A 72,089-nucleotide genomic window follows, 5' to 3' on the forward strand; every position below is an offset into this window, starting at 1 on the left:
CCACATATAATATCAGAAATGCTATAGAGCTCCCACTCACTTTCTTGTAAATACAGGCTTCACCTTAAGTCTGTATAAAACCATATGCTTTGATCACCTCATAAAAGCGTATATTCCAACTCCGAGATGCTTGCACCAGTCCATAGATGGATCGCTGGAGCTTGCACACTTTGTTAGCACCTTTATGATCGACAAAACCTTCTGGTTGCATCATATACAATTCTTATTTAATAAATCCATTAAGGAATGCAGTTTTGACATCCATTTGCCAGATTTCATAATCATAAAATGTGGCAATTGCTAACATGATTCGAACAGACTTAAGCATCGCTACGACTGAGAAAGTCTCATCATAGTCAACTCCTTGAACTTGTCGGAAACACTTTTGTGACAAGTCGAGCTTTGTAGATAGTAACACTATCATCAGCATCTGTATTCCTCTTGAAGATCCATTTATTCTCAAAGGCTTGCCAATCATTGGGCAAGTCCACCAAAGTCCACACTTTGTTCTCATACATGGATCCTATCTCAGATTTCATGGCCTTAAGCCATTTATCGGAATCTTGGCTCATCATAGCTTCTTCATAGTTCGTAGGTTCATCATGGTCTAGTAACATGACTTTCAGAACAATATTACCATACCAGTCTGGTGCGAATCATGCTCTGATTGACCTACGAGGTTTAGTAGTAACTTGATCTGAAGTTTCATGATCATTATCATTAGCTTCCTCTTTGGTTGGTGTAGACAACACGAGAACGATTTTCTGTGATGAACTACCTTCCAATTTGAGAGAAGGTACAATTACCTCATCAAGTTCCACTTTCCTCCCACTCACTTATTTCGAGATAAACTCCTTCTCTAGAAAGAATCCATTCTTAGCAACAAAGATCTTGCCTTCGGATCTGTGGTAGAAGGTGTACCCACAGTTTCTTTAGGGTATCCTATGAAGACACACTTCTCCGATTTGGGTTCGAGCTTATCAGGCTGAAGCTTTTTAACATAAGCATTGCAACACCAAACTTTAAGAAACGACAGCTTAGGGTTCTTGCCAAACCACATTTCATATGGTGTCGTCTCAATGGATTTAGATGGTGCCCTATTTAATGTGAATGCAGTTGTCTCTAATGCATAACCCCAAAACGATAGTGGTAAATCGGTAAGAGACATCATAGATTGCACCATATCTAATAAAGTACGGTTACAACGTTCGGACACACCATTACATTGTGGTGTTCCAGGTGGCGTGAGTTGTGAAACTATTCCACATTGTTTTAAATGAAGGCCAAACTCATAACTCAAATATTCGCCTCCGCGACCAGCTCGTAGAAACTTTTATTTTCTTGTTACGATGATTCTCCACTTCACTCTGAAATTCTTTGAACTTTTCAAATGTTTCAGACTTGTGTTTCATTAAGTCGATATACCCATATCTGCTCAAATCATCTGTGGAGGTCAGAAAAAGATGATACCCGTCGCGTCCTTCAATACTCATCAGACCGTATACATTGATATGTATTATATCCAATAAGTCATCAGCTCGCTCCATTGTTCCGAAGAACAGAGTTTTAGTCATCTTGCCTATGAGGCATGATTCACAAGTATCAAATGATTCATAATCAAGTGATTCCAAAAGTCCATCTGCATGGAGTTTCTTCATGCGCTTTACACCAATATGACCAAAACTGCAGTGCTACAAGTATGTTGCACTATCATCATCAATTTGGCATATTTTAGCATCAATATTATGAATATGTGTATTACTACAATCGAGATTCAATAAACCATTTACATTGGGTGTATGACCATAGAAGGTTTTATTCATGTAAACAGAACAACAATTATTCTCTAACCTAAATGAATAACCGTATCGCAATAAACATGATCCAATCATATTCATGCTTAACGCAAACACCAAATAACATTTATTTAGGTCCAACACTAATCCCGAAGGTAGAGGGAGTGTGCAATGGTGATCTTATAAACCTTGGAATAATTTCCAACAGACATCGTCACCTTGCCCTTGACTAGTCTCTGTTCATTTTGCAACTCCCGTTTCGAGTTACTAATCTTAACAACTGAACTGGTATCAAATACCCTGGGGTTATTATGAACACTAGTAAAGTACAGATCAATATCATGTATATCAAATATACCTTTGTTCACTTTGCCATCCTTCTTATCCGCCAAGTATTTGGGGCAGTTCCGTTTCTAGTGACGATTTCCTTTGCAGCAGAAGCACTCAGTTTCAAGCTTAGGTCTAGTTTAGCCTTCTTCATGGGAGTGGCAACTTGCTTGCCATTCTTCTTGAAGTTCCCTTTCTTTTTCTTTGCCCCTTTTTTCCTGAAACTAGTGGTCTTGTTAACCATCAACACATGATGCTCTTTCTTGATTTCTACCATCGCCTATTTCAGCATCGCGAAGAGCTTGGGAATCTTTTTCGTCATCCCTTGCACATTATAGTTCATCACGAAGTTCTAGTAGCTTGGTGATAGTGACTAGAGAACTCTGGCAATCACTATCTTATCTGGAAGATTAACTCCCAGTTGATTCAAGCGATTGTAGTACATTCTGAGTACATGCTCACTGGCTGAGCTATTCTCCTCCATCTTGTATGCAAAGTACTTGTCAGAGGTCTCATACCTCTTGGCATGGGCATGAGTCTGCAATACCAATTTCAACTCTTGGAACATCTCATAAGCTTTGTGGCGTTCAAAACATTTTTGAAGTCCCGGTTCTAAGCTGTTAAGCATGGCGCACTAAACTATTAAGTAGTCATCATATCGAGCTTGTCAAACATTCATAATGTGTGCATCTGCTCCTGCAATAGGTCTATCACCTAGCGGTGCATCAAGGACATAATTCTTCTGTGCAGCAATGAGGATAATCCTCAGATCACGGACCCAGTCCGCATCATTGCTACTATCATCTTTCAACTTAGTTTTCTCTAGGAATATATCAAAAACATAGAGGAGCTACAACGCGAGCTATTGATCTACAACATAATTTGCAAATACTATCAGGACTAAGTTTATGATAAATTAAGTTCAGTTAATAAAATTACTTAAGAACTCCCACTTAGATAGACATCCCTCAAGTCATCTAAATGATACGTGATCCAAATCAACTAAACCATGTCCGATCATCATGTGAGATGGAGTAGTCATCAATGGTGAACATCTCTATGTTGCTCATATCTACTATATGATTCACGTTCGACCTTTCGGTCTCCAGTTCCGAGGCCATGTCTGTACATGCCAGGCTTGTCAAGTTTAACCCAAGTATTCTGCATGTGCAAAATTGTCTTGCACCCGCTGTATGTGAACGTAGAGTCTATTACACCTGATCATCATGTGGTGTCTTGAAACGAAGAATTGTAGCAATGGTGCATACTCAAGGAGAACACTTCTACCTTGAAATTTAGTGAAGGGATCATATTATAATTCTACCCGCCTTATTAAGCAAAATAAGATGTAAATAAGATAAACATCACATGCAATCAAAATATGTGACATGATATGGCCATCATCATCTTGTGCTTTTGATCTCCATCTCCAAAGCATCCTCATGATCTCCATCGTCACCGGCTCGACACCTTGATCTCCATCGTAGCGTTGTGGTCGTCTCGCCAACTATTGCTTCTACAACTATCGCTAATGCATAGTGATAAACTAAAGCAATTACATGGCCCTTGCATTTCATACAATAAAGAGACAACCATAAGGCTCCTGCCGGTTGTCAGATATCTTACAAAACATGATCGTCTCATACAATAACTTTTATCACATCATGTCTTAACCATATCACATCACAACATGCCCTGCAAAAACAAGTTAGACGTCCTCTACTTTGTTGTTGCAAGTTTTACGTGGCTGCTACGGGCTTCTAGCAAGAAGCTTTCTTACCTACGCATCAAAACCACAACGGTGATTTATCAAGTTTGCTATTTTAACCTTCAACAAGGACCGGCCGCAGTCAAATTCGATTCAACTAAAGTAGGAGAAACAGACACCCGCCAGCCACCTTTATGCAAAACTAGTTGCATGTATGTCTGTGGAACCGGTCTCATGAACGCGGTCATGTAAGGTTGGTCCGGGACGCTTCATCCAACAATACCGCCGAATCAAAATAAGACATTGGTGGTAAGCAGTATGACGATCACCGCCCACAACTCTTTGTGTTCTACTCATGCATATCATGTACGCATAGACCTGGCTCGGATGCCACTGTTGGGAAACGTAGCATGCAATTTCAAAAAAAATCCTACGCTCACGCAAGATCTATCTAGGAGATGCATAGAAACGAGAGGGGAGAGCATCTTCATACCCTTGAAGATCGCAAAGCAGAAGCATTTATCAATGCGGTTGATGTAGTCGTACACCTTCATGATCCATCCCGATCAAGTACCGAACATACGACACCTCCGCATTCAGCACACGTTCAGCTCGATGACGTCCTCGCCTTCTTGATCCAGCAAAACGGGCGAAGTAGTAGATGTGTTCCAGCAGCACGACGGCGTGGTGACGGTTGGTGATGAAGAACAATCTCCGCAGGGCTTCGCCAAGCACTACAGAAACTAGACGGAGTATAATCTAGAGGGGACGGGGTTACTGGCACACGGCTTGGTGAATCTTGCTGTGTCTTGGATGCTAGCCATGCCCCTCTATTTATATGTTGATGCCTTGGGTCGAAACTTGGAGTAAAAGCCTCCTCGAAGTCGGTTTTGCCTGAAAGGCAAGAGTCCTACCAGGGTTCCGGCATCTGGCCCCTGGACTCTGCAAAACTTCCTTTTGCGCTTTCCATAAACCTCGTGGGCTTTCCTCTTTGGCCCAAATAAAGTGTTGTCGTTCCCAAACATTTCAGGAAACATCCTGAATCCCTTCCGGTGAATTCTAGAACCCTTCCGGAGACCGAACACTATTATCCCATATATCAATCTTTATCTCTAAACCATTCCGGAGCTACTTGTCATGTCCGTGGTCACATCCGGGACTTCGAACAATACTCGGTCACCAACATACATAACTCATATAATACTATATCATCAACGAACATTAAGCATGCGGACCCTGCGGGTTCGAGAACTATGTAGACATGATCGAGACACCTCTCTGGTCAATAACCAATAGCGGAACCTGGATGCCTATGTTGGCTCCTACATATTCTATGAAGATCTTTATCGGTCGAACCTTATGACAACATACATAATTCCCTTTGTCCATTGGTATGTTACTTGCCCGAGATTCGATCGTCGGTATCTTCATACCTAGTTCAATCTCTTTACCGGCAAGTCTCTTTACTCGTTTCGTAATACAGCATCCCGCAACTAACTCATTAGTCACTTTGCTTGCAAGGCTTCTTATGATGTGCATTACCGAGAGGGCCCAAAGATACCTCTCCAATACTTGGAGTGACAAATCCTAATCTCGATCTATTCCAACACAACAAACACCTTCGGAGATACCTGTTACGTTGTGACGTTTGATAGCACACAAGGTATTCCTCCGGTGTCCGGGAGTTGCATAATCTCATAGTCAAAGGAATATGTATATGACATGAAGAATGCAATACCAATAAAATTGAACGATCAATATGCTAAGCTAAGGGATTTATCATGATATAAGGAAATATAAAATAACAACTTTATTATTGACTCTAGGGCATATTTCCTTCACGTGGTTGTTCTTTTGCTTGCTTTCTGTAGCTGGTTTTTTGGCTTCTTGAATGAAATTTGGAATTTTCGTGACTCTTATTCGCAAGGTCTGGGAAGTTTCTTTCTTTTATCTCCCTGTAGTGTTCGCCCTTTTAAAACCTTGTTTTAGGAAGAGTGACCGTTACACGTCGCTCTTCCTCGCGCATCCCGCACGCGGGGACTGGGTACGGTGTGTGTGCGCCTGTGCTCGCCCACGACCACACCTCGCCAAAACCATGTTGCCCCAGCTTTGGCGCCTTAATCCTTGCGGGACGCCCTCGAACGAGCTCACGGGCAGGAGTGCCCTCTCGAGTCCGTGCCTCCGGGCATCGCGACATGGCATACTAGCCGCAATTAACCCACGCTCGGGGGCTTGCGCGAGGTATGGCGCCTCATGAGATTTTCTAACCCTGCAACCACATGGCACCTTCGGGGGTTCGACCATCCTCGAGTTCCAAGAAGGAAGCCCTCGGAAGATGCTCCCGAAAGGGCATGCTCCCGCGGCATGGGAGTCTACCGCGAGCACATCGAGCTAAGTCACCCTAACCACACCCAGTAGTAGCACGGATATCAAGACATGATATGAAAATAACGAGCATAGCATAATGGTGCAAGCGCCATGGTTCATTACACACCCCAACAGGGCCTTCTACCTTTTTCTATGCAGGAGAAAAAAAGAATCAAAAGCAAGCCACGCGACTACATCGGCTCCTGAGGCCTGGCTCAGGCGACGCTCGAGCTCAGTCGGAGTCTTCCTCCTGCTTCACCGGGGCGCACCGACGATGTAGCTCGTCGTCCTCCCCGGTCCGAGCTCGGCGGCGTGGCAGCTAGTCGTAGTCGCCATTGCTCGTACTCAGCACAGAAGAGGAGCCTCCACTGCTGGAGGCGGAACGGCCGTCGTCAAGGGCAAGCTCGCCGCCAGCAGCGACGCCAGTGTTGTCGTCCTCCTCATCGCTGTCGCTCTCCGGGCAGCACCCCAACCGTCGGCCGTCTTCCCCGAAGACCCTGACATAGAGGGTCGCAGCACCGTCATACCTGAAGTGAAGGGTGCACCTCCCATGCAGGCCGCGTGCGTGGGTAAACGGCTACCACCCGCGTTCAGGAACACGTTGCCAGTAGCAGTGACTTCAACGTCCACCCATAAGGCCTTGCTGCTGCAGCGTCGGCCTGCGGCCAAAGGCCACCAAGCCCTCCGGCCGGTAGCGCGCTCACGAAGGAGCACGGGAGCTGGAACCAGATGCCCGCTGGCCTCCCCGACCACACGATGAATTCCAAAGATGTGTCGGCTGAGTGGGAGCGCAGCCGCGATGGCCGGGCGATCGCCGCACGCCTCCCCCCATCGCTGAGGTCGCCCCGTCTACGGTAGCTCCTGCTGCGAGAAAAGGCACCACCGCGGCTGCCAGAGACAACACCGACCATTGAAGGGGCACGCCCGCGCCCGCGGGAGGCCGCCTCCGGAGTTGCCACGTGCTTTTGGGGCCGCCCACGGCCTCTCTTGGGCGGTGGCGAGCCTGGCCCCTCCTTGGGGGCCTTCCCTTTCTCCGCCGCGAAAAACCTCCTCACCGGTGCTATGGGCGTTTCAACAAGACAAAGGAAGAAGGAGGAGCAAGCAGCGAGAAGACGGAGATGGGCAGGGGGCTTCCACCCCCCCCTCCCCACTTATAGCCAGAGGGAGGACAACCGCCGGCCTCCCACGATCCCCAATAATGATGATCTTTTTTGCATGCAGCAGGCTGTTGTCAAGTCGAACGTTTGACGAGGCAGCGTGGGGAAGTGGAGACGCCCACGTCCCATCAAGCACCACGCATTGACCCGGTTCACAGGCGATTGGGGCCCGCGGCACTTCGCCCTTGCCCCTTGGCTTTGCCTCAAAGCCAAGTCCGAGCGCGCCTTGGGCCCGGAGGCTACTGTCGGCGTTCTAGGAACTAGGGTACCCAGACTTGCCTGCCTGCGGCCCACGGTGTGGCTCCATCAACGGCCTGGTATGGCCCATCTTCAGCATCGACAAGACAAGACCCCGCGGGGGGCCAAGCTTCGCGAGGCGGACGACGTCGAGACCTCTAGAGGGAACGGCCTCCCTAGGCTGGCTCCTGAGGAGCGGAGATTCCTATGCAAGTGCTCACCTCATGAGGTTAAGGCGACGCAAGCCATGACGACCAAGGCCAGGCAGGCGCCAGCGGGCGCAGTGCAGCATGTTTCCACTTTGGTGCTAAGGAGGCAAGCGCGGGCATGGAGTCCCGAGGGATCAGCCAAAGGTTTCCATTTCCGCGCTACAAGACCAAGACCGCCAGGACGACAGGACGGAGGTCATCGCCGAGCCCACCACGACGTCACGACCAGAAGATTTGCAGGCGAAGACCATGTTTCGTCAGGATAAGATGTACTATTTGAAGGAAATATGCCCTAGAGGCAATAATAAAGTTATTATTTATTTCCTCATATCATGATAAATGTTTATTATTCATGCTAGAATTGTATTAACCGGAAACATGATACATGTGTGAATACATAGACAAACATATAGTCACTAGTATGCCTCTACTTGACTAGCTCATTAATCAAAGATGGTTATGTTTCCTAACCATAGACATGTGTTGTCATTTGATTAACGAGATCACATCATTAGGAGAATGATGTGATTGACATGACCCATTCCGTTAGCCTAGCACTTGATCGTTTAGTATATTGCTATTGCTTTCTTCATGACTTATACATGTTCCTGTAACTATGAGATTATGCAACTCCCGTTTACCGGAGGAACACTTTGGGTACTACCAAACGTCACAACGTAACTGGGTGATTATAAAGGAGTACTGCAGGTGTCTCCGAAGGTACATGTTGGGTTGGCGTATTTCGAGATTAGGTTTTGTCACTCCGATTGTCGGAGAGCTATCTCTGGGCCCTCTCGGTAATGCACATCACTATAAGCCTTGCAAGCAATGTAGCTAATGAGTTAGTTACAGAATGATGCATTACGTAACGAGTAAAGAGACTTGCCGGTAACGAGATTGAACTAGGTATTGGATACCGACGATCGAATCTCGGGCAAGTAACATACCGATGACAAAGGGAACAACGTATGTTGTTATGCGGTTTGATCGATAAAGATCTTCGTAGAATATGTAGGAACCAATATGGGCATCCAGGTTCCGCTATTGGTTATTGACCGAGAATAGTTCTAGGTCATGTCTACATAGTTCTCGAACCCGTAGGGTCCGCACGCTTAACGTTACGATGACAGTTTTATTATGAGTTTATAAGTTTTGATGTACCGAAGTTTGTTCGGAGTCCCGGATGTGATCACAGACATGACGAGGAGTCTCGAAATGGTCGAGACATAAAGATTGATATATTGGACGACTATATTCGGACATCGGAAGTGTTCCGGACGTTTTCGGAGAAAACCGGAGTGTCGGAGGGTTACCGGAACCCCCCGGGGAGAGATAATGGGCCACATGGGCCTTGGTGGAAAGAGAGAGGGGCGGCCAGGGTGGGCCACGTGCCCCCTCTCCCTCTGGTCCGAATTGGACTAGGAGGGGGGGGCTCCCCCCCTCTTTCCTTCCCCCTCTCCCCCTTCCTTTCCCCTCCTAGTAGGAGTAGGAAAGGGGGAGTCCTACTCCTACTAGGAGGAGGACTCCTCCTCCTTGGCGCGCCCACAAGGGCCGGACGGCCTCCCCCCTTGCTCCTTTATATACGGGGGCAGGGGGGCACCCCAGAACACACAAGTTGATCTACGGATCGTTCCTTAGCCGTGTGCGGTGCCCCCCTCCACCATATTCCACCTCGGTCATATCGTCATGGAGTTTAGGCGAAGCCCTGCGCCGGTAGAACATCATCATCGTCACCACGCCGTCGTGCTGACGGAACTCATCCCCGAAGCTTTGCTGGATCGGAGCCCGGGGATCGTCATCGAGCTGAACGTGTGCTAAACTCGGAGGTGACGTACGTTCGGTGCTTGGATCGGTCGGATCGTGAAGACGTACGACTACATCAACCGCGTTGTCATAACGCTTCCGCTTATGGTCTACGAGGGTACGTGGACAACACTCTCCCCTCTTGTTGCTATGTCATCACCATGATCTTGCGTGTACGTAGGAAATTTTTTGAAATTACTACGTTCCCCAACAGTGGCATCCGAGCCTGGTTTTATGCGTAGATGTCATATGCACGAGTAGAACACAAGTGAGTTGTGGGCGATACAAGTCATACTGCTTACCAGCATGTCATACTTTGGTTCGGCAATATTGTGAGATGAAGCGGCCCGGACCGACATTATGCGTACGCTTACGCGAGACTGGTTTCACCATTACGAGCACTCGTGCTTAAAGGTGGCTGGCGGGTGTCTGTCTCTCTCACTTTAGCTGAATCGAGTGTGGCTACGCCCGGTCCTTGCGAAGGTTAAAACAGCACTAACTTGACGAACTATCATTGTGGTTTTGATGCATAGGTAAGAACGGTTCTTGCTAAGCCCGTAGCAGCCACGTAAAACTTGCAACAACAAAGTAGAGGACGTCTAACTTATTTTTGCAGGGCATGTTGTGATGTGATATGGTCAAGACGTGATGCTATATTTTATTGTATGAGATGATCATGTTTTGTAACCGAAGTTATCGGCAACTGGCAGGAGCCATATGGTTGTCACTTTATTCTATGAAATGCAAACGCCCTGTAATTACTTTACTTTATCACTAAACGGTAGCGATAGTCGTAGAAGCAATAGATGGCGTAAATGACAACGATGCTACGATGAAGATCGAGGTGTCGCGCCAGTGACGATGGTGATCACGACGGTGCTTCGGAGATGGAGATCACAAGCACAAGATGATGATGGCCATATCATATCACTTATATTGATTGCATGTGATGTTAATCCTTTATGCATCTTATCTTGCTTTGATTGACGGTAGCATTTTAAGATGATCTCTCACTAAAATTATCAAGAAGTGTTCTCCCTGAGTATGCACCATTGCCAAAGTTCGTCGTGCCCAGACACCACGTGATGATCGGGTGTTATAAGCTCTACGTCCATCTACAACGGGTGCAAGCCAGTTTTGCACACGCAGAATACTCAGGTTAAACTTGATGAGCCTAGCATATGCAGATATGGCCTCGGAACACGGAGACCGAAAGGTCGAGCGTGAATCATATAGTAGATTTGGATCACGTGATCACTTAGATGACTAGAGAGATGTCTGTCTAAGTGGGAGTTCTTAAGTAATATGATTAATTGAACTTAAATTTATCATGAACTTAGTACCTGATAGTATTTTTCTTATCTATGTTTGTTGTAGATAGATGGCTCGTGTTGTTGTTCCGTTGAATTTTAGTGCGTTCCTTGAGAAAGCAAAGTTGAAAGACGATGGTAGCAATTACACGTACTGGGCCCATAACTTGAGGATTATCCTCATTGCTGCACAGAAGAATTACGTCCTGGAAGCACCGCTGGGTGCCAGGCCTGCTGCTGATGCAACTGACGACCTTAAGAACGTTTGGTAGAGCAAAGCTGATGACTACTCGATAGTTCAGTGTGCCATGCTTTACGGCTTAGAACCGGGTCTTCAACGACGTTTTGAACGTCATGGAGCATATGAGATGTTCCAGGAGTTGAAGTTAATATTTCAAGCAAATGCCTGGATTGAGAGATATGAAGTCTCCAATAAGTTCTATAGCTGCAAGATGGAGGAGAATAGTTCTGTCAGTGAACACATACTCAAAATGTCTGGGTATAATAATCACTTGATTCAACTGGGAGTTAATCTTCCTGATGATAGTGTCATTGACAGAATTCTCCAATCACTGCCACCAAGCTACTAGAGCTTTGTGATGAACTATAATATGCAAGGGATGAACAAGACAATTCCCGAGCTCTTCGCAATGCTAAAAGCTGCGGAAGTAGAAATCAAGAAGGAGCATCAAGTGTTGATGGTTAACAAGACCACTAGTTTCAAGAAAAAGGGCAAAGGGAAGAAGAAGGGGAACTTCAAGAAGAACAGCAAGCAAGTTGCTGCTCAAGAGAAGAAACCCAAGTCTGGACCTAAGCCTGAAACTGAGTGCTTCTACTGCAAGCAGACTGGACACTGGAAGCGGAACTGCCCCAAGTATTTGGCGGATAAGAAGGATGGCAAGGTGAACAAAGGTATATGTGATATACATGTTATTGATGTGTACCTTACTAGAGCTCGCAGTAGCACCTGGGTATTTGATACTGGTTCTGTTGCTAACATTTGCAACTCGAAACAGGGACTACAGAATAAGCGAGCACTGGCCAAGGATGAGGTGACGATGCGCGTGGGAAACGGTTCCAAAGTCGATGTGATCGCGGTCGGCACGCTACCTCTACATCTACCTTCGGGATTAGTTTTAGACCTGAATAATTGTTATTTGGTGCCAGCGTTGAGCATGAACATTATATCTGGATCTTGTTTGATGCGAGACGGTTATTCATTTAAATCAGAGAATAATGGTTGTTCTATTTATATGAGTAATATCTTTTATGGTCATGCACCCTTGAAGAGTGGTCTATTTTTGTTGAATCTCGATAGTAGTGATACACATATTCATAATGTCGAAGCCAAAAGATGCAGAGTTAATAATGATAGTGCAACTTATTTGTGGCACTGCCGTTTAGGTCATATCGGTGTAAAGCGCATGAAGAAACTCCATACTGATGGAATTTTGGAATCACTTGATTATGAATCACTTGGTACTTGCGAACCATGCCTCATGGGCAAGATGACTAAAACACCGTTCTCCGGTACTATGGAGAGAGCAACAGATTTGTTGGAAATCATACATACAGATGTATGTGGTCCGATGAATGTTGAAGCTCGTGGCGGATATCGTTATTTTCTCACCTTCACAGATGATTTAAGCAGATATGGGTATATCTACTTATTGAAACACAAGTCTGAAACATTTGAAAAGTTCAAAGAATTTCAGAGTGAAGTGGAAAATCATCGTAACAAGAAAATAAAATTCCTACGATCTGATCGTGGAGGAGAATATTTGAGTTACGAGTTTGGTTTACATTTGAAACAATGCGGAATAGTTTCGCAACTCACGCCACCCGGAACACCACAACGAAATGGTGTGTCCGAACGTCGTAATCGTACTTTACTAGATATGGTGCGATCTATGATGTCTCTTACTGATTTACCGCTATCGTTCTGGGGTTATGCTTTAGAGACGGCCGCATTCACGTTAAATAGGGCACCATCAAAATCCGTTGAGACGACGCCTTATGAACTGTGGTTTGGCAAGAAATCAAAGTTGTCGTTTCTTAAAGTTTGGGGCTGCGATGCTTATGTGAAGAAACTTCAACCAGATAAGCTCGAACATAAATCGGAGAAATGTGTCTTCATAGGATACCCAAAAGAAATAGTTGGGTATACCTTCTATCACAGATCCGAAGGCAAGACATTCGTTGCTAAGAATGGATCCTTTCTAGAGAAGGAGTTTCTCTCGAAAGAAGTGAGTGGGAGGAAAGTAGAACTTGATGAGGTAACTGTACCTGCTCCCTTATTGGAAAGTAGTTCATCACATGAACCGGTTCCTGTGACACCTACACCAATTAGTGAGGAAGATAATGATATTGATCATGAAACTTCAGATCAAGTTTCTACTAAACTTCGAAGGTCTACCAGAGTAAGATCCGCACCAGAGTGGTACGGTAATCCTATTCTGGAAGTCATGTTACTTGACCATGACGAACCTACGAACTATGAGGAAGCGATGATGAGCCCAGATTCCGCAAAATGGCTAGAAGCCATGAAATCTGAGATGGGATCCATGTATGAAAACAAAGTATGGACTTTGGTTGACTTGCCAGATGATCGGCAAGCCATTGAGAATAAATGGATCTTTAAGAAGAAGACTGACGCTGATGGTAATATAACTGTCTATAAAGCTCGACTTGTTGCGAAAGGTTTTCGACAAGTTCAAGCGGTTGACTACAATGAGACTTTCTCACCTGTAGCGATGCTTAAGTCTGTCCGAATCATGTTAGCTATTGCTGCATTTCATGATTATGAAATTTGGCAAATGGATGTCAAAACTGCATTCTTGAATGGATTTCTGGAAGAAGAGTTGTATATGATGCAGCCAGAAGGTTTTGTTGATCCAAAAGGTGCTAACAAAGTATGCAAACTCTAGCGATCCATTTATGGACTGGTGCAAGCATCTCGGAGTTGGAATAAACGCTTTGATAGTGTGATCAAAGCATATGGTTTTATACAGACTTTTGGAGAAGCCTGTATTTACAAGAAAGTGAGTGGGAGCTCTGTAGCATTTCTAATATTATATGTAGATGACATATTATTAATTGGAAATGATATAGAATTTCTGGATAGCATAAAAGGATACTTGAATAAAAGTTTTTCAATGAAAGACCTCGGTGAAGCTGCTTACATATTGGGCATCAAGATTTATAGAGATAGATCAAGACGCTTAATAGGACTTTCACAAAGCACATACCTTGATAAAATTTTGAAAAAGTTCAAAATGGATCAGGCAAAGAAAGGGTTCTTGCCCGTGTTACAAGGTGTGAAGTTGAGTCAGACTCAATGCCCGACCACTGCAGAAGATAGAGAGAAAATGAAAGATGTTCCCTATGCTTCAGCCATAGGCTCTATCATGTATGCAATGTTGTGTACCAGACCTGATGTATGCTTAGCAATAAGCTTGGCAGGAAGGTACCAAAGTAATCCAGGAGTGGATCACTGGACAGCGGTCAAGAACATCCTGAAATACCTGAAAAGGACTAAGGATATGTTTCCCGTATATGGAGGTGACAAAGAGCTAGTCGTAAATGGTTACGTCGATGCAAGCTTTGACACTGATCTGGACGATTCTAAATCGCAAACCGGATACGTATTTTATTAAACGATGGAGCTGTAAGTTGGTGCAGTTCTAAACAAAGCGTCGTGGCGGGATCTACATGTGAAGCGGAGTACATAGCTGCTTCAGAAGCAGCAAATGAAGGAGTCTGGATGAAGGAGTTCATTACCGATCTAGGTGTCATACCTAGTGCATCGGGACCAATGAAGATCTTCTATGACAATACTGGTGCAATTGCCTTGGCAAAGGAATCCAGATTTCACAAGAGGACCAAGCACATCAAGAGACGCTTCAATTCCATCCGGGACCAAGTCCAAGTGGGAGACATAGAGATTTGCAAGATACATATGGATCTGAATGTTGCAGACCCGTTGACTAAGCCTCTCTCACGAGCAAAACATGATCAGCACCAAGACTCCATGGGTGTTAGAATCATTACTATGTAATCTAGATTATTGACTCTAGTGCAAGTGGGAGACTGAAGGAAATATGCCCTAGAGGCAATAATAAAGTTATTATTTATTTCCTCATATCATGATAAATGTTTATTATTCATGCTAGAATTGTATTAACCGAAAACATGATACATGTGTGAATACATAGACAAACATATAGTCACTAGTATGTCTCTACTTGACTAGCTCGTTAATCAAAGATGGTTATGTTTCCTGACCATAGACATGTGTTGTCATTTGATTAACGAGATCACATCATTAGGAGAATGATGTGATTGACATGACGCATTCCGTTAGCCTAGCACTTGACCGTTTAGTATATTGCTATTGCTTTCTTCATGACTTATACATGTTCCTGTAACTATGAGATTATGCAACTCCCGTTTACCGAAGGAACACTTTGGGTACTACCAAACGTCACAACGTAACTGGGTGATTATAAAGGAGTACTACAGGTGTCTCCGAAGGTACATGTTGGGTTGGCGTATTTCGAGATTAGGTTTTGTCACTCCGATTGTCGGAGAGGTATCTCTGGGCCCTCTCGATAATGCACATCACTATAAGCCTTGCAAGCAATGTAGCTAATGAGTTAGTTATGGAATGATGCATTATGTAACGAGTAAAGAGACTTGCCGGTAACGAGATTGAACTAGGTATTGGATACCGACGATCGAATCTCGGGCAAGTAACATACCGATGACAAAGGGAACAATGTATGTTGTTATGCGGTTTGACCGATAAAGATCTTCGTAGAATATGTAGGAACCAATATGGGCATCCAGGTTCCGCTATTGGTTATTTACCGAGAATAGTTCTAGGTCATGTCTACATAGTTCTCGAACCCGTAGGGTCCGCACGCTTAACGTTACGATGACAGTTTTATTATGAGTTTATAAGTTTTGATGTAACAAAGTTTGTTCGGAGTCCCGAATGTGATCACGGACATAACGAGGAGTCTCGAAATGGTCGAGACATAAAGATTGATATATTGGTCGACTATATTCGGACACCGGAAGTGTTCCGGACGTTTTCGGAGAAAAGCGGAGTGTCGGAGGGTTATCGGAACCCCCCGGGGAGAGATAATGGGCCACATGGGCCTTGGTGGAAAGAGAGAGGGGCGGCCAGGGTGGGCCGCGCGCCCCCTCTCCCTCTGGTCCGAATTGGACTAGGAGGGGGGCGGCGCCCCCCCCCCTTCCTTCCCCCTCTCCCCCTTCCTTTCCCCTCCTAGTAGGAGTAGGAAAGGGGGAGTCCTACTCCTACTAGGAGGAGGACTCCTCCTTGGCGCGCCCACAAGGGACGGCCGGCCTCCCCCCTTGCTCCTTTATATACGGGGGCAGGGGGCACCCCAGAACACACAAGTTGATCTACGGATTGTTCCTTAGCCGTGTGCGGTGCCCCCCTCCACCATATTCCACCTCGGTCATATCATCGCGGAGTTTAGGCGAAGCCCTGTGCCGGTAGAACATCATCATTGTCACCACGCCGTCGTGCTGACGGAACTCATCCCCGAAGATTTGCTGGATCGGAGCCCGGGGATCGTCATTGAGCTGAACGTGTGCTGAACTCGGAGGTGTCGTACATTCGGTGCTTGGATCGATCAGATCGTGAAGACGTACGACTACATCAACCGCGTTGTCATAACGCTTCCGCTTACCGTCTATGAGGGTACGTGGACAACACTCTCCCCTCTCGTTGCTATGTCATCACCATGATATTGCGTGTATGTAGGAAATTTTTTGAAATTACTACGTTCCCCAACACTATTTATCTCCCTTCAAACTTGGTCGTTGTGGGATCCTTTCCCGCCTTCATTTTGGGGGAAGAGGACCGAGGCCACTGTAAATATAGGTTAGCCACCACCATAGAGGGGAGGATCCATCCGAACCCTCACCAGCTTACACCAGCACAAGAACAGACCTCCCGAGGTTGTTCTTCACCTATACTAGTTCATCCTCATCCCACCACGAGGCTAATCCACCACAAAGCAGGAGTAGGGTCTTACACTTCAAGGTGGCCCGAACCTGGGTAAACTGCCGTGTCCCCTCCTTTTCCTGTTCATCAAGCTAGGTTGTGAGAGCGACAAGTTGGTCTGGGGAGATCGAGTTCTTCGCATGTACCCCAAAGTTCGAATCTTTTTTGGGTCCGCAAAGCCCCAAATCCAATAGCAGCAGCCGTGGCCACCATACCATCTCGAGATAATGCTCCGTCAACGTTGATCTTCGCATGGTTTGGCGTTGGCGAAAGCCAACTGCTTCTCGTAACACTCTCCGGTGGATATCCATTTTCCTCTCATTGTGTTGTATAAAAATAAATAGCTGGGTCAACTTATTACTATTAAAAAACGCACCAAAAAAGGTGAAACGCGCCTTTTTCTTAAGATCCAAGTGAACATATATGCAATGAAGGAAGTGGTGAGTGATGTAGTTGCAATTTGTCCTGACACTCAAAAACAAATTCATGCAACACATTTTGTTATTTCAGAGTTAAACATTCAACAAACACTAAAAATGATTAAATGCATACATAGGTTCAACAAACACTAAAAACTGATGAAATGCATACATAGGTTGTCTGACGCAAACCTTAGGGAGTACACCCGAATGTGCTTGCGGTAACCCTGCCTCTTTTATAGATCCATTAACTATTATGTAGTCGTCGTGGCTTAGTGTGTTCATGTAGGGATTTTCTTCATGGGTAGGGCAAGACAAAAAGGCATACAAAAGTAATAAATAAACATTTGAAAAGGAGCGAACCAACCTGTGGTTGAGATAATTAGGTGGACAGTGGTATCCCCAACCCACCAGGGTTCAAATCCTGGTGCTCGCATTATTCCTGGATTTATTTCAGGATTTCCGGCGATGCGCTTTCAGTGGGAGGAGACGTTTCTGTCGACGACAAGGCGCCTACGGTGGCTTCGTAAATCTCAAGATGATATGCCGGCTCTGCCTGAAGAGTACTTTCCGCCAGAACACGCGCGTATGTACGTAGCTGGCTTTTCCTCACGTCGAGTACCGTCCGACTAGCAAAGCAAGAAACCTCCCTGGTGGATCGATTCTTTGGCTTGGGAAGCTAGCCATCTCACAAACGAGATAAGTACACTCACGGTCATTGTAGTTCCGACAAAAGCCCGATACGGTCATTGAACTTAGAAATACGGCTGTTACGGTCACTATATACGATGTGACGTGAATGTACGGTCACTGTTGGTCGTATGCGGTGAGTAGCCGCTCCTTTGACCACTTGTTGACTAGTCGTTGGGGATAGGTGGCGATCCGCGCACCCGCTGCTGTGCATAATAAGCGAAAAAAAACCTCGGGCATGTCCGAATCCCCCCCAATCATCCCTACTCTGACGACGCCTCTTCGTCTTTGATTGGAGATAGGGAAGGCGCTGCATTGGCGCCGCCGCCCCGGCGATCATCAGCCTACAGGCACCACCGCATGCTAATTTCTTCCGTGGCTGGAGAGGCGCCGCCGTCGCGTCAATTCCACCGGTGGTAGGTGGTGGCGATGGCCCCTGTTCGTCGCGCAGAAGGGGCGCCTCCCCCCGTGTACAGTAAGTTTCATCTTGCGTAAATCCGACTTTTTTTGCGTTTTGATGTTCAAAGACACTCCTTTTTGGCCCGCATTGTCATTATAGATGGTATGCAGCTGGTAGTTTTGATGGATTGTACTAGGGTTTCGGTATTCGATTTGATGGTCTTTGGGGGTTAGGGTTTTAGATACTCGAATGAAATGATGCTATAGTCAATTCTGATGCATGATGTTTCTGTCTTGTGTATCAGGCCCTCGAAGCACCAACTTCTCTATGCAAATCAACCATGGTGGATTTTTTGTTGGGTATGGAAGTAATCGTGCTTATGTTAATGGTTGTGCCATTTGGTACGATAATCTAGAGAAGGTCACTTGGTCACCAATTATGATTGAACACCTTGTTGAGGAGATTGGTTATGAGATGGCAGGGAGGTTGAAGGTATACTATGTGTCCCCATCCTTACACTCAGTAATAATGGTCTCAGGGAGCTTAGTGATGATGAGCAGACAGATAGAATGTTGATGTTTATTGATATTGGGCACCACTCCTTTAGTATATATCTTGATCATGATGGGAGCTTACAAGCAAACCTAAGTGAGGATGATGTTGTGAACTATCCTAGAGCCACTTTGCCTCCAGTATTTAGTCCTGCAAAGAGAGTGGGCAGCAGCATGACTGCAGAAACAGAGGAAGCAGAGGTAGAACCAGAGGCAGAACCAGAGGCAGAGCCACATGCACCTACTCCTCTCCAGGTTGTATACCCTGAAGTGGAAGCAGAGAAAGATGCGCAAGCAGATGCAAATGAGGATGTTGGAGGAAGCACATCAAGTAGGAGGACCAAAAGCAGTCATGATATGGAAGCAAAGGATGATGCAAGTGATACAGATGATGAGGACTATGACCCAGGTGTACTTGTGGACAGTGACAATGAGATAGGCAATGATGATAATGACTTGTTTGCAGATAATGTTGATGAGGATGAACCAGAATAGAAGCATAAGAACAATTCAAAGGAGCAAGTAAAGCATGGGAAACCTACAGATGAAGACAAAAGCAAGCAGCAGTACAATTCAGATGAAGACTTGTCTGAAGGTGAAGATTTGTGGGCACCTGATTCTGATGATGAGGAACTACATTTAAAGTTCAAAACTTTCAGACCAGAGGATCTTCATAGGCCAAAATTCCATGTAGGGCAGGTTTTTGAGAGTGTGGAGCTTCTAAGGAAAGCAATTAAAGAGTACTCCTGCCAGAACAGAGTTGATATCAAGCTTCCTGTGAATGATAGGAAAAGAGTGAAAGCAAAATGTGATGAAGACTTCACATGGTACTTGTGGGCATCATATGATAGCAGAACTAAGGCTTTTCATGGTGAAGAGATATGTGCATGAGCACACATGCAGCAAGAAGTGGAAGATTAGGGCTTTCACATCAAGATTCCTAGCAATGAAATACCTAGAGAGCTTTAGGGTTGATCAAGATATGAACTTGATGAATTTCTCAAGGGTTGTTTAGAAAGAATGGCATATGACACCCACTAGGATGAAACTTCAAAGGGCAAGGAGAATGGCTATGAAAATTATTTATGGTGATGAGGAAGGGCAGTACAAGCTGTTATGGAATTATGCTAATGAGGTTAGGAGAAGCAACCCTGGCTCATCCTTCTATGTTTCATTAGATGAAAATGCTAGGTTCAGCAAGTTGTACATGTGTCTAGATGCTTGCAAGAGAGGATTTCTGGAGGGTTGTAGACCAGTCATCTTCCTAGATGGTTGCCACATTAAAACTAGATACAGAGGACAACTGCTTGCAGCTGTTGGGGTAGATCCAAATAACTGCATATTTCCAATTGCCATTGTTGTGGTTGAAGTTGAGGACACCCCTAACTGGTGATGGTTTCTTGACACACTTAAAAGGGGCCTAGGCATCATAAACACTGAACCTTGGACTATCATGTCAGACAAACAAAAGGTAAGTACCATCTTTCTTTTTCAAAGTTTATGTGTCATTACTATGTGAATGGTTGTGAATAGCTTCTGAATGGTTATGTTGCTTTGCAATTGTAGGGGCTCATCAATGCAGTTGAAGAACTGCTCCCTGAGTCAGAACACAGATATTGTGTTAGGCACATGTGGCAAAACTTTCAACAACATTTCAAAGGTGACATCTTGAAGAATCAACTCTGGAAGATAGCTAGGAGCAATACAGTGCAGTTGTATGAACAGGGCATGGAGGAGATGAAGGTTCTTAATGTTGAGGCATACAAATGGCTGCATGAGCTAGAACCACAAACTTGGGTTAAGGCTTTTCAAAGTGACTTGCCAAAATGTGATATTTTGCTTAACAACATTTGTGAAGTTTTCAACAGGTACATTTGTGAAGTTTTCCAAAATGCTTTTCAATGTAGTGAATTACCAATACTTACCATGGTTTGCTGTTAAATGCAGGTATATCCTGGAAGCAAGGGAACTACCAATACTTAGCATGGTTGACAGGATTTACAGGCAACTTATGACAAGGCATTACAACAAACAGCTGGAGTCAGATAAATGGCAAGGAGATGTATGTCCAAAGATCAGGAAGAAGGTTGAGAAGGTAACAGAATTTGCAAACACATGCTATGTGGAGGGATCAGGAGATGGCTTATTCCTAGCAGGTGATAGAGGAATGGATTACATAGTGGGCATGCACAAGAAAACCTGCACATGTAGAAGAATGCAGAAAGCAGGCATTCCATGCTCTCATGTGGTAGCCTACTGCAGGAATGATAGAGTTGATCCTCTGAACATGGTTGATCATTGCTACTCAAAACATATGTTCAAGAAAGCATATGGCAATATTATCTATCCTTGTAGAGACAGTACAGAATGGAAAGACTTACATGGGCCTCCAATAATGCCACCATTGTACCAGAAGCATGTTGGAAGGCCATGTACTACAAGGAGACAGGCACCTGGAGAGGTTGATCATAGAAGGGGAGGGAAGAAAATCACAAGGCATGGTGTCATTATGCATTGTTCTTATTGTGGTGATGCAGATCACAACAGGAAGGGGTGCAAGACCTTGAAGGCTGGACTACCACCACCTAATGTGCCTCCACCAAATGATCAACCATCTTCAAATGTGCCTCCTCCAAATGAAGGTAATGTTGGTGTCAATGTGCCTCCTCCAAATGAAGGTACTGCTGGTGTCAATGTGACTCCTCCAAATGAAGGTGTTGTTGCTGCCAATGTGACTCCTCCAAATGTGGCTCCTCCATATGGTGATCTCATGGTTGACAACATGATTGCCCAGGTACTACTGATCTCCTCATCAAATGTACATTCTTTGTAGATGAATATCCTATTGTTCTCATCAAATGTACATTCTTCATAGATGCCAACAGCAAGGGTTGTGGAACAAAGGCCAGTTCCTGCTTCTGCTTTCCTTACTGCTGCCCAAGTGCTGCTCAACCAGACTAATGGAAGCCAAGGGATCCAAGCTAGTTCAAGCACCATAAGGTCAGGTGAGTTGGCACAGAAATTGGAGGCCATGAAGAATCAGAAAGATAGGGAAGTAGAGGAGAGGAAGAAGGCAATAGTTGCATCTAGAAGAGAAGAGGAATTGAAGAGAGCTGAAGAGATAGCAAAAAGGAAACATGAGGTTGCACAGAGGAAAGCTGAGCTTGTAGAGAGAAGAAGGTTGGCTACATTGGAGAGAACTGCCAAGAAGAAAGAAGAAGCAGAATTAAACAAGAAGGTTCAAGTTGAGACAAGAAAAATTATTGAAGAGACAAAGAAAACAATAGCTGCTGAGAGGAAAGCCAAGCAAGAAGTAGAGAGGAAAGTTGCTGCTGAGAAGAAGGAGGCAGAAAAGAGGGCAAAGAGGGAAGCAACTGCTGCAAAGAGAGAAGAGCAATAAAAAAGTTGTTGTTGCACAGAAGGCAGGAGAGAAGAGACTTGCTGCTGCAAAAAAAGAAGAGGAGAAGAGACTTGCTGCTGCACAAAAAGAAGATGAGAAGAGACTTGCTGCTGCACAAAAAGAAGAGGAGAAGAGACTGGCTGCTGCTAAAAGAGAAGCAAATAAGAAGCTTGCTGCTGCACAGGAGAGAGTGATGGCAATTGCACAGAGAGAACAGGAGAAAAGGTTGGCTGCGAAAAGAAAATCTAGCTAGAATGAAGCTGAATGTCCAAGAAAGGCTGTCAAATCATCAATGTTTGATATCTTTAGGTAGGTTGCCAAAGTAAAAGTGTTTGGTACCTTCCTGATCATACTGTCTTTGTTATTCATATGATCATGAATGGTGCCAACTTGCTTTTGTTTAGGCTATGTACTGCAATAATCTATGTTGGTTCTGTATGGATGATGGATGATTGTAAGAAAGTACTGCAAAACTGTATTCTCTTTTGGTTATCTATAGATGATGGATGGTAATATGATACCTTGCCTGATCATAATATGTTGATCCATGATGCCCATTACTTATTCTCAGTTTCCTAGTCAATTCAACTGTTAAGTGCAGATAGATTGATATCATACATCATTGCATCACTTTTACTGAAAACTCCAACATCAATATAACTAGGATAGAATGATAAAAGTTGAAGTGCAAAATACCATCACATGGCATAGCATAGGATAGATAGATAGATTGACAGGTTCAACATAGGATATCCACTTGGGCTTACACACCATTACATGACCTCAACACAAATTAACCTACCACTACTAGATCAGATAATCTACTAAGAGATCATCTACTAACCAACCACTACTACACCATTGCAACAGCAAGAACCCAAAAGTAGCATCTTCAACACAGCATCAATGCAGCAACATCCCCAAAAGAAACATCTTCACCACTTCAATTCTTCACTTCTTCAGCATCAACCCAACAGCAGCAACACCTAGCACCACCACAGCAACAAACAACATCTTCATCAGCTTCACCACCTCCCTCCCTAACATCATCAGTGCAATTGCTTGCTGCCTGCTCATCCCACAACTTGCTTCCTTCTTTGCAGCCTGGTTGGACCTGCTGATGGGTGCATTCATCTGCACCAGTTCCTGTGCAGCAATCAGATGCTCCCTTCGCTCCTCCGCCTCACCAATAGCATCCACGGCGGCATCTTCGATGAGGTAATGTTTGTCAACAAGGTACTCAACATACTCCAACTCCCAACGCCAGAAATCACAAGAAACCTATCCAAAAATTGGGGTAGCAGAGGTCAAAAACTTGCATCTTTCCATCGAAATCAAACACAACGAATACAAAAATGAAATGAAGAACTAACCCCATGGGTGCGGCATCTGTAGAAGACCCACCCGTCGTGCTTCTCAGTGGTCGATACATACATCTGCACCTTCTCCTTGCAGCTGGGGCAGGAGATCAGGGGCAGCGCCATTGCCCTGCGGCGGACAGCGGCGCTAGAGGAGCTTGCGGCAGACATGGGCAGATCTTCGGCGGCGGCAGCGGTGCTGGCTGGGGATTGAAGAGCGGGGAGAGAGAGGAGCGGGGTTAGGGATTTGACGGGGAGAGAGGAGCAAGCAGGGAGATAGAGGAGCGGGGCGGACAGCGGTGGGGTGGTGGGGCGATTTTACACTTAACCCCTCGCCGCAAGATTGGCCTAATCGAAGCTGAGAACGTGGCGGTCAACAAGTGGTCAAAGGAGCGGCTATTCACCGCATACGACCAACAGTGACCGTACATTCACGTCACATCGTATATAGTGACCGTAACAGCCGTATTTCTAAGTTCAGTGACCGTATCGGGCTTCCATCGCAACTACAATGACCGTGAGTGTATTTATCTCCTCACAAACTTTTCATTCTTCGACGAAACTATAGTACTGGTAGTGGAGCGCAGGGGCACAAGTGAGGAAGGATCTTGTTATGCAAAGCAAGAGTTGAACTGTGGCGTCAGTTGTTGCCAGCAGCTAGATGGGCACCGTCCCAGTAGGATGACATTTACTCACGCATACCTTTTTTGCCTGCATTAAACGGGGGCTTTCCTGCTGCAATAAAACGAGCCCATTAAGAGGCTAATTTAACAATTTTAACATGTGAATAAAATCATTTCACAAAATAAATTGCTCCTAAAAATTTTTCACTCAGCTGATATTTTTGAGTGGCACCCGACACGAAGGCACCACACTACACTGTGCAACGCCTAACTGACAGGTGCTCCACGCCTGGCGAGCATCGCACCCCAGACTGCATAAAAATTATTAAGTCAATGTGCAGCGCCTAAGAGCTAGGCGCCACACCATACAGTGTAGCGCCTAGCTTCTAGGCGTTGCACAAGTAGTTGCACCACAACAAAATGAAGCAACCACTAGTGCAACGCCTAGAAGTTAGGCGCTACACTGTATAGTGTGGCGCATAGCTCTCAGGTGCTGCACACTGACTTAGTAATTTTCGGATCAACGGCGTTGCACACTGACTTAGTAATTTTCGGATCACACGGGTGCGACGCTGGCTAGCATGCAACGCCTGTCATTCAGACGCTGCACAGTGTAGTGTGGCGTCTTCGTGTCGGACGCCACTCAAAAATGTCAGCTGAGTAAAAAAAATTACGGACAATTCATTTTGTGAAATGATTTCATTCACAAGTCAAAATTGTTAAATTTACCATGCAAACAGTGCCGAACCGTGTACATAGAGCCAGACGAAAACGGAAAGTTTTCATGCCGGGATAGCAGCAGCGTACAGCTTAGAACGTTTTGCAATTGACCTCCATCAGCCACTGTAAAAAAGAGTCAAGAAACACTAATGGCAACCCTTCGAGTCAACGAAATTCATAAAATTCTCCGCGAACGTATTGAACAATATAATAGGAAAGTAGGGATTGAGAATATAGGTCGCGTAGTTCAAGTGGGGGATGGGATTGCTCGTATTATAGGTCTTGGTGAAACATTTGCCCGAAATAGTTCCTGTTGCCCACAGCCAGGCGAGAAAGGTGAGGCAGCCTTTTGTTCTGAAAACTACACTTACATAAAAGTGCTTGCTGAGCTTACCTCTTGCATCATGGCAAAATTCAATACTTCAGAAAATCAGAACCTTATCCATCCGAAGGTGCGGATCTCAAAGCGCATGAACGGTTCCGATAACCACCACCCTACCTAGTGTGGATAGCAAATCCATGCTCTACACACACACACACACACACACACACACACACACATGTACTTCTTTTTCTTTTTTTTTCTTTTAATTTCTGTTTTCTTTTAAAACCAAAAACATTTGAGTTTTATAAAATAAGGGACTTGGCCCACTATTAATATAGTAAATTTTGCCACAGCCAAAAAGTGTTGAGAATTTATTTAAAATAGTTTGCATTTTAAGACAATTTAAATAATTGGTTTAGCCCCTGTTTTATTTATTTTAGGGCAGCTAACCACTTTATAAAATGTTGGTTTCACCATGAAAAATAATCATTTATTATTTGTAATACAATGAACATTTTTAGTTTTGCAGTTTGAAGAACCTTTATTTTTGACTTTATCTTAAATTTTAAATTTGAACTCGGTTTGGATGAAAGTGAGGTTTAGCAAATCATTTGCGATGACATGGATCCAATAGTGTGTGTTTAGTGTAGTTGAACTACTGGGGTGTTACACTGAGGTTGATGAGCTCTTCGACAAGGAGGTGAAGCCGCCTACCGGCAATGACCACAAGGTAGGCCCCTTGATCGTCACCGACTCAGGTGAATACATAAATAGTAGTACTACACTTATGTAGTGTGTCCGTAGTAGTCAGTCTTCTTCCTCCATCCCAAATTACTTGTTGTCTAGAAAAGTCTAAGACGAGTAATTTTGAGACGGAAGTAATACTATTTAACTGTTATTTTAATGTTTAATGTTGAACATTCCATATAATAGAGTTCATAATTTCAGAATACACAATTATCATGTTAGTAAAGTTTGAAAGTTTAGGATTTCATTTTTAGGGCATCTGGTATCAAAGAAATATGACCCTGATAAGTGTCACACGCGTGGCACAAACACATTGCAACTATAAACATTTTTTATGGCAAGATTAGTGACGCAAGGATGACATCTTTAGTTGTCAAGCATGGCAACTTTCTTTTCGGATGACAAGTTTCCTTTTTTAGGGTTTTTTTTTCATGGCAACTTTAGTTGTAAAAAAACATCTTGGGAAGAAATATTCCAAAACATTCTCTTCTAGCCTAAAACTATTTTTTGGGCACCACCTTTTACATTATCCGTTGGAGATGCTCTATTGGTAGCATATATGTAGTACGTGCTCGGTGAGTGCGCATGCATATACATAAGCGTGGGGTGTTTCTTTAAAAGAAAACTATTTTGTTACCACCAGCAATACAAAAATGTGCAATATCTGGGTTCTGGGTTATAGTTTTGGATAAAGTGATATTTAAAATAAAAGATTCAATAATAGATAAGCATAGCCAAGCAACGGTATGGAGGTTGTCCCCCAAAATAAGATGTGAGGACGTGAAGTTTTCCCTCAAATAAGACGCGAGAGGACATTGCTGATGTTCAGGACGGAGACAGACAAGACCACATAAAACGTCAGTGCTTCAAAACATCTCTCCTACGTCCCAGAAGTTTCAAATGCACCCGCCACAGGAGGTTTAACCATAACTAGTTTTCGAGTTGATTTCTGAATATCATTCAGATCACGCTGCCCTAGACGCGGTACATTAGCCGCGCGCTTCAAAAGACAACTATATTGCACGCGCGACCAAAACTAACGCTTCAGCAGACGAGCTAAAATCCCGCGCGCGGCAAAGTAGGTCCAGCGCGCTGGGGAAAACGGCATCGCCCGCTACTTATTTGGTGTGAATCTCACCAACCGCCGGATCTGAAACCTTCATGTGCTGGCGCCTCCACCCGCACCTTTTCCATTCGCTCCGGCGACCCGTCAACGCTTCCCCGCCTATCCCCAGCGTGCCGCTGCTGCTTCCTCCACCTTCTTTCCTCGCCACGGCCCCTCGAGCGCCCCGTTCCTCCGACGAATAGCGCCCGGCGGCCGTTTGTAGCTCGGCGTCCACAGGGTGTTTGACAGAACGCTTGCAAGGTATATATTGCTTCTAACTTTATATTTGTAGATAAATTTGGTGCATGTTGTTTGTAGTTTTAAATTAGTTTAAATTCAACTTTATAGATGAGTTCATCCTGCGGTTCTTCCAATGAAGAATTTGATCTTCAAGTGGAGGAGGATATCGTAGTGATCCTAGCTATGCACGTCAATAGAAAGCCAAAGCACGATGGTTCGGTTATCGGTCATCAAAAATTATGAAGGGAAAGGATCAATGACCACAACAGATTGATGAGGAACAATTTTGTGGAGAATCCCACATACCCCGAGTCCTACTTTCGGCGCCGTTTTAGAATGAGCATCGAGTTGTTCAAACACATTGCGGAGAAACTGGCGAGCCATGATCAGGTTTTTCAGCAAAGGAGGAATGCTGCTGAAGAACTCGGGCATAGCACCTTTCAAAAGATGACCGTCACTTTGCTTATGTTGGCATACGGTATTCCGACGGATCTAGTTGATAACCACTTGGTCATGGGTGAGAGTCAAGCCATCATGTGTGTCAAGCGCTTCGCAGTTGGAATTGTGAGTGTTTGGTCCGGAATATTTGAGAGCTTCCAATGCTGAAGACACCGTAAGGCTTTTGAAGATGAACAAAGCTCGCGTGTTTCCAGGTATGCTTGGCTCAATAGATTGCATGCATTGAAGTTGGAAGAACTGTCCTAAGGCATGGCATGGACAATTCCACGGCCAGAAAAAGGCTTCCACTATAATCCTTGAAGCGGTGGCCGATCAGAAGACTTGAATTTGGCATGTTATTTTTAAATGCTTGGATCTTGCAATGACATCAATATTCTTAACGGTCACCACTCATGAATAGGATTGTAAATAGTAAACTCCACCGGTGGAGTTTGTAACAAATGATCATACATACAACTATGGCTACTATGCGAATGGTATCTACCCAGGTGGCAAACATTTGGGAAGCCGTTGACGACACCGCAAGATAAGAAAAATCTTGATTTCCACAATGCTCAGGCGGCGGCTGGGAAAGATGTAGAGAGCTTTTGGGATTTTGTAAGCCCAATTTGCTACTATCAGAGGACCGGCTAGATTTTGGGATCAAAAGATTCTTTGATACATCATGAACATTTGTGTGATCATGCATAACATGATCATCAAGAATGAGCGTAGGCAAGATTTAGACTATTCTCAGTATGAGTTGTTGGGACATCCAGTGCGAGTGCAGAGGGGGTCTGTGCGGATGGCCCGCTTTATTGCCTCCTATCATCAGCTATACCTAATCCTTCACTCAAAAACGCATCACATGCCATTCAACCTGCCAAAACGCATGATGACCATCAAAAGGATTTGGTCGAGGAGTGGTGGTCATGAAATGGGCGACAAAATTAGTTTGATGTATGTTTGTCGTATTATTGACTATTTGTTTCATTGTTCGTGAACTGTTTGTTGTATTGAAAGATAAACTATTTGTTTGAGTTGTAATAACTATTTGTTGCATTGTTCATGAACTATTTATTATTAATTTATTTTATGTGTTCGATCTTCTTGGTTCTATGTTGAAGAAAAAATGTTGTTTGTGCTAGACGTGTTACCACGCCTGCTAGAGCCCTGCAATATATAACGCCTCTAGTAAAGCAAAACACCTGCCAAGCGCACCAAGGCCTTGTACAATGGGAGGTGCTTAAGGAGATACTTAGTGAAATAAACCAAATTTTTCTTAAGCACCTATGCTTATTTCTATAGGACAGACGTTTAATTAAGCGTCTACCCTCTACAAATAAGCACCGGTGCTCAGAGAAAAATTGGTTTATTTCTCTAAAGCACCTATCCCAAGCACCTTGCAATATACGGGGCCTAAAAACGCTATTTTGGCGCTGCAAAAAAAAATTAACGCCCCGCGCAACCGCACGTCTGTTGGAGATACTCTTAGAGATTTAAATACAAACTACATACGGATGTATATAAACATATTTTATAGTGTAGATTCACTCATTTTGCTTTGTAGTCCATATTGGAATCTCTAAAAGGTCTTATATTTAGGAACGCAGTACTTTGTTACAAACAGGGAATAAGCGGTAGACATAAACTTCAATTAACAGTATGTGGTGCGAGCCTACTGGCGAACCCATCCTATCATGGGCATCGGACCAAACCTATTCATCTCGAGAAGACCGTGATACCAATATGGCTTGGGCACTGGCCATCTGCAATCCAAATTTTGTTTCCAATGTAAGCCAGGTGCTGAGTAATTGAACACTACGAACAAACATATGGCACTGAGAAACCATAAGAATACCTGCATTTGTTGTTCACATCTGGTTTGTCCAATCTGAGCACAGAGCGGTCGGTAGTTAAGCGCCATGTGCTATGTAAGACTTCACGAATTTGCTTACAAGGCAGGTAGGGAGTTCTATCAGGCCTTCCATCACAAAAGTTCATGCCAACAAGACGCCCATTAAAGAAGTTTATCAGGGGGCCTCCAATACCAACCTTGTACAAAAACAGCAGTCATAAAATAAGCTAGGTTAGTACATGCATTGGTAGGGTAAAGTCACAAACCCCTGGGTATGAAAGGCAAGAGAACTTCACCGGCATACCTTCGTGATTTTACAATTGGACAGCTTAAGTTGCTGGCAACCAAATGTGCTAGGCCAGTGCAGGTCTTCATCACAAAGTATAGGTTCACCCATTGAGGCACACAACACTCCTTTGGGCTCACGCCCTATAGCTACCACCCTTCTGGGTAAAGGATTCTCTTGGTTACTCATGGGATCATCAAATTTCATATCTTCTGGACAAATATCACGCAAACCCTTAACAGTGACAATAGCAATATTATATCCGGAATGATATGATTCCAGTGTCCCATTCAAGCGCTGATTCGGTGGGAGAAACACCTCAATCTGCAGGTGAAGTGAACTCAACTGTTACACCTTGTATTTAACCTGAAGACGGAGGAAAATCGACAAGGAGGTAGGAGCACCAACCCTCATATTCTCATCAAATTTGTCTGTAACATCACAAGTTCTAACCAAACTGGCCGAAGTCACAATCACATTGCGTGTGCGCCCTTTTCTTGGCGGACCCCTTATAAGGAAGCCTGAGCATGAAAAAAAACTCGTACCCTCTCCTACATATGACAAGTTTGGTCGTTAGGATGAAATACTAGGTAGGAAAAAAGTAACGGTTCAACTGTTAAAATCACCATTGAACGAAACAAGTGAGATAACACGATTGGATATAGTTGCAACTATCTTCTTATCAAGCCTCTGCCAGGCATTCTTTCCATGACCGTGCAACATATCGAAGTTTTTATAACCTTTCCAAGCATGTAACCAACCAAACACTTCCTCAAATGTCCTAACCAGGCGCCCATTCACTGTTCAAAGAAACAAGCACAGAATTAGTTATTGCTACAATAGTTATATGAAAATGCACAATGCAGAAGCCGGCAACATCAAAAGCAACAACATACATTCCAGCATAAGTGGTGGTGGTTTAGGGTAGCCCATGGATTCTAGCCACTCCCAGGTATCCATAAATCCTGGTGTATAAGGTGATCAATATTAGTACTCAGATGTGCCGTGCAATGATCAATAGGTAAAAAAATAGCACATAGTTCACACCTGAAGGGATTATTCTGGAAGCACCTGGAGGAGGTTCATAAGATCCCTGCCTGCTATTGCTGGTTTTTCCCATTAACAAACCTAAAATGGAGAAGATGAATGAGGACACACTAAAAAATGTATCAAGAACAGGTAAGCATATCCATGGACTACATGTTAAAGAAATGATGATAATTATGACTAGAAAATAATAATGATTGTGCCATGCTCACCTGCACAATAAGGTGGCATTTTCTCTCCATAACCTTTTCCAGGACTGCAATAGACACAGCAGGGCTGTTGTTATAAATAGATACACAGATGTACTCCCCAAAACAAGAGTCTACCAACACATAGAACCGATGTATAAAAGGAAACAAGATACGCAAAAAAGAAATGGAAATCGGGCCTAAAAGTAAAGATACAACGAAAGACAGAAAGATTGAGCAGATCCAGAAGCTATAAATATGAAATATTGTCCAAATTTTATTCTGAATGAGATGTTTTAACTCACCCTCATTTAGACAAATAGAGCAACTTCAGAAACAAGCACACTAACTTAGAAACAGAGAATGTTGGTATGGTGGCTTCAAAAAATAAGCTTTCACTCCAACAAGCTTGGTGGCGGCTTGAAGAAGCTTCGGCTCAAGGATGATACTTACAGGTAAGTACAGTCTGGGTAGCTCCAGACTGTGTTGCAGAAATATGCCTAGGCATTTATTGAAACAACAGTTTGGGGTATGGCAAGTATTTATGTATTTTGAGAAAACAAAACTATTATTATAGGGTTGAGAACTTGAGATACTTGTTTACTCGATAAGTATTTATGTACCTTCTCCTAGAAGTAGTATTGTTGCTGTCACACAGCCTTTGCTAAAATTAACTATACGGATAGATCAGTTGGTGGTGCAGTGGAGGGCATGTGGAAAAGCTTTTTTTTTACTAATTTTCTTCTCCATTGCTAGGGAGATGCGTGAAGACTCCTAGGGTGCCAGTGTTGCTAGTAACAGAAAAAGGATTACCTTACACAGGTGAAGTGAAACATGAAAGGAGGGCAGGAGGCTTAGAACAAATATAGATAAGCTAATTGGAGAAGATATAGCTCATAACACTAGGCAAGGAAGACATACATGAGCACCTCATATTGCTCCAAGCGTTGACGAAGCAATATCCTTGGTAGAAACAAAGGCCTTTGCGTATCACCATGAAAACAAATGTTGATCCCAACAAAATTGCCAGCAAGATCAATGAGTGGCCCTCCAAGTCCAGCCTAGAACAAGTAAAAAAGATGCACACATTGTCACATTAGACCACAGATATCATAATGCAACTATCTGTTTCAAATTCTGCATCCTGCAAAAAGGAAAAAAAAAACATACCTCTGTGATCTGACAGTTAGAGGCCACAAGATCTTCATAATCAGCTCCTATATCAGTCAGCTCCCCAATCGTGCCCATCAAACTGCTTGAATTGTAGGCACGCCCAGCAGCTACCATCGTCGAAGGATTAGGCAGATATGTTTGCTGATACATGTCTAATGGCATAACATCTTGGAAGTATTCGGATGTAACAATAGCAATATATTTATCATATAGTCCTAAGATCCCAGGTATAGTTTTTTTGTCAGGAAGGCGCACCAAAACCTACAGTGATAAAACCACTACATCAGCAAGAAGTGATCAAGGTTAGCTTGAATAAATAAGGGCATAAAGCAAGATGGCGAGAAAACTGTTGTGAGCACAAACCCTCAATTTATCATCCTTGTTTCTTTTAAAATTAAAGACTGCAACCAACTGTGATGAAGTCAGGAATCTTGTTAGGTCCAGTCTTGATGTCCCACGTGGTAGAACTATACCCGTGCATGCATATAACATCTTATCTCCTGCACAAGATCACATTTTTTCTGATAATTAACAAGTGGCGACTCAGTACAGATTTGGATATTTTCATAAGCATATAGTAGCATCATCACCATCGAACAAAGCAAGTGAGACAACTTCCACAGACAAATGTGAAGCTAGTCTTTTACTTAGTTCACACCAGTCAGCTTGACCAGGTTCATATACATTGCCAAATTGTCGCTCTTCGAACTTGGTGCTAGAAATATCCCGATCAGGCGATGAGTAGCCAAATATATCTAATCAAAGAAAAAAGATACAGCAGAACGATGAGTGCTCTATTAGAGCAATATAAGTTCAAGAAAAGATCCAACGAAGTCATAAATCATTGACTAACTCTCTCTCAGGTGTCCTTTCCGAGTAGTAATGCCTCTTTTGCGACTACTTCCAATTTTTTCCTTCTTTTTGATGGTGCTTTGCACCTTTCTCAAGCTACTTGCGTGACCACTCGCCCTCTTATTTTTCTGCATCTTTCCGGTCCTGAAGCAGAGAGCAAATTGAAATTATTAGTAGAGCAACAAAGGCTGCAAAAGCCATCACGCTCCCAGTGCTCCAAAGGTTTGCTAATATATGTGCATGTCAAAGCTGATGGCTTTTGGCCTCTTATACAAAATTACTTCCTCCGTCCGGAAATAACCGTCGCTCAAACGGATGAATCCAGCACTGAAATACGTTTAGATACATCCATTTGAGCAACAGCTATTTCCAGAAGGAGGGAGTAGAGAGCTATTCGAGCATTGTTACCTGTTATTTATCTCATTCCCACACAACACTATCAAACATTGTACATTGCTTGCTTGCTTACGAAGCCTTTAATCCCAAAAAAGTTGGGGTAGGCTAGATATGAAACCCTTTCACGAGGACTTCCCAGGAGGTCACCCATCCTAGTACTACTCTCGCCCAAATGGGTTTCATACCCAAAAGACTGGCTAGTTTTTACGTTGGCTCACCAAGCCTATCACAACCCTTAGATATGAAACCCTTTCACGACGACTTCCCAGGAGGTCACCCATCCTAGTACTACTCTCGCTCAAATGGGTTTCATACCTATGGGACTGGCTAGTTTTTACATTGGCTCGCCAAGCCTATCACAACCCTCCTCCTTTACCCGGGCTTGGGACCGGCTATGCCGATTGCCGAGAAGACATAGGCGGAGTTACTATCAAACACTGTACATTCATGGGGCAAAAAACAAGTGTTCAAATCAGTGTAAAATGGAAATATTTCGGTGCGAGGGTGCGAGATGGCCCGCTTTATTGGTTTTTACAACGACTGGATACGAAGAGTGACAGTCATGGAAGAATGGTCCGCTTTGGTTACCAGAGATGAATCACTTGATTTTTTTTAAATGCTGAGGTGGCAAGTTGCACACCAAGAAAAAAGAGAGTAGATTGCTTATGTAGCAAGGCTGCTGAGGTGGATAGGCTGCATGTCAAGAGACATAGGATAGTGGGGATGAATTATTTATGTATTATAGATTGGTGGTTATAATTAATAATAACTCAACAATGTGAGTATCGATGAGATCAGAAGAACAAAAGTGTGATTGAAAGAATTCATAAACAAGAAAACATTATCTAGTGTAAACCTAGTGAACAGCAATGAAGGTAAATACCAAATGGTGAAGATTGATGACTACATAGACCTGAAGAGATGGGAGGTCTTGGTTTCACAACGTAAGAATAAAGAAACTATGTCTACTTAATAAATGGAATTTCCAGTTGCGGAGAGGTGGGTTAATAAACAAGAAAATATGATCTTGTGGAAACCTAGTGAACAGTGATGAAGGTAAATACCAAATGGTGAAGATTGCTGATCTACATAGACCTGAAGAGATGGGAGGTCTTGGTTTCAAAACGTACGAATAAATAACATCTGTCTACTGAATAAATGGAATTTCCGGTTGCGGAGAGGTGGGTTAATAAACAAGAAAATATAATCTAGTGTAAACCTAGTGAACAGTGATGAAGGTAAATACCAAATGGTGAAGATTGCTGATCTACATAGACCTGAAGAGATGGGAGGTCTTGGTTTCAAAACGTACGAATAAAGAAAATCTGTCTACTGAATAAATGGAATTTCCGGTTGCGGAGAGGTGGGTTAATAAACAAGAAAATATAATCTAGTGTAAACCTAGTGAACAGCAATGAAGGTAAATACCAAATGGTGAAGATTGATGATCTATGTAGACATGAAGAGATGGGAGGTCTTGGTTTCAAAACGTAAGAATAAGGAACATCTGTAGAAATTGAATAAATGGAATTTCCAGTTGCAGACAGGTTGGGTAAGGAGTGCCTCCTCTTCCCAAGCTGGACACTTTTCCAAACTTTGAGAAAATCTTCAAGCCACAAACCCAAGCTCCACACCTACAGAAAACTTGAGCTTCACACCACTGAGACTCCCGAGCTTCACACCTACAGAAAATCTGAGCTCGGCTCCTCCAGGAAACCCAAGCTTCTTATCTACAGGAAACCTGACTTCGAACCTACAAGAAAACAGAGCTTCGCACCTACAGAAAACCTGATGTGAGCACCTTGCACTCACGGCCTGAGCTATGAAAAACAGACCATGGGATGCAGGTTTAGTCGACCACTCAGCCCACTTATTTGGCCTGGCCCCAGCTAAACTCGACACCTGCCTCAAACTGTACACGGCCAACTGAAAGCGAAGCACCCACCTCTCTTCTTCGTTCTTCTCCCATTTCCCAAATCTCAATTGTTTTTTTTCTCCCCCACAGCCACGCACCACCCACAGCCCCACTCCCCCCTAATGACCTAATCGAATCTTTTTGCTGCCCCAAATCAACCACCATGGCCACCACTCTCCCAATCATCAACGCCAAGCAAAGTAATCAAGTGCAAGGTGCAGACCCTAATTTATGACCATGTGTCGCGGCAATTTGCAGAATGGGAGCATCAACTTGGTGGGTGCAGCCCAAAATAAAGAGTAGCTTGTTCACTTGTCTTAGATTTGTCTAGATACGGATGTATCTAGCACAAATCCAAGACAAGTAATTCGGAACGGAGGGAGTACCTTGCTACATGTGTTGATGCCTTTCTGTTTTCAGGTAGCTCCACATCAGGACGTCAACTTATGCTAAACGAGCATTGTTTTCTTCAATCTAACAATGACTTAGCTTCACAATTTTGAAAGGGCTAACACTTGATCAAGGATTGGTTGCACACTGGGTTGGTAAACAATATCCATAATGGTAGATCTGTGTACTTTTTGACTGATCCTTGCCTTGGTCAGTGTCCGATGAATGTGCAGTACCATGGAGCCATACAAAACAGTAAGGAAAATATATCTTTATGATTTTTACAGGGTTTAAATTTCAGGACATACTTTGGAAAGAGGGAATTGTACGAGATTATACAGAGGAGGAATTAGCAGGTATTATCCTTGAAGAGAGCCAAGATAGTACTAGTTGGGGCTTTCACTAAATCAGCCATGTTCACCATTACCTATGATAAATCAGCCATGTTCACCGTCGCACAGAGGATAACGGATGTTTGGAAGGCCAAGATCCCTTTGCAAAATAAGATTTCTTTGGATGTGTTTAAGAGGAAGAATCAATCTGCTAAAGTTGGCTGGGAGATGCGAACTGTGCTTTATGTGGTGTAACCGAGGATGTGGTGCATAATCCATATCATATTCCAGTACCCTGTAGCTTGTGATGTGCGTGACTGCTTCCACTGGAACACCGGACCTGTGAGTAGAGATGATTTTGTGGTTTTGTTGTCTTAAACAGGGAGGGTGTACCGTTCTATGCATAATCACATTAATATTTGGTTGCTAGCATTTTCAAACAGTAGCTATCTAGTATAGTATTCCGAGAAAATCATGCTAATTTGGCTTGTAAGCTAAGCAAGGAAATTTTCAATAAATTTCTAATGGGAATGTCATGAACATTGTACATCGCCAAATTCACAACACACAATCGTATTTGCTGCGACAGAAATCACTCTCAGCTAGATGTGCCATCACAATTTTTTAACTTCGAATCACATGACATGTTGATGTGTGTGCGTGCAGAATATGTCCCACAACTTCCCCCGATTCAGAACAATAAAAAATTCGAATCCCCAATTCAGAATAATCAAGGACTCAATTCGAACCCTCGCTTGAGATCAATTTCGGAACCCAAGGAATTCCGTTTCAAATCAACCAAAACTCAACTCGAAACCCCGATTCAAATCAACCCCGAGCACATGAGAAAATTACCCATATAAAAACAGATACAGCTTACCCGACTGATCCACCACCGCCCGCACGACGGGGATGCGAGGGTCGTCCCGGATAGATCTGCCGAGCGCGTCGCCGAGAGAATCAGGGGTCTAGGCGCGTTGCCGAGAGATTCGGCGAATTGGGGATCTTCTATCTAGGGTTAAGAGAAAAGACTTTCTAATTTTATAATTTAAGTTAAAGACTAAGCGATACGAACTTGGTTCGGACTGAAGAATCGCTTTTCTCTACCTCTCTATCTCTACCTCTACCTCTCTACCTAATTATTATTATTTTTTATTTTAATTTTCTTTTTTTATATATGCGCTCGGGAATCCGGTGGCCATGGCCGTCTCTCTACGCGCCCGACGATGAGGCGAGGTTGGGGTGGCCGGGAACGGGTAGATCAGAGGCGGGGCAACTTGATCCGGTAGTTGTGGTCGAAGAACCGGTGGCGAACGATGTTCTCCGGCGACGGCGGCGCGGATCCGAGGCCATGGCATGCTCCTGTTCGTTCTGGGGACAGAGAGATCGGGGGATGAGCGAGGTGAGAGGAGACAGAGGAAGAGAGGAGGGAGCAGGGCACGGCGGCACTCATCTCCGGCGAGGATCCGGTCGCCGGCGGGTCGCGAGGTCGAGGCGGCGGCGCGCTCGGGAGCTCGGCCTCGGGCGCGTGGCTGCGGAGCGGCGTACGGGCGGGCGGCACTCGACTGGCTTTGGCCCAGATGTTTTCTAACTTGGACTGCGGGTTCATTTCAAAGAAACTGAGGGGCGTTTTTGCGAAAACACGGATGACGTACGACCAGAAGCAATCGCTGGTTTATTAGTAGGTAGAGATGTTAATTTTACCTGTTAAATATTTTTAAAATATTGTTATGAAAGCAAAATTTATAATTTATAGCGCAAGATCCATTTTTTTCCCATACCGACGGCGATCCAGATTGCAAATAATGTTGGAAATATGCCCTAGAGGCAATAATAAAAGGATTATTATTATATTTCTTTGTTCATGATAATTGTCTTTTATTCATGCCATAATTGTATTATTCGGAAATCCTAATACATGTGTGAATACATAGACACCAACATGTCCCTAGTAAGCCTCTAGTTGACTAGAATTGAAAGAATTGGGTTTCTGCCGTACGTCATAAAAACTACCCTCGAAATTGCCCTAAATTACCCACTATGCCACCTATAAGTGAAAAAAACGATTCAGTTTTTTTTTTCTTGAAGGCCGCCGCCCTGTTTGGTTATTACAGAGTGGTACCCTAATAAATCACAAGCAGATGAGTGCCGGACTGGTCTGTGCTTCGACACATCATGTGGGAGACCTGGGTTTGATCCCAGTTCGCTCCTTTTCTTTTTTTTTTTTTCTGCAAGGGGTCGTCCTTCTCCCGCACATGTTACAGATGTGATGTCTCCATTCTGTTTTCTTTTCCTTTTTTTGTACTTTTTTTCTTCTTATTTTTGTTTATGTTTTTCTCTTTTAAATTCAACGGAAAAATTCCAAATTTTAAAAGGTTGTGAGTTGAATTTTGTATAGAAATCGTAAAATGTTCGCGAACTCAGAAAATGGTAGAGAAATCATAAAATAAATAAGATTAAGAAACTGTTTGCATAGTATAAAAACATTATTTCAAAACAAATATTCATGATTTTTAAAAGGTGATCGTGAATTCAAAACATATTTAACAATTTGAAAATTATGTCCATACAATTTTAGAAAATGTTTGCATCGGTTAAATATTTTTTAGGGGATAATAGAGGTTGTTTTATGATTTTATTTAGTCCATGACGCATCGGTTAAAAAAGGGTTGTTGTGTTCTATACAATGCTTGCTCCAGAAAAATTGACACAACTTTCTATGGCGCAATGCTAGGTCAAGATGAGACGTAGTTTATGACATGACATTTTAAAAGTCCTTATCTCATCCTGACATAGTCTAATTGTTTTTCCCCATTGCAATGCATGGGCATATTTGCTATATCTCTACCTAATAGAGGATAAGCGGCAACACAAATATGATATCTCGCGAAAATAAAGGAGATGGACCTATTGTGATCTTGAGTGATGGTTGTTGGGTTAAGAGTGTGTGTTATGTTTTCTCTTCCGTTGCAATGAATAAAGAAGAAAAAGAGATAGTACAAATGCCCGTGCGTTGCAACGGGCAACTATGCAACACTTTTTATATCGAGTGTTGGCTAACGCCAGATATAAGTTTACAAGCATAGCATTTTGGACCATAAAAATCAGATGTCAAGAAACCACCCTAGTGGCGTTCGTCAAGACCTAATTCAGCTCCGCACTTTCATCCGACGAAAGAGTAGTTCTGCATGGAATAGTCTTTCAATTGATTTTATTTTTTCTTGTTCAGAAAAACACGATTTGTTTTTAAAAAGGTATATTTTTTGCAAAATTTTTAGAACATTTTCTAAAAATTGATTCAATTTTTTGGTGATGAACATTTTTTGGAAAATTATATTTCATTTGTATTTTTTTTTGCACTATTTTTGGGCTTGGCCCAAGCAGAAGGACTTGACTTATACACACACTGACAACAAGTACTTTTTTGTTACTAAAAGAAAGAGAGACGCACGAACTCGATCTCCTTGGAATTTTTTTTTGAGGGAGATCTCCCTGGAGATTATATGTTATTAAGGGGTGTTGTATATGTATATTCCGTTGCCATCTGGTGGAAGGGTTGTGGGATAGGAAGGGGCGTATGATGAAGTTTGACCGAGTGCTTTATTCTGGAATTTGAGACATATTCTTTGAGTGTTTAATTATTGCTACCCATGAATATACTCCCTCCATTCCAAATTATAGGGAGTTCTAGCTTATTTCTTAATCGGATGTATATAGACGCGTTTTGATGTGTTTCTTCACTCATTTCAGTTCATATGTAGTCTTTATAAAAATATTTAAAACATCTTATATTAGTGAACGAAGGAAGTACACTATTGTAACCTTTATATATGAATCTTAATGAACTTCCTGCATCCTCACAAAAAACATGATTATTTCCCTATATCTATTTCCAAATGGGTCTATCTTTTTGACTCTCCATATTTTGAAATTGATTACTATAATACATTAGAAATTTTAGAAATTAATGAGCCCCAATGACAGAGAATTAAATTATTTTTATATAAGTGAATCCTCTCAATTTGGACATGCCCTGAACCGGGTACTTGGAAGCTATACCTGAATCAAATCATGACACGAGGTAAATATAGGATTGTATTGCGTTAAAACATACTTTCAGCAAGTATGGTAATGGTGCAAGTCATTATCATTTCTCATAAACACAAAGACTGATTATTTGCACAATAAAATTAATAAAGCACTATTGTGTAGGTACATAAGTAAAGAGAACAGACGAGCGCCATTGGGTTATTATCTGAATGAAAGTCTGCTGATAAAAATAATCAAACCCTGACCATCCCATGCAGAATGAGTAAATGAGCAATCTCTGGTAACATCACAAGATTTATTAACTTTGGCATGAACAAACCCTTCAACACCGAGTAGCATATAATCCAATCACGAAAAATAAATAAAAAAAAGCTGAACAACCCAGAACATGTGATGCCTTTATTTTGCATGTGGACTCATATCAAATATAGCGGGTGCAGCGCAGAGCATCTGAAGATATTGAACGCATCCCGCTCACTGCGACATACAGAAATTTGTTGGCAATCGACGGCGGTCATCTCTTGTCCGATGGCTCAATCCTGACCACTTCTCCTGTCGTCAAGTCATCACAGCTTCGCAGGCACGACCATGAGCAGAGCATAAACAACCATGCCATAAATATCTGATCATCGAGAAGCACAACCTAAAACATTGAATGAATAGAGCATTACAGCCCAAGAGGTAGAATAACACGTACATTCACAATGTTGTTCTAAGCATAGTCGAAATTGTTGGGGAACGTTGCAGAAAATTGAAAATTTTCCTACGGTTTCACCAAGATCCATCTATGAGTTCATCTAAGCAATGAGTCATGGGAGAGAGATTGCATCTACATACCACTTGTAGATCGCGTGCGGAAGCGTTCAAGGGAACGGGGATGATGGAGTCGTACTCGCCGTGATCCAAATCACCGATGACCAAGTGCTGAACGGACAGCACCTCCGCGTTCAACACACATACGGAACGGACGACGTCTCCTCCTTCTTGATCCAGCAAGGGGAAAGGAGAGGTTGAGGAAGAAGGCTCCAGCAGCAGCACGACGGCGTGGTGTTGGTGGAGAGGCAGTACTCCGACAGGGCTTCGCCAAGCGCTAACGGAGGAGGAGAGGTGTTGGGGAGGGGAGGGGCTGCGCCTTGGATCAGGTGTTCAGCCCTCCCCTCGCCCCTCTATTTATAGGGGAAGGGGAAAGGGGGCCGGCCCCCTCTAGATGAGATCTAGAGGGGGGGCGGCCAGGGAGGGGGCTTGCCCCCCAAGCAAAGGGGGTGCGCCCCCCTTAGGGTTCCCCCCCCCCAACCCTAGGCGCATGGGCCCAAGGGGGGGTGCCCCAGCCCTCCAGGGGCTAGTTCCCTGCCCCATGCGGCCCATGGGGCCCTCCGAGAGGGGTGGCCCCTCCCGATGGACCCCCGGAACCCTTCTGGTGGCCCCGGTACAATACCGATATGCCCCCGAAACTTTCCGGTGTCCGCATGACAACTTCCCATATATAAATCTTTACCTCCGGACCCTTCCGGAACTCCTCGTGACGTCAGGGATCTCATCCGGGACTCCGAACAACATTCGGTAATCACATACAAGTCTTCCTAATAACCCTAGCGTCATCGAACCTTAAGTGTGTAGACCCTACGGGTTCGGGAGGCATGCAGACATGACCGAGACGGCTCTCCGGTCAATAACCAACAGCGGGATCTGGATACCCATGTTGGCTCCCACATGCTCCTCGATGATGTCATTGGATGAACCACGATGTCGAGGATTCAATCAACCCCGTATACTATTCCCTTTGTCAATCGGTACGTTACGTGCCCGAGACTCGATCGTCGGTATCCCAATACCTCGTTCAGTCTCGTTACCGGCAAGTCACTTTACTCGTACCGTAATGCATGATCCCGTGACCAAACACTTGGTCACTTTGAGCTCATTATGATGATGCATTACCGAGTGGGCCCAGAGATACCTCTCCGTCATACGGAGTGACAAATCCCAGTCTCGATCCGTGTCAACCCAACAGACACTTTCGGAGATACCTGTAGTGCACCTTTATAGTCACCCAGTTACGTTGTGACGTTTGGTACACCCAAAGCACTCCTACGGTATCCGAAAGTTACATGATCTCATGGTCTAAGGAAGAGATACTTGACATTGGAAAAGCTCTACCAAAACGAACTACACGATCTTGTGCTATGCTTAGGATTGGGTCTTGTCCATCACGTCATTCTCCTAATGACGTGATCCCGTTGTCAATGACATCTAATGTCCATAGTTAGGAAACCATGACTATCTGTTGACCAACGAGCTAGTCAACTAGAGGCTTACTAGGGACGTGTTGTGGTCTATGTATTCACACGTGTATTACGATTTCCGGATAATACAATTATAGCATGAATAAAAGACAATTATCATGAACAAGGAAATATAATAATAATACTTTTATTATTGCCTCTAGGGCATATTTCCAACAGTCTCCCACTTGCACTAGAGTCAATAATCTAGTTACATTGTGATGAATCGAACACCCATAGAGTTCCGGTGTTGATCATGTTTTGCTCGTGAGAGAGGTTTAGTCAACGGATCTGCGACATTCAGATCCGTATGCACTTTGCAAATATCTATGTCTCCATCTTGAACATTTTCACGGATGGAGTTGAAGCGACGCTTGATGTGCCTGGTCTTCTTGTGAAACCTGGGCTCCTTGGCAAGGGCAATAGCTCAAGTGTTGCCACAGAAGAGTTTGATCGGCCCCGACGCATTGGGTATGACTTCTAGGTCGGTGATGAACTCCTTCACCCAAATTGCTTCATGTGCTGCCTCCGAGGCTGCCATGTACTCCGCTTCACATGTAGATCCCGCCACGACGCTCTGCTTGCAGCTGCACCAGCTTACTGCTCCACCATTCAACATATACACGTATCCGGTTTGTGACTTAGAGTCATCCAGATCTGTGTCGAAGCTAGCATCGACGTAACCCTTTACGACGAGCTCTTCGTCACCTCCATAAACGAGAAACATGTCCTTTGTCCTTCAGGATATTCTTGACCGCTGTCCAGTGTTCCTTGCCGGAATTACTTTGGTACCTTCCTACCAAACTTACGGCAAGGTTTACATCAGGTCTGGTACACAGCATGGCATACATAATAGATCCTATGGCTGAGGCATAGGGGATGACGCTCATCTCTTCTTTATCTTTTGCCGTGGTTGGGCATTGAGCCGAGCTCAATCTCACACCTTGCAGTACAGGCAAGAACCCTTTCTTGGACTGATCCATTTTGAAATTCTTCAAAATCTTATCAAGGTATGTGCTTTGTGAAAGACCTATGAGGCGTCTCGATCTACCCCTATAGATCTTGATGCCTAATATGTAAGCAGCTTCTCCAAGGTCCTTCATTGAAAAACACTTATTCAAGTAGGCCTTAATGTTGTCCAAGAATTCTATATCATTTCCCATCAAAAGTATGTCATCTACATATAATATGAGAAATGCTACAGAGCTCCCACTCACTTTCTTGTAAACGCAGGCTTTTCCATAAGTCTGCATAAACCCAAACGCTTTGATCATCTCATCAAAGCGAATGTTCCAACTCCGAGATGCTTGCACCAGCCCATAAATGGATCGCTGGAGCTTGCATACTTTGTTAGCATTCTTAGGATCGACAAAACCTTCCGGCTGCATCATATACAGTTCTTCCTTAAGATGCCCGTTAAGGAATGCCATTTTGACGTCCATCTGCCATATCTCATAATCACAGTATGCGGCAATTGCTAACATGATTCGGACGGACTTAAGCTTCGCTACAGGAGAGAAAGTCTCATCGTAGTCAATCCCTTGAACTTGCCGATAACCCTTAGCGACAAGTCGAGCTTTATAGATGGTGACATTACCATCCGCGTCCGTCTTCTTTTTAAAGATCCATTTGTTTTCTATTGCTCGCCGATCATCGGGCAAGTCAGTCAAAGTCCATACTTTGTTTTCATACATGGATTCTATCTCGGATTTCATGGCTTCTAGCCATTTGTTGGAATCTGGGCCCGCCATCGCTTCTTCATAGTTCGAAGGTTCACCGTTATCTAACAACATGATTTCCAGGACAGGGTTGCCATACCACTCTGGTGCGGAACGAGTCCTTATGGACCTACGAAGTTCAGTAGCAACTTGATCATAAGTACTCCCTCCTTCCATCTATATAGGGCCTAATGCATTTTTTAAGACTGCCTTTTACTATTGACAAGATTAATAGTACATGACATGCACTATGTGAAAATTATATCATTGAAAGCTACTTTCACACACGAATTTAACGGTGTTCTTTGTCTAAGTTGCATGTCATATATTATTGCTCTAATATTTGGTCAAAGTTAGCATCAAAAAACGCATTAGGCCCTATATAGATGGAAGGAGGGAGTACCTTGATCATCATCATTAATTTCCTCTCCAGTCGGTGTAGGCACCACAGGAATGTTTTCATGAGCTGCACTACTTTCCGGTTCAAGAGGTGGTACTTCATTGAGTTCTACCTTCCTCCCACTTACTCCTTTCGAGAGAAACTCTTTTTCCAGAAAGGATCCGTTCTTGGCAACGAAGATCTTGCCCTCGGATCTTAAGTAGAAGGTATACCCAATGGTTTCCTTAGGGTATCCTATGAAGACGCATTTTTCCGACTTGGGTTCGAGCTTTACAGGTTGAAGTTTCTTGACATAAGCATCACATCCCCAAACTTTTAGAAACGACAGCTTAGGTTTCTTCCCAAACCATAATTCATATGGTGTCGTCTCAACGGATTTAGACGGTGCCCTATTTAAAGTGAATGTAGCTGTCTCTAGAGCATATCCCCAAAATGATAGCGGTAAATCGGTAAGAGACATCATAGATCGCACCATATCCAATAGAGTGCGATTACGACGTTCGGACACACCGTTACGCTGAGGTGTTCCAGGCGGCGTGAGTTGTGAAACGATTCCACATTTTCTTAAGTGTGTACCAAATTCGTGACTTAAATATTCTCCTCCACGATCCGATCGTAAGAACTTTATCTTTCGGTCACGTTGATTCTCTACTTTATTCTGAAATTCCTTGAACTTTTCAAAGGTCTCAGACTTGTGTTTCATCAAGTAGACATACCCATATCTACTCAAGTCATCAGTGAGAGTGAGAACATAACGATATCCTCCGCGAGCCTCAACGCTCATTGGACCACACACATCAGTATGTATGATTTCCAATAAGTTGGTTGCTCGCTCCATTGTTCCGGAGAACGGGGTCTTGGTCATTTTGCCCATGAGGCATGGTTCGCATGTGTCAAATGATTCATAATTTAGAGACTCTAAAAGTCCATCAGCATGGAGCTTCTTCATGCGCTTGACACCAATGTGACCAAGGCGGCAGTGCCACAAGTATGTGGGACTATCGTTATCAACTTTACATCTTTTGGTATTCACACTATGGATATGTGTAACATTACGTTCGAGATTCATTAAGAATAAACCATTGACCATCGGGGCATGAACATAAAACATATCTCTCATATAAATAGAACAACCATTATTCTCGGATTTAAATGAGTAGCCATCTCGTATTAAACGAGATCCAGATACAATGTTCATGCTCAAACTTGGCACTAAATAACAATTATTGAGCTTTAAAACTAATCCCGTAGGTAAATGTAGAGGTAGCGTGCCGACGGCGATCACATCGACCTTGGAACCATTCCCGACGCGCATCGTCACCTCGTTCTTCGCCAGTCTCCGCTTATTCCGCAGCTCCTGCTGTGAGTTACAAATGTGAGCAACGGCACCGGTATCAAATACCCAGGAGTTACTACGAGTACTGGTAAGGTACACATCAATTACATGTATATCAAATATACCTTTAGTGTTGCCGGCCTTCTTGTCTGCTAAGTATTTGGGGCAGTTCCGCTTCCAGTGACCCTTCCCCTTGCAATAAAAGCACTCAGTCTCAGGCTTGGGTCCATTCTTTGACTTATTCCCGGCAACTGGCTTACCGGGCGCGGTAACATCTTTGTCGTCCTTCTTGAAGTTCTTCTTACCCTTGCCCTTCTTGAACTTAGTGGTCTTATTGACCATCAACACTTGATGTTCTTTCTTGATTTCAACCTCTGCTGACTTCAGCATTGAGAATACTTCAGGAATGCTCTTCACCATCCCCTGCATATTGTAGTTCAACACAAAGCTCTTGTAGCTCGGTGGGAGCGACTGAAGGATTCTGTCAATGACCGCCTCTTCCGGGAGATTGATCTCCAACTGGGACAGGCGATTGTGCAACCCAGACATTTTGAGTATGTGCTCACTGACAGAACTGTTTTCCTCCATCTTACAACTATAGAACTTGTCGAAGACTTCATATCTCTCGACCCGGGCATGAGCTTGGAAAACCATTTTCAGCTCCTCGAACATCTCATATGCTCTATGCTTCTCAAAACGCTTTTGGAGCCCCGGATCTAAGTTGTAAAGCATGCCGCACTGAACGAGGGAGTAATCATCAGCACGTGATTGCTAAGTGTTCATAACGTCTTGGTTCTTTGGGATGGGTGCTTCACCTAGCGGTGCATCTAGGACATAATCTTTCTTGGCTGCTATGAGGATGATCCTCAGGTTCCGGACCCAGTCCGAATAGTTGCTGCCATCATCTTTCAGCTTGGTTTTCTCTAGGAACGCGTTGAAGTTCATGTTGACATGAGCGTTGGCCATTTGATCTACAAGACATATTTTGCAAAAGTTTTAGACTAAGTTCATGATAATTAAGTTCATCTAATCAAATTATTTAATGAACTCCCACTCAGATTAGACATCCCTCTAGTCATCTAAGTGTTACACGATCCGAGTCGACTAGGCGGTGTCCGATCATCGCGTGAGACGGACTAGTCATCATCGGTGAACATCTCCATGTTGATCATATCTTCCATACGACTCATGTTCGACCTTTCGGTCTCTGTGTTCCGAGGCCATGTCTATACATGCTAGGCTCGTCAAGTTAACCCTAAGTATTCTGCATGTGTAAATCTGTCTTATACCCGTTGTATGTGAACGTAAGGATCTATCACAACCGATCATCATGTGGTGCTTCGAAACGACGAACTTTAGCAACGGTGCACAGTTAGGGGGAACACTTTCTTGAAATTATTATAAGGGATCATCTTATTTACTACCGCCGTTCTAAGTAAACAAGATGCATAAAACATAATAAACATCACATGCAATTATATAGTAGTGACATGATATGGCCAATATCATATAGCTCCTTCGATCTCCATCTCCGGGGCTCCATGATCATCTTCGTCACCGGCATGACACCATGATATCCATCATCATGATCTCCATCATTGTGTCTTCATGAAGTTGTCATGCCAACGACTACTTCTACTTCTATGGCTAACGCGTTTAGCAATAAAGTAAAGTAATTTACATGGCGTTCTTTAATGACACGCAGGTCATACAAAAATAAAGACAACTCCTATGGCTCCTGCCGGTTGTCATACTCATCGACATGCAAGTCGTGATTCCTATTACAAGAACATGATCTCATACATCACAATATATCATTCATCATTCATCACAATTTCTGGCCATATCACATCACATGACAATTGCTGCAAAAACAAGTTAGACGTCCTCTAATTGTTGTTGCATCTTTTACGTGGCTGCAATTGGGTTCTATCAAGAACGTTTTCTTACCTACGAATAACCACAACGTGATTTTGTCAACTTCTATTTACCCTTCATAAGGACCCTTTTCATCTAATCCGCTCCAACTAAAGTAGGAGAGATAAACACCCGCTAGCCACCTTATGCAACTAGTGCATGTCAGTCGGTGGAACCTGTCTCACGTAAGCGTACGTGTAAGGTCGGTCCGGGCCGCTTCATCCCACAATACCGCTGAAGAAAGAAAAGACTAGTAGCGGCAAGCAAGTTGACAAGATCTACGCCCACAACAAAATTGTGTTCTACTCGTGCAATAGAGAACTATGCATAGACCTAGCTCATGATGCCACTGTTGGGGAACGTTGCAGAAAATTAAAAATTTTCCTACGATTTCACCAAGATCCATCTATGAGTTCATCTAAGCAACGAGTCATGGGAGAGAGATTGCATCTACATACCACTTGTAGATCGCGTGCGGAAGCGTTCAAGGAAACGGGGATGATGGAGTCGTACTCGCTGTGATCCAAATCACCGATGACCAAGTGCTGAACGGACAGCACCTTCGCGTTCAACACACATACGGAACGGGCGACGTCTCCTCCTTCTTGATCCAGCAAGGGGAAAGGAGAGGTTGAGGAAGAAGGCTCCAGCAGCAGCACGACGGTGTGGTGTTGGTGGAGAGGCAGTACTCCGACAGGGCTTCGCCAAGCGCTAACGGAGGAGGAGAGGTGTTGGGGAGGGGAGGGGCTGCGCCTTGGATCAGGTGTTCAGTCCTCCCCTCGCCCCTCTATTTATAGGGGAAGGGGAAAGGGGGCCGGCCCCCTCTAGATGAGATCTAGAGGGGGGGCCAGGGAGGAGGCTTGCCCCCCAAGCAAAGGGGGTGCGCGCCCCTTAGGGTTCCCCCCCAACCCTAGGCGCGTGGGCCCAAGGGGGAGGGGCGCCCCCAGCCCTCCAGGGGCTGGTTCCCTGCCCCATGCGGTCCATGGGGCCCTCCAAGAGGGGTGGCCCCTCCCGGTGGACCCCCGGAACCCTTCCGGTGGCCCCGGTACAATACCGATATGCCCCCGAAACTTTCCGGTGTCCGCATGACAACTTCCCATATATAAATCTTTACCTCCGGACCCTTCCAGAACTCCTCATGATGTCCGGGATCTTATTTGGGACTCCGAACAACATTCGGTAATCACATACAAGTCTTCCTAATAACCCTAGCGTCACCGAACCTTAAGTATGTAGACCCTACGGGTTCGGGAGGCATGCAGACATGACCGAGACGGCTCTCCGGTCAATAACCAATAGCGGGATCTGGATACCCATGTTGGCTCCCACATGCTCCTCGATGATGTCATCGGATGAACCACGATGTCGAGGATTCAATCAACCCCGTATACTATTCCCTTTGTCAATCGGTACGTTACGTGCCCGAGACTCGATCGTCGGTATCCCAATACCTCGTTCAGTCTCGTTACCGGCAAGTCACTTTACTCGTATCATAATGCATGATCCCGTGACCAAACACTTGGTCACTTTGAGCTCATTATGATGATGCATTACCGAGTGGGCCCAGAGATACCTCTCCGTCATACGGAGTGACAAATCCCAGTCTCGATCTGTGTCAACCCAACAGACACTTTCGGAGATACCTATAGTGCACCTTTATAGTCACCCAGTTACGTTATGACATTTGGTACACCCAAAGCACTCCTACGGTATCCGGGAGTTACATGATCTCATGGTCTAAGGAAGAGATACTTGACATTGGAAAAGCTCTAGCAAAACGAACTACACGATCTTGTGCTATGCTTAGGATTGGGTCTTGTCCATCACGTCATTCTCCTAATGACGTGATCCCGTTGTCAATGACATCTAATGTCCATAGTCAGGAAACCATGACTATCTGTTGACCAACGAGCTAGTCAACTAGAGGCTTACTAGGGACGTATTGTGGTCTATATATTCACACGTGTATTACGATTTCCAAATAATACAATTATAGCATGAATAAAAGACAATTATCATGAACAAGGAAATATAATAATAATACTTTTATTATTGCCTCTAGGGCATATTTCCAACAGAAATGCCATGCAAACTAAGTACAACATGTTAAACGCTCGATAAAGAAATCCCTAGTAAAAAGTATATCATTCAATATACGTACACATGTATAATGTTAGAGGCACTTGATCCTTGGCAAGTAGTACAGGGGAACATCAGGAGAAGAAGGAAAAGTTGGAAAACATGACCGGCCTGTATTAGCAGTTCATGTGCGCTTGTAAATGAATTAGTGAGTTCAATGTGGCCCATCCTTCCAGATATAGAAAATATATGTTGATATTTTAAATAACCAATAAATTTATCTGCATCATGCAACATAAAATTGAAGCCCAATAAGATTATGAATAACGCACAGATGGAAAGCCTACAATGGATTTAACACACAAACATCTCAAAACTGCTACTGTCCTCCCTAGCATATATTCAATAACAGATGTAGCAAAGATTACCTTTGACTGCAAAAACGTTTGCTTTTACTGGAAATTGTTGAGTTCCTCCACCACATATGTACACATGCAGCTATCCGAAGTGAAATTCTGTTTTCTGTAGCACTCAAAGTATCACAAAAGATATTTAATGATGTCAGTTTTTTTCTTGAAGAGACCAAGGGGAATAAGGTTGAGCGGGGAAGACGTACATGATACATCATCCAACGGCTGCAAAAAATGAATACCACCTGGTAGAAACTAATCACACATTTAAATGTCTAAGCAAAGCAGGACATGCAACAAAAAATCCAAAGAGAATAATACCATGGCTTTAATGCTCCAATCACTATTCAGGGGTCTTGTATCAGGCATGCCGCTGCTACTGTCACCACTCCTGTCAGATTTTTCTGGGCTTCTCCAAGCTGATTACCCAGGATGCCCCAACTTTTTTGTTCACTGTTTCCTCAAAATGATTTCTGCACTCTCCAAAACAAAATTATTATGAGTTTAAGCAAGTCATAATTAACTTCAAGTTTAGAAGATCAGCACTGCTAAGCTTTCCACTAATGTATTGCAAGAGATGCGGCAAAGATAAACCAATGCAAATTAAGGATCTCAATCATCTCAGACAAAGCACTCCGATGAAGCAAATATGCCAAACCACGAATCGTATAGGTCAAGAAGCTTTACTCATGTCCACTGACGGCGCCTCACTGACGACCATGCCTGGTGGTTGGTACCATTGTAGTCTGCACAAGCAATCATCATCACACGCAACTTCTGATCTAATTAATTAGAGTGCTCTTTCTCATCCAGCTGAAGAATATCTTCCCCTGAAAAAAACTACAAACTCCCTAAGTAAAATAAAACCAAAGGCATAGACAGAAAAAATTTCTTCCATGTCAACTGAAGGTCGATGGAAAAAGCAACTTCTGATCTAATTAATCAGAGTGCTCTTTCTTATCTAGCAGAAGAATCTCTTGCCCTGAAAAAAGAACTGTACGAACTCCCTAAGTGAAAGAAAACCAAAGGCACATATAGAAACAATTTCTTCCCTGTCAATTGAAGCTCGACAGAAAATGCTACCTTCAACCAATCAATTATTGCCCAGTGCCTTTGAAGAACTATTGCTGCCTCAGGCCCTGAACTTTGTCCACCTGCTGATTTCTTCTATGGCTAGGGAGCATGCGTTCTTCTAGGGATTGGTCAGATAGGAAAAAAATGGATCCCAAGACTTAGTAGGCACAAGTGATCTTTGGGAAAATAAATGGGTTTCGCAACCTCAGAAGAGGCATAAACGTATGAAAACAATCAGAAACCATATATTGTCAACAAAGGGCATTCAAGTATCCATGATCTCATGAAAAAAAGTATCCATGATCTCGAGATAAAGCAAATACAGTCAGTTGCTAGATCCATGAATAACTCATTATCACTGAAGAATTAAGGAGTCAGCATGAACTACCTAAAGCAGGGAAGACCAAAAAGAATGCCAGATTAGAAGGATCAGTTTCCCCTAAACAGCACATTGGGTGGTAAGAAATGTATCATGCGCATGGAGTGAAAATATACTTAATGCAAACCTTTGAACTGAAAATCTACACGGATACACTTTTTAGGCAAATGCAGCGAAATACATGTGAGCATTATATAGACGTACCAAACCATAAGAAGCAACCAATTGAATATCAACATAAACCAACTCTCATCGCCCCTCGCCTCTAACTCTCTACATAACTGTAGCATTCTGTTGCTTAACAAAAATAATGATTGCATGTAGGCCTGCAGATGCTACACCCAGAAAAGAAAAAGTGAACAGTTTTCACAAATCTTAGCATGGCAATGTGAATTTAAATTCAATATAATAAAAAATGAGTCACCCAAAAGTGGATTTAAAAAGATTCGCATGGAAATGTCACGAGGATTGCTTCCCAATCTTCAGAAACTGAAGCATGTATCATCATCAATTCACTTACACAATTCAATTTTATATTTCAAGGTCATTTGGACACATCAATGGAACACCACATACTTATATAAGGTTCATGTTTGCATAAATAAACCACAACTCCTAGAAGTGCAAGGCATCAGAAATTCATGTATAGAACACTGAAGCCCAAAATTAAGTTGCTAAATATTGAAAATATCCATAGCTAAATTGTCCAACTTTCTGACACATTACCCACTGAATTCCTTTATAATTCAAACAACTGCATCCAGTAGCAGCAGCAGCCGCAACCATCCAAAATTCTCTTGAATACAACCTTGTGCAATCGCTGGTGTGTAGCTCAGATCAACACTAAACTACACGGGGCTCCAATTTCAACCAGAGAAATCTAATCCAAGGTAGCAAATTAATGGGGAAGGGAGAGGGGATGTACCTTACGTGTGAGGAAGAGAGGGATTAGGAGATGGAGAAGATGTAGACAGCCCAAGAGATCAGGGAAAGAATCGTTAGAGAGAAGGCCGAGGGGATAAGGCACACGAGGGGAACGGACGAAGCCCGACGAAGGCGACGACCGAACGTCGCTCACTTGCTCGACCCCGAGTGCTTCAACCACGAGGGAGGAGAGCTCCCTCGATCCCCGACGCCTCCGCGCACCCGAGTCCCACCTCAGCCGATGGCCGGCGAACCACCGGCAAGCAGCAGCAGCAGCAGGGCTGAAAAATAAAAGAGTGTGCATGGTGTTTTTTCTTACAGAATACTTTTATATGCCCTGTTCTATTTTGCTTCAGGTTTAGGACTATTTGGTCTTCTACATAATCCATGTTTTCAACTGCAAAAATTTATTTTTATTATTATCATATTTACTATTTGTCAGTAGTAATACATAACACGTCGCTGGTGAAAAGCCTACTGAAAAGATTAATTACTCAATAATGTTGTCTTAAGAATCAATCTTTTTGAAAAGTTCTATGTTCACCACTGTTGCCATCTGTTCCTATTTGTTGTTTTTTCCTATGGCAGTTTGGAGCAAGTGATTGGCCTATAATCTAATTAATATTCAGGCTTGCTGAGAATTTTTTACTATGAGATAAGTAGATGATCATTTAACCCACAGCGAAAATAAAGTAGATTATGGTGACCGAACTGAGCACACGCTGACTTAGTGCTTCGACCCTTCATGTTTATTATTCACTAAATCTGGTCCTTCCATTACTATTGAACTAAACTCAAAGTTGTTGCTATGTCAAATCAGTTGCCTGCTTGCCATAGTTTATCTCCCTATTTTGTGCCCTGTTGATTAGCTAATTGCCATGAGAAAGAAACATTATGCATCTACATGTATCTTATCTCTCTGAAGTCATAAAATTGTAGTGAGATGCAGTGCCCACGAAATTGGCATGTTTAAATATAAAATTATTTCCTTTAATGATGGATGAGACCTTTTAGCTTAGATGGCATGTTTTTGAATCATATATATATCATAGCTTTGTGAAACGGACTTACAATGCTTTATGTTTTTAGTCCTAGAGTTATACATGAGCGTTCATTTTGCATCCAACGATGAATATCATTGTTAGATCAAAGGAGACTTTCGGAACAAAGGTGTTTTTCAGAAAAGCAAAAAGAAAATGGCAGACAATCTATTTCAATAAAAAGCTACTCTTCCATAAAAACAGATGAAGAACGCTAAGGTGCCTTCTTCACGTCTGAACTTCATGCTACATAAAGAACTAATCAGTTTAACCTTATTATCGATGTATATTAAAATTAGATACAAAAAATGGTGCATAATGGGATATAAAGCAGGTTGTGCCCTTTTTCGCCCGATGCAACGCACGGGCATTCATACTAGCGATATTCAAACACGTTTTTTTTATTTTGTGTGAACACCGAGGCCATCACCGGGGAGGGTGAGAAGGAGGATAAGCGGCAACACAAATATGATGCCTCGCAAAAATAAATGAGATGGACCTATTGTGATCTTGAATGATGGTTGTTGGGTTAAGAGCGTGTGTTATGTTTTCTTTTCCGTTACAAGGCACGGGCTCTTTTGCTATCTCTATCTCTACCTCTCTATCTCTACCTAATAATAAAAAGAATTGGGTTTCTGCCGTACGTCATAAAAACTACCCTCGAAATTGCCCTAAATTACCCACTATGCCACCTATAAGTGAAAAAAACGATTCAGTTTTTTTTCTTGAAGGCCGCCGCGGGGTTTGGTTATTATAGAGTGGTACCCTAATAAATCACAAGCAGAAGAGTGCCGCACTGGTCTGTGCTTCGACACATCATGTGGGAGACCTGGGTTCGATCCCTAGTTCGCCCCTTTTCTCTTTTTTTTCTGCAAGGGGTCGTCCTTCTCCCGCACATGTTACAGATGTTTTCATTCTGTTTTCTTTTCCTTTTTTTGTACTTTTTTTCTTCTTATTTTTGTTTATGTTTTTCTCTTTTAAATTCAACGGAAAAATTCCAAATTTTAAAAGGTTGTGAGTTGAATTTTGTATAGAAATCGTAAAATGTTCACGAACTCAGAAAATGGTAGAGAAATCATAAAATAAATAAGATTAAGAAACTGTTTGCATAGTATAAAAACATTATTTCAAAACAAATATTCATGATTTTTAAAAGGTGATCGTGAATTCAAAACATATTTAACAATTTGAAAATTATGTCCATAAAAATTTAAAAATGTCTGCAAAAATTCGAACAGATACGTAAATAACGATAAGACAAACCATCACTTTTCTCTTTTTTTTCTGCAAGGGGTCGTCCTTCTCCCGCACATGTTACAGGTGTGATGTTTTCATTCTGTTTTCTTTTCCTTTTTTTGTACTTTTTTTCTTCTTATTTTTGTTTATGTTTTTCTCTTTTAAATTCAACGGAAAAATTCCAAATTTTAAAAGGTTGTGAGTTGAATTTTGTATAGAAATCGTAAAATGTTCGCGAACTCAGAAAATGGTAGAGAAATCATAAAATAAATAAGATTAAGAAACTATTTGCATAGTATAAAAACATTATTTCAAAACAAATATTCATGATTTTTAAAAGGTGATCGTGAATTCAAAACATATTTAACAATTTGAAAATTATGTCCATAAAAATTTAAAAATGTCTGCAAAAATTCGAACAGATACGTAAATAACGATAAGACAAACCATCACTTAAATGTTTTTTAGGGGATAATAGAGGTTGTTTTATGATTTTATTTAGTCCATGACGCATCGGTTAAAAAAGGGTTGTTGTGTTCTATACAATGCTTGCTCCAGAAAAATTGACACAACTTTCTATGGCGCAATGCTAGGTCAAGATGAGACGTAGTTTATGACATGACATTTTAAAAGTCCTTATCTCATCCTGACATAGTCTAATTGTTTTTCTCCATTGCAACGCATGGGCATATTTGCTATATCTCTACCTAATAGAGGATAAGCGGCAACACAAATATGATATCTCGCGAAAATAAAGGAGATGGACCTATTGTGATCTTGAGTGATGGTTGTTGGGTTAAAAGCGTGTGTTATGTTTTCTCTTCCGTTGCAACGCACGGGCTCTTTTGCTAGTAATAATAAAGTACGTAGGGTTTCTGCCCGTCCGTCGCGCCAATTTGCAAAAAAGCCCCCGCGTTTACCTGAAATCAACCCGCAGTCCAGATTTAAGTCACTCCGACCCGTTATTTTACAGTTTTTCAAAAAAACCCTTGAATTTTTAGGTATTCTATTCGCGGTTCATATTTTATACAAACAAATGCTTTTCTAAATCATCCATATCTTTTAAAACGTAACTCCGATTTAAACATGTTATATATGAATTTTGATTAGAAAAATATGTAGAATATGAATATAAGATTATTTTAACCTGTTAAGTATTTATAAATATTATTTTGAATGATATTTAATTCAAACAAATGGTTTTCTAAATTATACGCATCTTTTAAACCGTAACTTCGATTTTAATATGTTATATATGAAATTTGATTAGAAAAATACGTGAAATCTGTATATGATGTTAATTTTACCTGTTAAATATTTTTTAAATATTGTTTTGGAAGGAAACTTATAACTATAACGCACGCTCCATTTTTCTTTGATACAGGCGGCGATCCGGATTGCAAATAAACACCCACTATAATCATATAGGGAAAAGAAAACATCGAGAACTACACATGCATATCTCTGATACATTGCAGGGGAAAACAACAGATTTCTCATCGCGAGTGTGAGAGAAAGCGAGAGAGGGAGAGAGGGAGGACAGAGGGAGAGAGAGACGTCTTAGGATTAACCACATTCTAACACGTTTTGGTTTGTGTGAACACTAAGGCCATCCCTGGCGAGGGTGGGAAGAAGGATAAGCGGCAACACAAATATGATGTGTCGCTAAAATAAAGGAGATGGACCTATTATGGTCTTGAGTGATGGTTGTTCGGTTAAGAGTGTGTGTTGTGTTTTTTTCTCCCGTTGCAACGCACGGGCTCTTTTGCTAGTACTAATAAAGTACGTAGGGATTCTGCCCGTCCGTCGCGCCAATTTGCAAAAAAGCCCCTACGTTTACATGAAATTAACCCGCAGTTCAGATTTAAGTCACTCCGACGCGTTATTTTACAGTTTTTCAAAAACCCCCTTGACTTTTTAGGTATTCTATTCGTGGATCATATTTAATACAAACAAATGCTTTTCTAAATCATCCATATCTTTTAAACCGTAACTCCGATTTAAACATGTTATATATGAATTTTGATTAGAAAAATATGTAGAATATGAATATAAGATTATTTTAACTTGTTAAGTATTTATAAATATTATTTTGAAAGATATTTAATTTAAACAAATGGTTTTCTAAATTATACGCATCTTTTAAACTGTAACTCCGATTTTAATATGTTATATATGAAATTTGATTAGAAAAATGCGTGAAATCTGTATATGATGTTAATTTTACCTGTTAAATATTTTTTAAATATTGTTTTGGAAGGAAACTTATAACTATAGCGCACGATCCATTTTTCTTTGATACAGGCGGCGATCCGGATTGCAAATAAACACCCACTATAATCATATAGGGAAAAGAAAACATCGAGAACTACACATGCATACCTCTGAATACGTTGCAGGGGAAAACAACATATTTCTCATCGCGAGTGTGAGAGAAAGCGAGAGAGAGGGAGAGGGACGACAGAGGGAGAGAGAGACGTCTTAGGATTAACCACATTCTAACACGTTTTGGTTTGTGTGAACACTAAGGCCATCACCGGCGAGGGTGGGAAGAAGGATAAGCGGCAACACAAATATGATGTGTCGCTAAAATAAAGGAGATGGACCTATTGTGGTCTTGAGTGATGGTTGTTCGGTTAAGAGTGTGTGTTGTGTTTTTTCTTCCATTGCAACGCACGGGCTCTTTTGCTAGTGTTCTCCTATACGGCGATACGCGTTGGAAGAAGCGACCCTCAGCGCCCGACCGGCCGGCCCATGTCCGAGCGCTCTTTTTTATTTATTTTTTCTTTCAATTTTCAGTTTTTGTTTTTTCTATTTAAATAATTTAAGATATAAAAGGTTCCGAATTATTCAAAAATGTGAATTTACGGAAAAAAACAAATCACAAAATGTTTGCGGATTAAAATGTTCATGAATTTAAAAAATATTCATGATTTCTTTTAAAAAATGAGAATTAAAAATGTTCAAGTTTAAGAGAATGTTCATGAATTTGTAAAATATTGCTCAATTCATAAAATCTAAAAAATGTTCATAATTCCGAAAAATGTTCACGATTTCAAAACAATTGTTCGTGACTTTACGTTAATGAAGTTGTAAAAAATGCTCATGACTTTAAAAATTGTTCACTCTTTCTAAAAATTGTTCATAATTTCAAAATTTGTTCATGATTTAGAAATAGTTCATGAATTCGTAAAAATATGTTCATGATTTCAAAAAAAGTTCGTAAATTTAAAATGTGCACGAATGTAAAATATTTTCGCCAATTGAAAAAGAAAAAAAGGAAAAGGAAAAGAGAAAAAGAAACAGACAAGAAAAATGAAAAAGCGAAAAAAGAGAAAGAAAGAAGGAAAAACTAAACAACAACAAAAACAAACGGTACAGGGAAGGTCCAGATTGGATGAAACCCAAAAAATGGGACAGCCCATGAAAAAACCAGCGCCCAAGAGAGGGGGAGTTACGCACGGAAAACCCTATGCGTCGCTTGTTACGTCAAAATGTCACGCAACGCACAGGCTAAGCGCCGCATCGCTAGCAATGGGCTGTCCCATTATACAAAATCTAGGCAGCCGGATTCGGGAATCTTCAAGAAGGTTCCTGAACCATTTTTATATTTTTGACCAGTTTTCCTGTTTCTTCTTGGGTTTTTTGTATTTCGATTTTTCTTTTTACCGCTTTTCTATTTCTTTTTCTTCTTTCTTATTTTTGTTTTTTGTTTCCTTTTTGTCTTTCACTTTTATGTTTATTTCACTTTTCAAGTTAATTTTTGAAAAGATCATGTTTCGAAAATTGTTCGAAATTTTCAAAAAAGTTCCTGTTTTAAAAAATGTTCAAAATTTTAAAACATGTTCATGTTTTAAAAAATTGTTCATAAATTCAAAAAAATCCTGTTTTAAAAAATTGTTTGAATTTTACAAAAAACGTTCCTGTTTTAAAAAAACATTCAAATTTTAAAAAATTGTTCATGTTTTAAAAAATTGTTCATGAATTCAAAAAAATGTTCCCAATTTTTGAATTGTTCCAATTTTTCAAAAGTTGAAAATTGTTCTGGAGTTTCAAAAAAGGTTCTTGTTTTTTACAAAAAATGTTTGATTGTTTTCTTTTCAAATTGTTGCCAATGTTCAAAAAATGTTTCTGTTTTAAGAAATTGGTCACAAATTTAGAAAATTGTTCATGTTTTCATTTTTCCAGGAGTTTTAAAATTTGTTCACAATTTTCTTTATTTTTTTCTAATTTTGTTCAGGAATTTTCAAATATGTTTGCGTTTCCCGTTTTTGTTTTGAAACTTGGAAAAATGTCCGTGTTTCAAAAAATTGTTCATAATTTTCAAAAAAAAAATCCTGTTTTTAAAAAATGTTATAGGTTTCCAAAATATTGATCAGAAAAGAAATTTCTTACGAAATTCCTGAACTAATTTGGATTTGTGCAGCGTATTTTGTTGTTTAAGTTTGATGCTCTAATATGGTCAGATACTGCTCCTAGCTCAGCTGGTAGTAATGCGTAGTTTAGAGCACTCTATCCTTTGTTCGAATCCCCTGCTGTGCAATTTTTCTTTTTGAGCAACAGTGTCGCTATCTTCATGGGCCGGCCCAGTCGAAGACACTCCTGTGCTAATTCTCAGCAACTTGACGCAGAGAGCGTCACAAGGTCCCGAAGCAATTCTCTCTCAAAAAAGGTCCCGAAGCAACGGGAGTGCCTTTTTGTTTTTTCCTGTTTTCATCTTTTATTTTTTTTTAAATAAACTGGGATTCCAAAAAATTGTGAACTGTAAAATAAAGTTTGTAACTGAAAATATGTTCATGATCTGAAAAATGTTCATGAAATGATAAATGCTTAGTGATTCAAAACATGTTCATGGTTTTAAACAAATGTTCGAGTATTCATAAAATGTTCACAAAAATTCAAAATGTCCATGAATTTTATAAATTTTCATGAATTTGCGAAAATGTTCAAAATATTCAAAGATTGTTCAGGAATTTCAAAAAATGTTTCCAAATTTCAAAGAATATACATGGAGTTCAAAAGCAGCTCACCGATTCAAAAAATATTCATGAATTCAACAATTTTTCATCAATAACAAAAAATGTTCTTGAATTTCAAAAAAGGTTCCCAATTTTCAAAAACATGTCCCTCAGTGCAAAAAATTGTTCACAAGTTCAAAAATTGCGCAATTTCAAAAATGTTCAAGAAGTCAAAAAATTGTCCAAATTTTAAAATATTCACGAATTTGTAAAAAATGTTTGCGAAATTTGAAAAATGGTCTTTATTTCAAATAATTATTCATTAGTTTGAAAAATGTTCATGATTCGAAAATGTTCAAAAATTTGAAATATGTTTGCAAAATTTAAAGAATAAGAAAAGTAAATAAATAAATAGGAAATAAAAAAGATTAAAGAAAAGTAAAAATAAAATAAAAATAAAATAAAATGGAAAAGGAAAAATAAAAAGAAGAAAACGAAAGGAGAACAAAAGAAACAAGTCTCTAGAACCTTCCCATAAACGGTGGAGATAAAATCCAACAATGGGCTGGCCCATAAAAATAATAACGCGTGAGGGGGTTGCGCGCTAGGTCGCTTCCGGGCGGCCTACGTGCGGAATAGGATGCACTGCGAACCCTATGGAGCTCCTCTGGGGCGCTTCATGCGCCAAGAAGCTTGGCTCGCGCTTGCTAGCTTTGTTTGCAGGTTGCAGCCCAACAGTGCGACTTCCTATTACCTACAGTATGATCTTTTCCTCAAACTAAAACAAAACTACAGTACGACCTGTGTACTACTTGCCTTCAAAATTAAAAAAATATTTTACTACATGGCCAGCAGCTTTCAAAAGCTGTGAACTTTTTTCGATTTTCCTGAATTAAAGTTCAAGAATTTGAGAAAAGGTTCATGGATTTGAAATAAGTTCCTCATTTGAAATTAGTACATCATTTTTGAAAAAAACATCTACTTTCAAGAAAAGTTCACAAATTTGAAAAAAATCAATGATTTTGGAAAAAATCCTTTGAAAAAAGTTTATCAATTTTCTAAAAAATCATCGATTTTGAGAAAAACACAAAATTGAATAAATTCCATTGATTTTAAAAAAAGTTCCTTGAATTTGAAAAAAGTTCATCAATTTTGGAAAAAGTTCATAAACTTGAAAAAAGTTCATCAATTTTGAAAAATGTTCATCGAATATGAAAGAAGGTTCGAGGATTTCTAAGAAAAAGTTTGCGAATTTGAAAAGTTCACAAATTTGAAGAAAGTTTCGAATTTGAAAAAGTTCACGCATTTTTAAAAAGAAAAAGAAAAAATAACAAGAAAAAAGAAAGAAACCCCCAAATAAAAACCACAACTTATCGATCTGCTGTAGCTTTTCAAATCCACTCTAACCAAACTATGTTAATTATGGAATACCGCCTATCCTTAGAAAATAAGATTGTCCTTGTACTTGCTCTCTCATTCCTCTGAGTCCTTCAAGGATATCAGATCTGGCTTGAAACTGGTTTCTCTTTCGCGCTTCCCCTAGCGCAAGCAGTAGTTTGATAGCGAGTTCACCTTTCTAGTAACATTTGCTCATTTCATTCATTCTCATTCAAATCTACTTCTAAGGCATGCACTACAAGAATGTTGTTGATCCATGACGGCCCTGAACCTTCACAGATTGCTACCAAACTATCACAAACGCCCATTGATGATGTTTTTGAAAATCATCATGTATTCCCTGTCATAGATTGGTCTTCATGACGAAGGGCCGAAATCTTCACAAATTATGTTGACCCGTGACAATCCTTGGTCGTCATAGATCAGCCATGAGCCCATCCAGTTCGGGTAGGGCCTAAGCCCAGCCCAAGCCTTTGTGACAACATGAACCGTCACAGAATTTCATAACGTGGCACATAGATGGACTTGACGGCCTACAAGATGTGGCCAAATTAGACTTTCAACCTCATATTTTCAGCCCAGTCCGATCCGTTAGCATGTTTCCTCAAGTCCAGTCCATTAATTTTGTCTGGTTGCCCTATCTAATTTCAGCCCATTTAAGCTTTGCCTTATTCGGCCCATTGCATTTTTTGATCAAGTATACAATTGTTGGGCCTGCTTATTTTCGTTGTGTTTGCTAGCCAATTTCGGCCCAGCTATAGTGCATCACCCAACCCAAATGTTCACGTCATTGAGCCCATTTTTTTAACACATAATTTCTAGGCCTGCTTGTTTCGGTCTAGTTAGCCAGCCAATTCAGCCCAGTTTGGTCTGGTTAACCAGCACATTTCAGCCCAGTTCTAGACCATCAAAACTATAAAACTAAACCAACCCATCATGTTATATATAAAATTTAGCAGCAAGAAACTGTTATATATGAACAACAATATAGATTCTTATCCAGCAACAGATCACAACACAAATATGACAACAGAAGTTAAGTTCCAGCATCAAATCACACATGTTCTGATCCAACATAAATACTCCCTCTGTACCGTAATATTTGTCGCTGGAGTATGAAACTACAATCACTCCGGTGCCACAAACCACCCACAGCAAAATGCTTGGATTGATATCCATGAACAGAATACGACACACTTCGTTGCCCCGCATCAATGATGCACACAAGATAAGCATGATGCACTCAACCCTGAAAAATAGAACCCATGTATGAATCATGCAATGGTTGCCAAGTGGATCGTATTCATATAAGAAGCAAAGAATAATACAGAAAAAAATCTAGTTGAAGGTCAAATTATTCTTCTACCTCTCTTTAGGCTGACTTTACAATTATTGATTATTGTACTATTGGATCTACTGGGAAAAAAAGTAAGCATTGTGCTACGGTTAGCACTCTTTCAACCCTGACCTACAATTGCAGACTGTACGGTGACTGTGTACCCTTTCTTCTTGTTGATGTAGTGGCACTCCTTTCATCTTTGTATTTTTTTTCCTCAAAACAACATATATGCAGCAAGCTTACTTATGTATTCATGGTCGCTTCAGATTCAGTAACTATGAAGAAATAACGTATACAATACCCAAAATGAATTTACTTTATCCATTTGTTCAGAATAAGATACCATTGATAATCAGATAAAGCATTTATTGGCTGAAGCCCAGGAAACATTACACACAATAACTATGTAGAAGCAAAATTTCACAGGTGCAAATCCACGGCCATATGTCTGACTTACCAAATTATCACAATGCATAAGAGAGCTGCGTGAACCAGTTGTTTGATGGAACTTACACATGGTAGGTGCAGTCCGCTGCCCCGCATCAACGATGCATACAAGATAAGCATGTTGCGCTCAACCCTGAAAAACCCGTCTTCAAGGTTGTAGCTCAAAGTCAGTTCATGAGCTTGATTGTCACTTTAGAAGAGCTGCATGGCAAAGCTCCAATGATTCTTCTGGTTCTCTTTTGATTTTATGGTGAACATTGGTGGCCAACAAGTATGTTTATTCGGGCAAGCATGAGTAACGTGGATGACCTTGTATCTTGGGGTGTTTGCACAACAATTATCTCTCCTACTTCGTGATAATACAATGGTCCGTTTTGTAGGATTCAGTTTGTAGGAAATTGAACTTTCCATATGCATCTAAGAATACTTAGGATATATCTTCAGTTTGTAACTTTGAAATTGAATATTGGCATAAGGTATTTACCTCACTTTCTTACAAAAATAAAATCAATCTCATAATCGTAAATGAATATGTACGTACACATGTTTCAACAGTTGACTCCAAATCTATACAAATAAGTCAAAGAAATTTCTCAAAAAACAAAACTGGAGAAATGATATTGGGAAGATATAGTCAGAACCTGAGTTAAATTGTTCTCCAAAATAAAAGTCACAGCAAGATTAATTCTAATTCTGACAAACTGTCTAAAAGGAAGATATAGTCAGGTATGTCTCGGAAAAATTTGTAAAAAAAATATTTCCTTTGAATTTGTACATATAAAATAGAAAAAAATGTATTTTATACATGTCTCGAACACTGCAGAACAAGTATGCACTTAAGAACTACTCATATATTATATCAACTATAGCATTCACAGTTCACATGCACGTCACATAACTGAGAGGCATAATATTGCATAATCTGATTATAGAGTTGCTGCTGATTAGAACTTCCAAAAACAACAAGCAACGTCTAGAAAGCCTAACAGTGTGTCAAATAAAATTTGAGGCTTACTAGAGTCCCTAAAAATGTGCCTACGACTGTCAAAAATATGAACATGGTCCAGGATTTTTCCAAAATACTAAAAAGGACACCAATACCTTGCTTTTTACTGTCCAGAATATGAAGTAAGACCTGAACTAGAATATTAATTTATTCCAAATATCATTACATCACCCAAAGAAAGACCATCCATTTGATGTATTCAAATTCCTGATAGTAAAGGTTTGCCCTCCCCATTACCTTTGTCGAATTTCATTGGTTGGTGCAGAGGATGCACCAACACCATATGAATTGTGATCCCACTAAAAGGAACATCATTCAGACCATTGCCTCTAATTGAATAAGGGAAGCCTTGCATGAAATTGATTTTAAGCAAAGATTGTATGCATAGAAAAAAGGATAACAGTAGAATAGTATATTTGTGCTCCCCTACAAATATTTCATACAAGTGAGTGTAAACAGGTGAGGCCTGTTGAGGATGACATAAAAGCACTTGATTTGTGAAGAATGCTAAACAAGTGAGTGTATACAATAGCAACAAATTCATAGAAATGTCGTCACCACATTAGCTCTGTTCCTCAGCATCAGTCAGTCAAGTACAGAGCGTACATGGTGTTGGGGATTGTTGCAGAAATTAAAAAATTTCTACGCATCACCAAGATCAATCTATGGAGTAACTAGCAACGAGAGAGAGGGGAGTGCATCTTCATACCCTTGAAGATCGCGAGTCGGAGGCGTTGCAAGAACGCGGTTGGAGGAGTCGTACACGTAGCGATTCAGATCGCGGCCGAATCCGATCTAAGCACCGAACAACGGTGCCTCCGCGTTCAACACACGTGCAGCCCGGTGACGTCTCCCGCGCTTTGATCCAGCAAGGAGGAGGGAGAGGTTGAGGAAGAAGGCTCCAACAGCAGCACGGCGGTGTGGTGGTGATGGAGTGGCACTTCTCCGGCAGGGCTTCGCCAAGCTCTTGCGGAGGAGGAGAGGTGTTGGGGAGGGGAGGGGCTGCGCCTTGGATGTGGTGCTGCACCCTTCCTCCACCCCTCTATTTATAGGGAGAAGGGGGAAGGGGGTCGGCCCCTCTAGATGGGATCTAGAGGGGGGGGGGCGGCCAAGGGGGGAGGGGGCTTGCCCCCCAAGCCAAGGGGCGCGCCCCCTTTAGGGTTCCCCCCAACCATAGGCGCATGGGCCCTAGGGGGGTGGCTCCCAGCCCACTTGGGGCTGGTTCCCTTCCACCTACAGCCGATAAGGCCCTCCGGGGCAGGTGGACCCACCCGATGGACCCTCGGAACCCCTTCGGTGGTCCCGGTACAATACCGGTATACCCCCGAATATTTCCGGTGACCGTGTGATGACTTCCCATATATAAATCTTCACCTCCGGACCATTCCGGAACTCCTCATGACGTCAGGGATCTCATCAGGGACTCCGAACAACATTCGGTAATCACATACAAATCTTCCTTATAACCCTAGCATCATCGAACCTTAAGTGTGTAGACCCTACGGGTTCGGGAATCATGTAGACATGACCGAGACAGCTCTCCGGCCAAGAACCAACAGCGGGATCTGGATACCCATGTTGAATCCCACATGTTCCACGATGATCTCATCGAATGAACCACGATGTCGAGGATTCAAGCAATCCCGTATACAATTCCCTTTGTCAATCGGTACGTTACTTGCCTGAGATTCGATCGTCGGTATCCCAATATCTCATTCAATCTCGTTACCGGCAAGTCACTTCACTCATTCCGTAATGCATGATCCCGTGACCAACTACTTAGTCACATTGAGCTCATTATGATGATGCATTACCGAGTGGGCCCAGAGATACCTCTCCGTCATATGGAGTGACAAATCCCAGTCTCGATTCATGCCAACCCAACAGACACTTTCGGAGATACCTGTAGTGCACCTTTATAGCCACCCAGTTATGTTGTGACGTTTGGTACACCCAAAGCATTCCTATGGTATCCTGGAGTTGCACGATCTCATGGTCTAAGGAAATGATACTTGACATTAGAAAAGCTCTAGCAAATGAACTACACGATCTTGTGCTATGCTTAGGATTGGGTCTTGTCCATCACATCATTCTCCTAATGATGTGATCCTGTTATCAATGACATCCAATGTCCATAGTCAGGAAACCATGACCATCTGTTGATCAACGAGCTAGTCAACTAAAGGCTCACTAGGGACATGGTGTGGTCTATGTATTCACACATGTATTACAGTTTCCGATCAATACAATTATAACATGAACAATAGACAATTATCATGAATAAGGAAATATAATAATAACCACTTTATTATTACCTCTAGGGCATATTTCCAACAGTCTCCCACTTTCACTAGAGTCAATAATCTAGTTACATTGTGATGAATCGAACACCCATGGAGTTCTGGTGTTGATCATGTTTTGCTCGTGGAAGAGGTTTAGTCAACGGATCTGCGACATTCAGATCCATATGCACTTTACAAATATCTATGTCTCCATCTTGAACATTTTCACGAATGGAGTTGAAGCAACGCTTGATGTGTCTGGTCTTCTTGTGAAACCTGGGCTCCTTGGCAAGCGCAATAGCTCCAGTGTTGTCACAGAAGATAGTCATCGGGCCCGACACATTGGGAATAACTCTTAGGTCGGTAATGAACTCCTTCATCCAGATTACTTCATGTGCTGCCTCCGAGGCTGCCATGTACTCCGCCTCACATGTAGATCCCGTCACGACGCTTTGCTTGCAACTGCACCAGCTTACTGCCTCACCATTCAAAATATACATGTATCCGGTTTGTGACTTGGAGTCATCCAATTCTACGTCGAAGCTAGCATCGACGTAACCCTTTATGCCGAGCTCTTCGTCACCTCCATAAACGAGAAACATATCCTTAGTCCTTTTCAGGTACCTCAGGATATTCTTGACCGTTGTCCAGTGTTCCATGCCGGGATTACTTTGGTACCTCCCTACCAAACTTACGGCAAGGTTTACATCAGGTCTGGTACACAGCATAGCATACATAATAGACCCTATGGCTGAGGCATAGGGGATGACAATCATATTTTCTCTATCTTCTGTCGTGGTCGGGCTTTGAGCCGAGCTCAATTTCACACCTTGCAATACAGGCAAGAACCCCTTCTTGACTGATCCATATTGAACTTCTTCAATATCTTATCAAGATATCTGCTTTGCGAAAGACCTATGAGGTGCCTCGATCTATCCCTATAGATCTTGATGCCTAATATGTAAGCAGCTTCTCCAAGGTCCTTCATTGAAAAACACTTATTAAAGTAGGCCTTTATGCTTACTAAAAGTTCTATATCATTTCCCATCAATAGTATGTCATCCACATATAATATGAGAAATGCTACAGAGCTCCCACTCACTTTCTTGTAAACGCAGGCTTCTCCATAAGTCTGCATAAACCCAAACGCTTTGATCACTTCATCAAAGTGAATGTTCCAACTTCGAGATGCTTGCACCAGCCCATAGATGGAGCGCTGGAGCTTGCATACCTTGTTAGCATTCTTAGGATCGACAAAACCTTCCGGCTGCATCATATACAATTCTTCCTTAAGAAAGCCGTTAAGGAATGCCGTTTTGACGTCCATTTGCCATATCTCATAATCGTAGAATGCGGCAATTGCTAACATGATTCGGACGGACTTTAGCTTCGCTACGGGTGAGAAGGTCTCATCGTAGTCAACCCCTTGAACTTGCCGATAACCCTTAGCGACAAGTCGAGCTTTATAGATGGTACATTACCATTCGCGTCTGTCTTCTTCTTAAAGATCCATTTATTTTCTATCGCTCGCCGATCATCTGGCAAGTCTGTCAAAGTCCATACTTTGTTTTCATACATGGATCCTATCTCGGATTGCATGGCTTCAAGCCATTTGTTGGAATCTGGGCCCGCCATCGCTTCTTCATAGTTTGAAGGTTTACCGTTGTCTAACAACATGATTTCCAGGACAGGGTTGCCATATCATTCTGGTGTGGAACGTGTCCTCGTGGACCTACGAAGTTCAGTAGCAACTTGATCCGAAGTACCTTTATCATCATCATTAACCTCCTCTCTAGCCGGTGCAGGCACCACAGAAACATCTTCCTGAGCTGCGCTACTTTCCGCTTCAAGAGGCAGTACTTCATCAAGTTCTACTTTCCTCCCACTTACTTCTTTCGAGAGAAACTCTTTCTCCAGAAAGGACCCGTTCTTGGCAACAAAGATCCTGCCTTCGGATCTGAGGTAGAAGGTATACCCAATGGTTTCCTTCGGGTATCCTATGAAGACGCATTTTTCTGACTTGGGTTCGAGCTTTCGAGGTTGAAGTTTCTTGACATAAGCATCGCATCCCCAAACTTTTAGAAATGACAGCTTAGGTTTCTTCCCAAACCATAATTCATACGGTGTCATCTCAACGGATTTCGACGGAGCCCTATTTAAAGTGAATGCGGCAGTCTCTAAAGCATAACCCCAAAATGAGCGGTAGATCGGTAAGAGACATCATAGATCACACCATATCCAATAGAGTGCGATTACGACGTTCGGACACACCATTACGCTGAGGTGTTCCAGGCGGGGTGAGTTGTGAAACGATTCCACATTTCCTTAAGTGTGTGCCAAATTCATGACTCAAATATTCTCCTCCACGATCTGATCGCAAGAACTTTATTTTCCTGTCACGTTGATTTTCAACCTCACTCTGAAATTCCTTGAACTTTTCAAAGGTCTCAGACTTGTGTTTCATTAAGTAGACATACCCATATCTACTTAAGTCATCAGTGAGGGTGAGAACATAACGATAGCCACCGCGAGCCTCAATGCTCATTGGACTGCACACATCAGTATGTATGATTTCCAATAAGTTGGTTGCTCGCTCCATTGTTCCGGAGAACGGAGTCTTGGTCATTTTGCCCATGAGGCATGGTGCACATGTGTCAAATGATTCATAATCAAGAGACTCCAAAAGTCCATCTGCATGGAGTTTCTTCATGCGTTTGACACCAATGTGACCAAGGCGGCAGTGCCACAAGTATGTGGGACTACCATTATCAACCTTACATCTTTTGGTATTCACACTATGAATATGTGTAACATCACGTTCGAGATTCATTAAGAATAAACCATTGTCAAGTGGGGCATGACCATAAAACATATCTCTCATATAAATGGAACAACCGTTATTCTCGGATTTAAATGAGTAGCCATCTCGTATTAAACGAGATCCAGATACAATGTTCATGCTCAAAGCTGGCACTAAATAACTATTATTGAGGTTTAAAACTAATCTCGTAGGTAAATGTAGAGGTAGCGTGCCGACGGCGATCACATCGACCTTGGAACCATTACCGACGCGCATCGTCACCTCATCCTTCGCCAGTCTTTGCTTATTTCGCTACTCCTGTTTTGAGTTACAAATATGAGCAACCGCACCGGTATCAAATACCCAGGAGCTACTACGAGTACTGGTAAGGTACACATCAATAACATGTATATCACATATACCTTTGGTGTTGCCGGTCTTCTTGTCCACTAAGTACTTGGGGCAATTCTGCTTCCAGTGACCATTTCCCTTGCAATAAAAACACTCAGTCTCAGGCTTGGGTCCATTGTTTGGCTTCTTCCCGGCACCTTGCTTGCCGGGTGCGGCAACTCCCTTGCCGTCTTTCTTGAAGCCCTTTTTACCCTTGCCTTTCTTGAACTTAGTAGTTTTATTCACCATCAACACTTGATGTTCCTTTTTGATTTCCACCTCCGCTGATTTCAACATCAAATATACCTCAGGAATGGTTTTCTCCATCCCCTGCATATTGAAGTTCATCACAAAGCTCTTGTAGCTCGGTGGAAGCGACTGAAGGATTCTGTCAACGACCCCGTCATCCGGGAGATTAACTCCCAGCTGAGACAAGCGGTTGTGCAACCCAGACATTTTGAGTATGTGCTCGCTGACGGAACTATTCTCCTCCATCTTACAGCTGTAGAACTTGTCGGAGACTTCATATCTCTCGACCCGGGCATGATCTTGGAAAACCATTTTTAGCTCTTGGAACATCTTATATGCTCCGTGCTGCTCGAAACGCTTTTGGAGCCCCGGTTCTAAGCTGTAAAGTATGCCGCACTGAACTAGGGAGTAATCATCAACACGCGACTACCAGGCGTTCATAACGTCTTGGTTCGCTGGGACAGGTGCTTCAAGGACATATGCTTTCTTGGCAGCTATGAGGATGATCCTCAAGTTCCGGACCCAGTCTGTATAGTTGCTACCATCGTCTTTCAGCTTGGTTTTCTCTAGGAACACGTTCAAGTTGAGGACAACATTAGCGTGGGCCATTTGATCTACAAGACATATTGTAAAGATTTTTAGACTAAGTTCATCTAATCAAATTATTCAATGAACTCCCACTCAGATAGACATCCCTCTAGTCATCTAAGTGATACATGATCCGAGTCAACTAGGCCGTGTCCGATCATCACGTGAGACGGACTAGTCATCATCGGTGAACATCTTCATGTTGATCGTATCTTCTATACGACTCATGTTCGACCTTTCGGTCTCTTGTATTCCGAGGCCATGTATGTACATGCTAGGCTCGTCAAGTCAACCTAAGTGTTTTGCATGTGTAAATCTGGCTTACACCCGTTGTATTCGAACCTTAGAATCTATCACACCCGATCATCACGTGGTGCTTCAAAACAACGAACCTTCGCAACGATGCAGAGTTAGGGGGAACACTTTCTTAAAAATTTTATGAGGGATCATCTTATTTATGCTACCGTCGTTCTAAGCAAATAAGATGTAAAACATGATAAACATCACATGCAATCAAATAGTGACATGATATGGCCAATATCATTTTTTGCTCCTTTTGATCTCCATCTTCGGGACGCCATGATCATCATCGTCACCGACATGACACCATGATCTCCATCATCATGATCTCCATCATCGTGTCTTCATGAAGTTGTCTTGCCAACTATTACTTCTACTACTATGGCTAACAGTTTAGAGATAAAGTAAAGTAATTACACGGCGTTATTCATTGACACGCATGTCATACAATAAATTAAGACAACTCCTATGGCTCCTGCCGGTTGTCATACTCGTCAACATGCAAGTCGTGATTCCTATTACAAGAACATGATCAATCTCATACATCACATATATACCATTCATCACATCCTTTTGGCCATATCACATCACACGGCATATGCTGCAAAAACAAGTTAGACGTCCTCTAATTGTTGTTGCAAGTTTTTTACGTGGCTGCTATAGGTTTCTAGCAAGAACGTTTCTTACCTTAGACAAAACCACAACGTGATATGCCAATTGCTATTTACCCTTCATAAGGACCCTTTTCATCAAATCCGATCCGACTAAAGTGGGAGAGACAGACACCCGCAGGCCACCTTATGCAACTAGTGCATGTCAGTCGGTGGAACCTGTCTCACGTAAGCGTACGTGTAAGGTCGGTCCGGGCTGCTTCATCCCACGATGCCGCCGAAACAAGATAAGACTAGTAGTGGCAAGCAAATTGACAAAATCAACGCCCACAACAAACTTGTGTTCTACTCGTGCATAGAAACTACGCATAGACCTAGCTCATGATGCCACTGTTGGGGATCGTTGCAGAAATTAAAAAAATTCTACGCATCACCAAGATCAATCTATGGAGTAACTAGCAACGAGAGAGGGGGG

At 42.3% G+C, this 72,089-nt stretch overlaps 1 protein-coding gene and 1 long non-coding RNA gene across 5 annotated transcripts; both read right to left on the bottom strand.

Moving 5' to 3' along the window:
* Positions 1-28,729: 28,729 nt before the first annotated feature.
* Positions 28,730-37,919, bottom strand: LOC119321711. Of its 4 annotated transcripts, XM_037595275.1 has the most exons (15): positions 37,285-37,919; positions 33,373-33,515; positions 33,110-33,274; positions 32,883-33,019; positions 32,517-32,780; positions 32,268-32,407; positions 31,371-31,414; positions 31,159-31,239; positions 31,008-31,076; positions 30,738-30,911; positions 30,520-30,662; positions 30,130-30,435; positions 29,829-30,022; positions 29,686-29,736; positions 28,730-28,847 (listed from the first exon to the last, which is right to left on the bottom strand). In XM_037595275.1, the coding sequence occupies exons 2-15, from the start codon at positions 33,503-33,505 to the stop codon at positions 28,832-28,834; spliced, it is 1,917 nt and encodes a 638-aa protein (XP_037451172.1). In that variant the 5' UTR covers positions 33,506-33,515; positions 37,285-37,919; the 3' UTR covers positions 28,730-28,831. The 4 variants fall into 4 exon arrangements, with proteins under 4 accessions (XP_037451172.1, XP_037451168.1, XP_037451171.1 ...); XM_037595271.1 differs by lacking the exon at positions 28,730-28,847 and having other exon boundaries at positions 29,445-29,736; positions 37,285-37,918; XM_037595274.1 differs by lacking the exons at positions 28,730-28,847; positions 37,285-37,919 and adding an exon at positions 36,069-37,245 and having other exon boundaries at positions 29,445-29,736.
* Positions 37,920-40,837: 2,918 nt separating this feature from the next.
* On the bottom strand, positions 40,838-50,964 carry LOC119321976. The gene is made up of 4 exons (XR_005155323.1): positions 50,915-50,964; positions 50,800-50,838; positions 50,612-50,705; positions 40,838-41,097 (listed from the first exon to the last, which is right to left on the bottom strand). It is a non-coding gene; the product is annotated as an uncharacterized LOC119321976 (long non-coding RNA).
* Between the last annotated feature and the right edge of the window lie 21,125 nt (positions 50,965-72,089).

Source organism: Triticum dicoccoides, chromosome 6B, assembly GCF_002162155.2.
Source record: "Triticum dicoccoides isolate Atlit2015 ecotype Zavitan chromosome 6B, WEW_v2.0, whole genome shotgun sequence".
NCBI lineage: Eukaryota > Viridiplantae > Streptophyta > Magnoliopsida > Poales > Poaceae > Triticum > Triticum dicoccoides.

Excerpts from the sequence above, each read along its gene's own strand:
- LOC119321711 (XM_037595271.1), bottom strand. The coding sequence starts at position 33,505 with ATGCAGAAAAATAAGAGGGCGAGTGGTCACGCAAGTAGCTTGAGAAAG. Across the intron at positions 32,408-32,516 it reads CTAACTGTCAGATCACAGAG|GCTGGACTTGGAGGGCCACT; the intron begins GTATGTTTTTTT and ends TACTTGTTCTAG. Across the intron at positions 30,023-30,129 it reads CCAATTGTAAAATCACGAAG|GTTGGTATTGGAGGCCCCCT; the intron begins GTATGCCGGTGA and ends TTTTTGTACAAG.